We start from the raw sequence: 72089 nt of genomic DNA on the forward strand, positions 1-72089 counted from the left end.
TGTGTGTGTGTGTGTGTGTGTGTGTGTGTGTGTGTGTGCGCGCGCGCGTTGGTCAGCGTTGCGTGTTGATTGCACCTCGTTACGGCAGAAAGCAGCTGGATGGTGATGGTGGGAGTGTGTGTGTGTTTGTTTGTTTTGTTTGTTTCAGTCGGAGGCGGATGGGTGAGTGAGTGTGTCTCTTTGACTCTGAAAATTCAAACATTCTTTCTTTTTGTCTTTTTTTTTTATACATTTAAGAAGCTTTCATTTATTTTCTTAATTAAAATGAAACATCAGGAAGTCAGAGTATCTGTTCAGCTGCATGCAGCTTTAATACGAGTCAGTGAGGACAAACTGCTCGTCAGTCTAACTGAGCAGTCACAGCTTCTCCGGTGAATCATTTGTGTCATGTTGCAGTTTTGTTTTTGTTTTTTTTCACAGAGCATTTGGTGTTTTGAATTATTTTGTGGTACAGTTTCTCGGGTATCCTGTCAGCCAAACTTTTGCACTTACATTTACACCATTAGACTGTCCAGAATCACCATCAGGCTGATTCTAAACTGTCCAATGATGCAAATACAGAGGCAAGCTTTAGATGGTCTGGACATGTGCAGAGGAATGCAGTTTCCAGGTAGAAGGAAAAGAAGAAGACCACAGAGACATGGTAACCCCTAAAGGGAGCAGCCGAAACAACATTCACACAGAATGTTGGAAGACGGGATAAGAAAAAGATCCGTTATTGTGATTGAGGAGTAATCACTGAGCATTTATGCCTTTTTCTTATTGGGATAGTTGCCCAAAGTTCTGAACCTCATTTTTAAATAGAACACTGCAAGCTAAATGGACTGTATTCCTCTTTTTTTTTCACCATATGAGGGAAACTGTCACTGTTAAATATTCAATCTCCAAGACTGAGCATGAAAGGAGGAACTGGGGTGGTTGCCAAGTGGCTTGCAGATGTAGATTATATGATATTTGCCAGTAGGGTGTGTAGAAAGGCCGCAGCTGATTTGGGCTAGCACAGAAATCAGCAGATTTCACTTTCTGGCTTCTGTGAACTAATGTGACCGCACAATTACATCAGATTGCAGACAGTTAACATTTAGATGGCTTTTTAATGGTGCTTTCAATTCATAAATTTCATGACAAAAACACCTAGTGACTGTCATATACAATCCTAGATCCCAGCAGCGGTCATAGAGCAAGACACAAAGTACAGACGGAACAGGTTGCCATTCTTACCCACAGTCATTTTAGAGTCACCAGTTAACCAAAGCCCATGCATGTCTTTGGTACCTGGAGAGAATCCAGGGAGAACATGCAAACTCCACAAAAACCCCAGACTGGATCTGAACCCAGGACCTTCTTGCTGTGAGGTCACAGTGCTAACATGTGCTACACTGTTCAAGGACACACGGTTGCTTCTGAAATGTAAATCACTGTTTTTAATGCCCACAAATTCTCTCTATGTAAAACGATTCATAATTAATAAATAATAAATCCTTTTATTTATTTAAAAAAATCTGACTTTCACCAAACAAACTCTCTAAAGAAGCAACAAATAAAACAGCCGAGCTCCGTCAGCTTTCAGCTAAAAACATCAGAACCTGAATCATTAAAATAACCCTCACGTCTGCTTCTCTGCTGCTATTTATACTGTAACAGGGTTATGTTTGGGTAAATGAGGGGAAGATCTGAGGGTCCCATGAGAGGAAGAGTCTGACTGTTAATTAGCTGCTGATGTAACACACCTGGGGAGGCGCGTGCTGAGAGGAGCTGAGTTTTATGATTGGACTGGATGAATGGCCGAGTTGGTTTCACTTTGAGTCCCGCTTAGGTTGATGTTAGGTGGAGCTTTTCTGACTTCATGCAACAATAACGTAAATCATAAAGGTGCAACCACATCCGAGAGAGATCATCTTCTAGGAAGAAAAAAAACTGCCACATTTCTTAAGTTTAAATTGTCCTCTGTATATTTCAAAAGGAATATTGTACTTTTTCTTTTTTATGACTATATCTTTGTACAAAAATGACAGGTAAACCCCTGATTTCAATTTTTTGGCCAACATTCCTGATTAAAAATTATAATAATAAAACAAAATTGTGTTTGGTTAAAGTTTTTTGTCACATTTCAGTTTCTATGGAATTCAGCAAGGTGAAAATTGATGTTGTGTTATCTTAACTAACAGATAAGGTAACGACTGAATGGTTCACAGAGCGACAGCAGAATTAGAGAAAAGCCCAAAAATGAAATCAGCTTTTAAGGTAAAAAGCACAAACCCAACTTCAAGCAGCACAAATCAAATTGTTCAGCTAAGCTGTCGATTTGCATTTCATAGGTCTTCCTGAAAAGTACTGAGAGAGTTTGTTAATACGTTAGTTACAGGCAGGAGTGGACAGCCTGTAACTTTATGGCTAAAGTGCACGGTGACCTGCAAATATAAAGAAAAGAAAACAAACAAATGAATAATAACAAAAAGACATGGCAACATCTGTCGTACAGATGTCCAACACACCTTATAACATTTTAAACTAGAACATTATAAGACTCTCAATCTTGAAGCACAATGTGAACAAGAACTGAGTCCCTGCATCCAGAAGCATATATCGATCACATTATTTTGGACAATGGAAAGACAATTTCTCCTGATATTTTTTCCTGTGTCGATGTAATATATATTTGTTGACAATGTGATGCTAAATTTCCATTTTTACTCTGTGTCATATTGGTAAAAAAAACCCAAACAAACAAAAAACCCCAATACCATAAAAGATCCTTGAAGTTGGATTCTGACTTCTAATTCAAAAGTTAATCAAGTCTACAAGTCTCAGCTCTTTGAAATGTTTTCAGTGCAAATTGTCCATAATTTTTAAGATAGCAAGCAAACAAACAGCGACAGACAACCCACGCCATTCAAAATAATTTCACGATGAGTTAAAAAAAAGGTTTAACTTGTCCAGCCAAAAGTAAATCCACTGAACACTGATTACCTGTTGTAGTCAAACGGCTACATACAGTGAAGATTGCTTCAGTCAAACACACACATGCATATAAAGTGTTACTGAATCAGAAATGGAAGCTAGAAACCATCATGTAAAAATGTTATTGTTATAACAGCTAAAATCATTTGATATCTTAGTTCTTTAGTGAGATCTACTCCCTTTCTACACACAGCGTGGAGGTCAAAGTTCAGATACCTTCTTAAAACACAACTTCACATGTGCACACACAGTCATGTCACAGAGGATGGAGTCGTCATGCCAACAGCAGACATTACCGCTGGTTTCATCACAGAGACAATCCCAGGCTGGCCTCTGTGTGTGTGTGTGTGTGTGTGAGAGACTGTTTATACAGAACTACACCCCCAACACACACACACATGCATCCATACAGTATTTAAGTGTCTTCTTATCTCAGTTTTGCATCATCCCTGGTGACCTCTGTGTGTGTATGTGTGTGTGGGGATTACAAAGGAGGCTGAGACAAGATCAGGTTTCACTCTACAAAAAGAATCAAAGGAAAAGCACAACAATTATAACTGATAGGAATAATATGTACTGTAATGAGGCTATGGTGATTTTAATAATCTGAGGGATCATACTTTGAAGGCTTTAGTTGCTTTTCATTGCGAAGAGTACTTTGAAGTGATCGTCCCTTCTTGTGCAGCAACAATGGTTGTCTTTCATTTAGAGGTGCCAAAATCAGTTTCTAAATAACAGAAGAAGCACAGGGGTCTTGTGCTTGGATATGAACTCTTAAAGAAGTAACATATTTTAACGAGGGCTTATCAATGGCATATGATAGCATAAGAAAAATCTAAAATCCTGCTGTAAGTAATTTTCAATATGTGGAAATGTCTTTAATATTTATTCACTGTGTTCACTATTGAATAAATACGTAGGCTTTCATGGGTTTTGTAAACTTGTCCAGAATTGCTGATTTGCTATCAGATCAGCATTTCATAATGAAAGTTCAGCTCATGCCTATTAAATCTTTCATTTATTTTTATTTTTTCATTTTTAACTTTTTTTTTTCTGCTGCCATCCATGCAAATTCCATTCATTTTAAAAAAAATCCTGTTAATGTATTCTAATATGAAATCACACACAGATTAATTTTAGAAACAAGTCTATTAAAGTTTATGTAGCCTATTAGCACCTAAACAATATTTCATAAAGCAGGAAAAGCCAAAACAGATCAGTCTGCAAATGTAATTCAGCTGTTTATAGGAACTTTTGTAATTGTTTCTCAATCATCAAGAAATCCATGAAACTGAATTTTTTATGCTCATCTGCTCATTAAAATACTTCTTCAGTCCTTTAAATAGACAAAGTTGATCGTGCCATACTGTTGTTTACAGTACATTTTATAGTGAAGTGCCCGGACTTCACAGCTCTGAGTCACGGTCACAGTGCTGTTCATTTCTGGATGAATCATTTTCTTTATTGCAAAGTCTAAAAATTACTTATTGCGTTCATGGAGTGCTAACTTTGCACTCTCCAGCTGTGGTATAGAGTCAGGGGAGTCCAGAAACTAGCTCCCTGCAGCTTTTTAATAAATGTTTACAGTCTGATCAAATGGCCATTTCTATAACATAACACAGAAGAAAAAAGGCAGGACCATCCTGTGGTGAACAGTGTAAGAGAAAAGTTTTGCTAAAAAGAATGGGACTTGTAAGACCTGTGCTTAGATGAAAGTAGCAACTATGTAACCACAACTATGAACTATGAACTCTGCAAACTTAACTGGAAGAAAAAGCATCGCTTGGGTGACCAAAGGCTCAACTTTCCACAAAGCCAGTAAAAATTGTTAAAAAAGGACGAAAAAGCTTTCATGTGCTTGAAAATCTGATTTGCTGCCACCTCTCCAGCACCAGCATGCACTAAATGGAAAACCATCTACTATCTGTACTAAATGGAGAACGCATTTAAAATCACTCTGTACAGAAGGACATCCTAGACCTCCACTCACTAAAATGGATTCTGCTTTTACTTTGAGACAGATTCACAGTCAAAATTATTTATACAGAAATCCATTTTTATTTGTTTGTTTATTTGTGAACTGCAGGGGATTGCAGTTTTGTCTTCCATAGACTGTATATAAATGATGGCCATGGCAAGGGACTCCTCTGGTTGCAAAAAAACAAACTTGTGAGCTTGCTAAACACTTTTTTGTTTCAGATAGTAGTTTCAATTCAAACCTTGAATGTAGGATGAGGTTAATTTGCTGGTAACTTGATGCTTTTAGAGTCAAAAAAAGTGCATAAAGCAGCGTATGCTTTATGTTTTAATAAGTTGTTACTTTATGGTCATCAGTTGTCAAGAGCAACATTCAAAGCACTCAACTGGAGGCATTACAAAGCCTGATGATGTCATGGTGGCTACATCCATCTTTCAAATACAGTCTATAGATCTCATAGACATTTGCCTAAATGTAGGTGGAGAGTATAATACAGACACAATAGCAACATTAATTGGAAAAAACAAAACAAAACATCAGGCCTACAGTGATATACAGTCCCTAAAAAGAAAGGTTATATACTGTTTATTGCTGTGAGTTTTAAAAGTGAGAGACCATAAATGCATGTAAACAGTTGATTATGTAATGAACAAAACCTGTTATATTGCACTTAGATGTGGTGGCACCAAGTGGCCTAGTTGTAATACATGAAAGTACACCTATAATATTCATGTAGCTCTTAAATATAGCCAATAGGAAACACTACTGTGGAAAAAAAATCAGCTATCAATTGATTTATGCAGCACTTAGCACAGACCACAGAGCGAACAGGTCCCAGGCGAAGAATACGCTCAAGGGTGTTTTATTGTCTAACCACCTCAGGGCCTTAACGGTCTTTAAAAGCTCCCACTGTTAGCCAAATTTTAAACTCAGTGTGTTTCCCTGAGGCTCAACAGATCAGGATGCCCTGAAGCGAAACACAGAGAGGGAGAGACAGACACAGAGAGAGAGAGAGACCACCAGAACAGAGCAGAGACCAGCAGCGGGTCCAAATACAGGAAGTCGATTGAAAGCTATAATACACAGACAGCTTGACTGCAGCTTTAGTCAGCTGGAGATCAAAATATCAGTGTCACAGCAGCACAGGTGTTAGACAGGTGGTAATCCAGAGACTAAGGACGGTGTGTGTCAGAAAAGAGAACAAATGTGTGTGTTTTAAATGAGTGTGTGTCTCTGCGTGTGCGAGTTTGTGCATGCTGTGGAGTGTTGTTCTCGGTCTGTGTGTGTTCTTGTGGCAGTCCGTAGTTGAGTCAGACACTTGGCCTCTGATTTCATCACGTCGGTTATGAAAGAGACAGTAAAGTTTAACACACACACATCAGACACACACATTCCTCTGTTTCTTCAATATTTCATCATGTGGCATAAAAACACGCTAACCATGTGGAGATAACCTGCTGTGTGTGTGTGTGTGTGTGTGTGTGTGTGTGTGTGTGTGTGTGTGTGTGTGTGTGTGTATATAACCAGGTCACTCATTCTCTTTACCTGTCACTTGAAATCTGTCCAATCAGAGCAGAGCTGCATATACTCAGAGGTGACAGGTCACCACACATGGGAAATCTACTTAACAAGGATGGGACCTCATTTCCTGTGGAGCAGCTGGTGTCTGTCTGTGATTACTGTGAGGATTAAAGGACAAGTTTGCCCACAGGTCCATACACACATGCTGCTCCTTCTGTTCTTCCTATCTGAGATGCTGTATAATACCCACAGCCCTCATTATGTGTAAAAATGACTCCTAAAGTTCAACTGAACATAATATAAAGCTCAGGCACTCTAAGTCAAACAAATCAGGAGCAGAGTTTCCGCATTTCTATTCTGTGCTGAGATACATATTACCTGTGCTGAGTAACGACATTCATTCGAGTAGACGCTGTTTTATTTTTCTCCTAAAGTGAAATAAAAATGTATATATTTGTAAACAAAAAAGAAAAGATTTTACACATAAATATGATTTTTTTTAAAATAAAATTATTTTAAATCATAAACTTCTTTTTGACTTTTTCCATTTAACTTTAATTTTGTTTGCTGGAGTGATAGTTTGTTTGTCCACGCTTACTTTTGTCCCTTTATTAGGTACACCCGTTCAGCTGCTTATTTAGGCATGTGGACATGGTCAATACAACCAAGCATGTGAATTAGGAAGAAAGGTGATTTTTAGTCACACTGAACGTTGCATGGTTGATGATGCCAATGTTTTAGAAACTGCTGATCTTCTAAAGCAGATGAGCTTCAGCAGCGTGTGACAAATGCCACAGATGCAACTCCTGTCTGCTAAGAATGGGAAACTGAAACTATAATTTGTATAGGCTCACTAAAATTGGACAACTGAAGGTTGGAAAAATGTTGTGCAGTGTGAGAAATCTGGATTTCTGCTGCAGCATTTGCATGGTGAAACATGATGAAACACCACTGCCTCCGTGTGTTGTGAATCGGAGATTTAGGTCATGGCTGGGGCTGACAAATCTGCAGTAACTGAAGAAAAAAAAGAATACAAAGAAAATATGAGCTTGAGTACATTCATGTATAGGGTGCAATCATTGTTTAATGTGTAAAAGTGAAGGGATTCACATTACATTTTTGTAATTCAATGGATTCTGTTACTAATAAAGAAAAATGTCATTTACTGCATATACTGCATTAACCTGTGTGCAGATCTGGGCGAGGCGGGGAGGGGCTGAGGCATGTCAGCTGAAATCAAACAGGAGAACGTCACTGGAAACAAAACAAAAATTTAATTAAAGCCAAACGATACGTAAACAAAGCTGAATTCACGTGTTTAAACTGTGTTGGATTGTTAGAACACTGAATGATAATTTGTCATCTCAGACAGGTTGTTTATGGATCTAAATATACCCGAAAATGTCAGAGAGCTGCAATAATACACACATGTGCAGTGCAGTGCTGGTGAGAGGTGTGTTTCATAGGTTTTAATGCCTGAAAAAACAATCAGACTCAGACAAACCGACACAAACAAGTGCAACTGCTGAGTGTCTGATTGCTCCAGGCTGAAAGGAGATTAAGGTGAGGGGTCAACAGGTGTCTGAAGCTGTGCAGGTCAGCAGTCTGTCTGAATGACTCCAGATTACAGACAATATTGCGATTAGTCTGTGAGTGCCAGAGGAAAACCTCCTAGCTAGTTGATGGTGTTAATCAGAATGAATTGTTTTCATATGTAAACAATGGGATTGTGTTTGTAACAATCTAAACATTGTACATGAATGTTGGATTGTCTATAATTTAGCAGCAATATAGAAAGTTTAATAACTTTCTTCAAGCAGCAAATGATGAGTTTTCCATCCTGACAAATTTACTGATTCTTTTTTTTACTGTTAAGACTTAGCGTAAATTTTCAAAATATTTCCAAAGACATAAAACTTACGTGAATAGGTTATCAAAACAGCTGGATTCTTCTCATTCTTTTAGCTTTGCGGAACCAGGAGGGGGTGGGGAGTCTTCAGGTTCCCTTTTCTGTGAAACTGTGTGTTCAGCGCAGCTGCCATTAACTTGGGATAAACTGGTGCATTTTTATAGACAAAGGAGGCCTGTCAAAACCCTGGAAATCATTAATAACCTTCCTTTCTGTGGTCTTCATCAGAAGTTTACATACACTTATGGGCATAAATCTCATGGAAATGTTTTTTAGCTGTTCTGTTGGTTCCGGACAGGATTTAAATTGGCTAATATTTGACCGCTCTTCCTTTGTAAACAACAAGCTGGGAATTTCTCCTTGGCGGATCTTCACTGAGTTCTTTGAATTTTCCCATTGCTCTGAGTATTGGCCGATTTCACGAGTGCTATCAAACAAGAACTTTTTATGCTGGCAAAGAGAAACTACCAGTTCTCATCACTCATGTCATATTTGAACCAACATGTTTTTAACCATGTGTAGACTAGAGAAAATACAAAATAAACTAACTTATACATGGAATTCTTATCTTTAAGGTTCTACAGTGATTCTACTCTGGAAAAAGAACATTTCAACCATTAAAAGCCCCAAATTACTATGATATTCAAGCCTATGATGATTGTGTGTAAACTTCTGATCACAACTGTACATCACTAGTGAAAAGACTGTGTTCACTCAGTCTGACACACATGTTGCATTTCTGCTTTCCTAAAAAATGTTCATTTTATTCACGTTTTTTGTCCTCTTTTTGTCTCAGTTTTAGTAACTGCTTCTCGCCTGTGGAAGAAACTTCCAGGTGACTTAAGAACAGACACAAACTTAAAGAGTTCCTACAAAACCTTTCACTGTTTTTGTGATGAGTCATATTTTGCACCTAACGATAATACTCTGTTTGGATTAAATGTGAAAAAAAGACATTAAGCCACAGATTTCACAAGCAGTGAAATTTTTTTATAGTCTTACATGATAAGAGTAGCCACTTCCTGTTAATTCATAGACAATGAGCATTTATTTAAGGAAACACAAAATAATGAAATATGAAGTAGCTGCTCTTTTATTGGTAAACAGTCATAATATAAAGCAGCTTCACTCCCCCGTTTAATAAAAGTTTAAATCATTTTTACTTTTTATCAGGAGTTTCTGTATGAAATTGCATTCTTTCCTTTCGTAACTAGCTTTGTGCAACTTATTCAACAACGTGATACATTTTTTGTTGAATCATACATTTCACAAGTTATCTTCAGTGTTTATGACACAAGCGGCTCTTTTGTGAAATCTGACTATTGCAGCTTCTGACGTCACATCAGTGCTGTTACAATATTTTCAAAATAGTTTGTTAACACCTGCTTTTTCAGAGAGCTGCCTCCCTTTCACATTAGTTGGAAAATGTCTTGTTCTCTTCAGGATAAGACCAAAGAGGTTTGACACAAAATGATCTGCAAATATCACGCCCCCAGATACTTTCTACTTTGGCATAAAAAGGAGCTTTTGGTAAAAGGCATTTAGAAACTGTGACTCAAACTATGAAAGTAGACACTAATGATGTAACTTGCGTTATAAAAAAGAAAGCTCTGAAATGACTGACTATGTTGCTATTTTCTTTTTCATTAAAGCCATTCAAGGACATCTTGTGATCCTTCCTGCTGGAAGAAGTCACTTTCATTAGGACTGAAATGTCTCAGGATTAAAAGTTATAATCAGAATAACTTTGTTTTGATTAGCAGAGACCAATATAGCAATACAGAAGTTGGCCAGGTGGGTGTCACAAATAATAAACAACCCACAGCACAACAAAATAGTTTAGGAACAATAAAGGTAACATGTAATATACTCCCCTTTGACTTTTTAGCTACACCTGTTCGAGTACCTGTTAACACAAATCAGACACAAGGCAGCAGCTCAATGAATTAAGGCACGTAGACGTGATCCAGAGGACCTGATGAAGTTCAAACTGAGCAAAAGAATTGGGACGAAATGTGATTTTAGTGACTTTGAACAAGGCGTGTTTGGTGGTGGTGCCAGATGAGCTGGTCTGGGATTCCCCTACACGGCCATTTCTAGGGCTTCAGGGGTGAATGACCAGACTGCTTTGAACTGACAGGAAGATAAGAGTAAATTAAAAAACACAACAAAAAACACACACAGAAGTAGAATAAGTAAAAGATAAAAAAAAATGTTTTCTGGCCTGATGAGTCTTTTTGCTGCAACATACAGATAGTAGGCTCAAATATTTGGCAATAATACGAAAGCACGGATCTGCTGGTGGTGGTGTAAAGGACATTTTCTTGGAGCCCCTTATTATGACCCGAGCATCATTTAACACCATGGCCTACCTGAGTACTGTTGCTGAACATGTCCATCCTTTAATGCCTATAGGGTCTGATGGCTGCATCCAGCAGGATGACGCGTCATGTCACAAATCTCAAAACCTGTCAGACTGATTTCTTGAACATGATAATGTGTTCATTGTACACATGGAAATACACCTGACTAATGTTTGCAACTGTGTGATGCTATGAATACGGACATACCTAAATGTCGAAGGAATGGTTCCAGCACCTTGTTGAATCTTTGCCATGAAGAATTAAGACAGTTCTGAGAGCACAAGGGGGTTCAAAGCTGTACTGGCAAGATGTACCTAATTTTCCAGTGAGTGTATTAATGGAAAACTGATACTTAATTAAATTCTGGTTATTAATAATTTAATGTTAACAAACAATTAACTGATAACAATGTTTAGTGATTGGTTTACATCTGTTTGCAGGGGTCACTGTAAAGTTGTAAATTATATTTACCTCTGTAAATGGTTAACACTGTGTAGCTCATTTATAAGCATTGCTTGAATGGAAACTGATATTTATAGTACTTGATTGAAAGAACGGATATTTAGGGAAGTGCAATGATAGCGTCGCAAAACAAGCTTGTGAGCTTGGAGTCCTCTTTTATTCACTCTTTAGTTTTGGTTTCACTTTTTTGGTGACCTCGAGTTACTCTCCCTGTCTGAATAGGTTTAGGGAAAGACTATGGCGTGGGTTAAAACCTGATGAGTTAGTAGTGAAACCTGTATCACTATTGCCACCACAAATGAGTCACAGGAAAAATGCTAAAGGAAACCCCGTGGGTGTCTCTGAAATGACAGCAGGGTTCAGTAAATGGCAGTATCTGATGCCCTTGGGATAAGAACAGGTTCACTGATCACCAATAACCCTCACTATAGTACGCTTTATCTGCTGTAAAATACTACACACTAATATCTTACTCATAAAGTAATTATTTGATGTGTATGAAGATTTTTAAACATTGTTTTATGTAAACTAATAAAGTTTTAATTATTGATCAGTTGGCCATTTACAAGCAATAGTTATCCAACTTAAGGGTTTCCAGGGAGTGCTGGAGCCTATCCCAGCTGCTATAGGGTGTGAAGCAGAGTAGCAGTTCATCACAGGACAAACACACAGAGAGACAATCGTTCAGACAGTGGGAGAAAGCTGAATCATTCTGAAGAAACCCACACAGGGAGAACATACATCCTCACAATGAGTGGTGTGACAGAAGTGTTAACCACCTTACCCCAAAAAGTCAAACAAATACAACAATTGGTTGAAAATGAAGATTTGTTAGAAGCATTTGGGGGATTTTTTGGACTCTTTAAGCTGAAAACTCCTCTTTACTTTCAGATTTTTAGAATTTTAGCAGTTTAAATCAGGGGTGTCAAACTCAAATACACAGTGGGCCAAAATTCAAAACTGGAACAAAGTCGCGGGCTAACGTTAATATTTATTGAAATATATTTATTCCTCCAGATATAAGAATGAATCTTTTCTTATGGACTCAAACACGTTTTGCTGAAAAACTGAATATGGAACAAGCAAAACTTAATACTAAACAATATATATATTAGCTGTATAATACCAGTAGGCCAGCTCTAATAGTAATTTGGTATGGCTCCGCGGGCCAAAGTTTGACACCTATGGTTTAGATTATCTCACTGCGTTTGTCCTGCTCCATATAATCTCATATGGAGACGGTGCCCCACATGTTGACTTACTTTAGTGAAGTCATGTGAGCCTCACAGGAATGTGTGGTTCATAAAGAGGCATCACTGAACCCCAAAATGCTTACCAGCTGCTGATATGAAGCAGATTAAACATTTCATGCAACAGAAGAACTGAATGCACGAGTGCACATTTATTATAAATAAAATAAACTATTTGTTCTTCATATGATCCATTTCAAACCGGTTTATTAAAGTTACGTATACCCAAATTTCACTCTGCGCCTTCCATATTGTACTACTCAAAAACATTTCCCCACCTCTAGTTTGTTGGGATCTCATTTAGCTGCTCTAATGGGTCAAACTTTGTCGAGGTCTTTCCTTTAATCAGTCACCGCTCTGCCATGCCAACCGTCTATTTTCTGACGACTGCTCGATACAGGATTGCAACATCGAAACCCCGCCCCCGCTAGATGACGACACCGGGGGAAGAAATATCGAAACCAAACAGAGCCGAAGTCACTCTGAGTCCGCTCAGCAGTCCGGCTGAAAGTTCTGAACTGCAGCAGGATCCGTGGAGACCGGAGGGGATCTTATCCGGACCGGGGTCGTTTTAATGAGACCCGCCGATAGACGGATAAACGGACAGACAGGAGGACCCGAGGACTCGCTTTGTTCACTTTATCTCCGGATATTCACACAGAGAAGGACTCAAAACTTTCTCTTCTCTATTTCTTTTTCACACATAAGTTTTGCCGATTTGCTTTCTTTCTGCTGCTTTTTCATTGAAACCAAAGAAGTCGCTCAGAAACCGCCAGCTGACTGACGACAGGTTGCGCAACCTAGACAATAAGAAGCAAACAAAGACGTCACCACCAGTTCTCCCAGTTGCTGGTCCCAGTTGTTTTTATGTCTACACCGATTTCTGCTGCAAAGACAGACAGAAGCCAGCACCTAAACGCCGACTCTACTGGATTTCTACTAAATCTACTGGCTTCCTGTTGACCTGCAGTCCGGACCAGTCTGCCTCAAGGTAAAAAAAAACCCCCAAAAAAACCCCAACCTGGCTACTTAACAAAACTAACCAAACCATAAACGAATGCGCCTGTACAGACACATGTAAATAACATTCAAACTGTTACTTATAAAATGCAAAAGTATTATCTGTGAAGTGCACTTGAAGTATTACGTCATATTCACGTGTATTTCACTAAGCTTCGTGCATTGTCAGTTTATAAAACGATAATGCAGGTGTATGAGGCAGAGAAAAAGCGCTGTCCTATCAAATATGAACAATAAGAACAGCAAAGATCATTCCTAAACTTTAAAGTAGTTGCTTGGGAAAATCGAGCTGGAGTTTCGCTTTGTTTCCAGGTATGACGTGCTCATCATCATTTGGGTTTTGCGCTCTCGTTTCCGGTAGTAAAACCTGAAACTGAACTTTTAGACAGCTTCACCCTTATTTTCAGGCCTGCAGATCTGAGCTGATGAAAACTGAAGCTGTAAGTTTTATGACAATTTAGGACCTTGAATGATTTACGTTTAAATGCATGTTACAAACTGACTGGATTGTAGCAGTCTGAGTGTGCAGTGTGAACACTAATCATAAACAGACAGATGCATTAAAAACCTCCCAGAATGACACAGTAGACTCAACAGCAAAATACGGCATCAAATAAATTATGAAAACAGGAAGAAGAGAATAGCTGAAAAGCTCTGTAAAAAGTAAAAGTAAATTCTACAAATCAGATTTTCATTTAAGTTATTTAAGCAAAAATGCCAAAAGAAATTGGTATTTTATTGGAGTGACTGTTGAGTATATCTGCTGCATATCTGAGTTTCTGACCAAGTTAAAAAACAAAACAAAACACTACAGTGCCACACTGTTCCCGTGCGGTTCAAAAGGTTCGGTGGTGAAAACTGCTTCATCTCCTTTTACCTTTAAAGTACATTTGTGGACGGTCAAAACAGCGGTTCTGACTTATCATTCATATGGAGATAAAAGTAAAAATCACAAGTGAGGCTACGTTAAAGACTTAAGCAAACTCAGAAACAGGAATACACACAAAAAGCCGAGATTAAACTACAGAATGAAGAAACCTTGTAACAAATACCAGTGGGATTTTTGATAACTGCATTTACTTAAACTCAGCCTTGTCACAGATCTGCTTTACCTTTTTAGATGATAAAGTTGGATTGTAATTAAGATTAAAAATAAATAAATAAATGTTAACAGTTGTGTAAACTCCCGTTTCCCATGAGCTCTAGCCCCTCTCAGTTTGAAAAGTCAAAAGTTTATTCTGTTAGTCTATTTAATAACTGTTGTAATTTTGCTGAGCTATCTAAACTATTCCAGCAAATGTTCACTTGTTTTTGAATATGAAGAATAAACAAAAGAAACGGGCATCATTAACAAAATGCTGAGTGCCACTACATTTCAGCACACACTGTTACACACCCCACGAACGTTTTCTTTTAGATTATTTTTAAGAACCGGATTTCTGATTATGAGCTGAACAGAACGTCATGGAGAAATCATTCATCTTAGATTCAGTGTTTGTGTATTTGGGGGTGGATGACGTTGCTGCTGTGACTCAGGGTGTTTCAGCAGAGTGAAAGCAGCATTGCCCCACAGCAGGCAACATAGCGTTACCACAGCGACCACAGGCTCTAAAAAAACTTTACATAAGTCTCACTCACTCACACACACACACACACTCTCTCTCTCTTGCATGTGTGTGTGTGTGTGTGTAATTGTTGACTGTATTTAAAGCCTGTTTAAACTATAAACTGTTGTGCTCTGATGCAACTATCTGAAAGCTGAAGCACCCATCAGCTTACAGGAAGTTGCATCATGAAGCCTATAGACACACCGACTGTGTAACATGTGAGCAGCGGAGACGCAGAACACGGAGAGATATGATACAAATATAACTTCTCTTACTGTATGTGAAAGTGTTACTGACAAGTGTTCAGCGGACAGAAGGGGCCAAGTCAGAGTGTCACCTGCAGAGGGCGCTGCAGTGCGGTCACGGCCTCTAAAATTAAACAGCCAAATTACCAAACACTGAATGAAACATTACTTAATCATTAACAATAGTGCGCTCCTCTTCATAGTAACTGTTTAGGATTAAGGATTTCTGCAATTTTTAAGAGCTTTTTAATGCTGCATAAATTGAGACTCTTCACCCTTTTATCATACTGACCATATAATGACAAAATGCATTTATAAAGGTGCAATGCACAGATACACACGCCTGTTATTAGTGCTAAGTAAGATACTAATAAATTACCAGAATCTCAGAAAATCACGTTTAAAATGCTCCAGAAGTAACCAACAAGAAAAGCAAAGTAAAGAGGACAAGTTCAGTGATTGAATTAGTGGAGATGAGGCCACCCAGAGGTCAGATTGGGGAAAAAGTGTCTGAAAGTGAGGGTTTGGAGCACTCTGAATCCTGGCCTTTTGGCTCACAGGTATTACTTCTAGATATGGTGGCTTTATTCATTGAAATATTGGCTGTGTTTAATTGAGATAGTTTGGGACTGTACTTGCTGCAGCATATTACATGGAAGTGTACATTAACCTGATGATGTCCCCAATCACAGATGAGCGCCAGCGTGTCTACAACCAGATCTCAGCTGTGTCTTAAGAGGCTTCTGGACGAGCCTCAAGTCGATTCACTGAAATGTAAACGAGCCCGTCTGGCTCCACCCCCTACCTCTACTGGGATATCACCCTGCCTGAGACCCACAAGCCCCGCCCCCACATCCAACTCGAGCCAGTCTTCATCAAGAGTTGGGTCATATTTCCTCTTTGAACGGTGTGAGAGGGAAGAGACCTACAGGGCTGTGCATGTGCACACACAGCAGCAGTACACCTGTCAGGTAACACTCAGAAAAACGTCACTGTTACTTTTAATAAGAATTGAATACATGTTAAAAACTGTACTGTCGATACTACAGAAGTAGTGTTAATGATAATATTAGGAAGAGATTACTGTAAAACACTTGTGAAAGTAGTGACTGTATTGTACATCATACTACGTTACCCATGACAGTCACTCCTTTTTTTCCCCACAGGTGCTCCCACTGCGCGGATACCAGGAGCGGTTGGCGGCCTATGACCGGATTGGTAAACATGAAAACATCTGCGCTCTGCAGGACGTTGTAATTGGCCAAAACAAGGTGTATGTCTTCCTGCCTGGTCACCACGGTGACATGCATGCGTATGTGCGCAACAGGAAACGCCTGAACGAGGAGGAGGCGGGGCTTTTGTTCGCCCAGATGCTGAATGCTGTCATGCACTGTCATGACCACGGAGTCGTTCTGAGAGACCTGAAGCTCCGCAAATTCGTCTTCATCGACAAATACAGGTGAGACTCCGAGACTGGTGCTTTGGTAATAGCACTATTACAGCAGTAATACCTGGGACTGTAAAAGACAGATGTAGGGCCCAGGTGGAAGTGCTGTGAAATATTAACTTTAATGGCCTGCAGGGGGAGACTCTTGTGGTTACAAAATACATTCACGAGGCATATCATAAATGGATACAGTCCATTCACGCTTACATTTGTAGTCACAAAGGTCCATTTTGAGGGAGTCTAAAAGAATGCATACTACTCCCAACAAATGGACAAGTATAAATATCGCTAGATTGATCTTACTAGCATGAAGGAGGCATATGGGGGGAAAAAAAAGTACCTCTATTAGTACTTTTACTGTATCTTACAGTCTTGGCTACTTAGCCAAGACTGTACAAATACTACAAATACTGCTGCTGATAAACTTCTGTCTGACTAGTGTTTTCTTTTTCTTTTCCCAGGACTCGTCTGGCACTACTCGGACTCGATGACTGCGTGATCCTGCATGGTAACAACGACGATGACTCTCTAACAGACAGACATGGCTGTCCTGCCTACGTTGGCCCTGAGCTCCTGACCAATGGGAATGGGTCGTACTCAGGCCGTGCCGCAGACATCTGGAGCCTGGGCGTGTCTCTGTACACAATGCTGATTGGCCGATACCCTTTTCAGGACACGCAGCCTGCTGCGCTGTTTGCTAAGATACGCCGTGGAGCATTTAGCCTGCCCGATTGGATGTCGCCAGAGGCCAAGTGTCTGATTGGCTGCATGCTAAGGAAATCTCCCACTGAGAGACTGACGGCATCTGAGCTGCCGATGCACCCGTGGCTTACCAAACCTCGCATGCCACACAGCAACATGCACAAGATACATCACAGCTCCCACACAACACTACAGAATAAACAAGAGGACAATGACCAAGTGGTGCCAATATGGACTGAGACAAATTAAAAGACATCTCTATTTCCTTGTGAGGACCTGAACTGCTATACTGAATCCCTGCAGCCTAAACCTGATTCACACTTCAGGTGTAAAACCTAATCTGGACTATAAAAACAGCGTCTTCGGGATGTGTGGCTCCGTCCTCACACTCAAAACTCCAAAGAGGTCTTCACAGATATAGACACATTAAAAGCACAGCCGCACTACAGAGACAGTCTAATCCTGGATTACTTGACCCTTATGTGCCTTCTTTCTCTACCTGTGTCTCAGTTCAAGCCCCGCCTCTTTTAGGTGGCAGGGCCTCCAAAGGTGGTTTTCTTTCTCAAATTTTCCTTACAGTGGACTCCCAGCAGTCACTTGTTCCAGCAGTAACAGACACAAATGAGAACTAATGGTGTGTTCAGGTGCACATCCTCAACAAGTGCAGTGGAGAATATCCTACATCCCAATCTGCCCAACTAACATGTACTTGAGCAATATGATTAAGCAACTGTCATCTACTAGACTGCCCCTCATAAACTGAAGGTTTGAACAGCAGATGGGTGTGGCTTCTGTGCTCAGTGCTATCAAAGCTGTATATTAGGCATACCTCACTGACATCACATAGAGCCAAGTACTGCAATAAATTGCTAAAATAGTGTTTAAAGGAAGGTTATGTATACATATGTTGACCTTGTTATTTAAAATGTTAAAGGTTTAGCATTATATTTTTATATATAACAATAAGGCATAATAGGTCCCCTTTAAGGGCAAAAAAATGTACTTGAGTGTGTTGAGAATTGCCCTGAACGCACCTTTATATTTAAAACTGTGGACTCAAAAGGAGGTGGAGCTTAAAATGGGACATAGCTTTTTTGTTTCAGTGTTTACAATGCTGATTTCCTTCTGTGATTGTGAGAAAGATCAAACACATCTTTCTGAAAAACATTAGGAACCAGATTATACGGTAATTGTTTTTAATATAAAAAATGGCATTGAAAAGGAATACAGCTTCAGCTATCAGTGTTCTCATCCATTTTTACACAAGCAGAGAGCAGCCATGGTTGATAAAATATTTTTCAGATCTTAGCAGACCTTAAAATCAAAATTTCATTGGGTAATTTAATATAATTGTTTTTTGTGGACTTATAAAAAAAATCCTGTATCTCATAATAATCTCCACAAATTATTTATATTTTGATACAAACTTATAAACTGTTTTCTCATGTTTGACATTTATTTGTGAATGAATAACAACTGTTTATTCTGGGACACATCTTATTCTCTCACAATGTCACTGAGCAATTTAATTTGGGAATAACAGGATAAAGGAGAAGCAACATTTGTTGACTCATTAAGAAAATAATGAAGTGATGATCTTGAGATAATGGAATACGATTAATCATCACTTACTGGTCTTGTGTGTCTATTGAGGATGATAATAATTAGAAACAAACCTCAACTCAGACAATAAGCTGCTTCCTGGTATGCTGTATGATTCTGGTCCAACTTACAGATGACGAGAAAAAAAATAAAGGTTTTGAAAAATGTTTTGGTGTCAAAGTTTTTTTTTGTTGAATTTTAATTAAATAAACTTGACGTGTTCTGAGCCTGCATATGGTCTCTTTTACATGTACACACACAATCCCCGTATTATCTTAAGACAACATTTTTTCAAGTCTGAAGTGTACCTGTACCAGCATTTTGGTATCATTGGCTTGCAATTTTACACCCTTAATTTTTAAACATAATAATAAAAATAATACATGTTTGTATATAACTGCAAACAAGTGAATGACCCTTAGAGGTGCTAGAAAGAGAGACTGTTGACCTGTCTGTGCAAGTGCAAAGTTTAGGGTAGCTCCATATTCAGAGAGGGTTTTGGGAAAAACTGATGAAATTTCCAAAAGTGGTGCAGAGTATCATCTGCTAATCATCCAGTAATAAAGAACTGGAGAGTTGCAGTAAGAGTAGTCTGAGTATAACTGGAACTGTTTCATAGTATTATAAATTATACAGCAGTTAAGAAATTCCACCCTTTTTTTTTTAAAATATCAGTAGTTGTACTGATATTTGATAGTTGTGGGGTGATACCCAGCTACATATTAGTTGAAAGCACAGAGAAATAAAAGAGTAGCCTTGACTTTAACAAAGAAAGTAGGAGAAGAGAAAGAAAAGAAAGATTACAAGTAAACATAAATACTGACAGGAGATTTTCCCCCCCTCACCTTCATGTTTTATTATGAAATCCCACCTGAAAGCAGAGTAAACACTCTGTGTTCATTACTTCAGTCAGACCTCTGACTCACCTCTATTCCATTTCTGTGAAACCTTCACTTCACTTAGAAGTCTGATAAGAACCACAGGCTGCTCTGTCCTTGTTCCAGTCTAAAACACATTGCATCAGCAGTCAGTAAACTGTCCCGCATGCGTCACTAAATCAAGAGGTCAGTGGGAGCAGCCATTTAGGAGCCGGCGTCAGTGTCCATGTCATCAGCTTCATCCCCCTCTGAGCGGCAGATCTCGTCCAATGCCAACTCTACAAGATGTGAAAGATGGCAAAAAAAATGTGACAGTTTTAACGTATGAGAACACAAGAGCAATCGGGTAAGGTGTAGAGATGGCACGATACCACTTTTTTATGTCCGACACCAATATCATAAATTTGGATATCGGCCGATACCGATATGAATCCGATATAGGGTGTTTTTTAATCAATAAAACTGTTTTTTTAATATCTTGCTGCTTTTTGTATAAGTTCATACTCAAGTTAAAAAACCCAAAAAAAATCCACTAAAGCTATTCCTGTTATACCTGTATGCAAAAAATGCACTGCACCCAAAATATTTCATAGTTCAGCAAAACCCATCAATCTAATAAACTTAAACCTACTCCATCCTCCCTATTCTAGTATTTTAAAGAGTAAGCAACCTAACTAATAGGGCTCTAAAACTCCCAGCAAAAAAAAAAAAAAAAAAAAAAAAAAAAAGGGAACCACCCCCCACCTCATGATGCTTAATCGACGTAATCAACTTTAATTTGATGCAGTGTGGAAAAAAATGCCCAGAAATCAATTATTTTTCAAGAATAATTAAATAGATTCAACATCTTTCTTCAACAGAATTGCAGACTGCATAGATGGTATCTTCCCAAAGGAAAAAGTACTATAGCTTACTAGGGTATATTAGACTTAATAGTTACTATATACAGTAATGGACTTCTATTCATTTTACATCAGATTAAAACTTTGGGTGTAAGATTCAGATAATAATTTAATAAAAGCTAGACATTTTAAATGAGAATAAGAAAGAAAAGTATGTCTTTGTGCCCCCTTCTCCCTGTTCATGCCCTATCGGCCCCCCTGGCTAAACTTTGCTAAATCCACCCCTGCACAGTTACCAGCCATCAGCTGCGTAGAAAAGGATCCTGGTCTAGAAAGTAATATTAAATAAATTCTAACAACAGATTATCAAGCTTAAACGTGCTGCTGTTATTCAGCCGCTGGTTTCCTCTTTCTGGTGCAAAGTGGGAGATAAACAAGCAAGAGAGACGGACTCGCGACAGAAAAGCCGATCAGCTGATCACTGATCAGTTTCATGATTGAAGTAGCAGCAGGAGACGGAGAGAAGAGGCAGTCGCTCCATATATCGGTTGTTAAGCTTAACGCTGGAATGCTTTACAAACATTCAGAGATGAACTTACACACTTGCTTTACTTCTCTCTGGGATAACTTCCTCGGAGATGAAATGCTGGTTTGGTAGTGAGGCTACAAATACACACAGCCGCTCTATCACGTGAGCACACTGCGCTACTGTTATGAGGAGAGTTACGCCGTGTCGCAAGTTTTGTGAGGTGCTTTTTTTGATATTTAATGGATCGGATTACATTTTTTATTTCTCTCCGATATCCGATCCAGTAATCTACATCAGTATCGGACCGATACGTAATATTGGATCGGTCCATCTCTAGTAAGGTGTAAATACTGGATGATGTAGCTAGCAGTCATACTAAAATGGTCAAATTGATAATATCAATGACATTCAGACATGATTATGTTTTATTATGAGCAATGCACACTAAGTAGCTCTGACGTGGAAGACAGACAACAAAGAGAATTAGTTTAGATCACTCAAAGAGAAGCAGACCTATAAAGCTGCATCATGCATTAAATATGGAGAAAAAAAAAACAGAAAGCCATCCTGTCATGTTGGGCTGATGAGTATTTGTTTTCTTTTCTTTCTTTTCGTTTTGCACTACAGCAATACTAAAGTTACATTTAAATATCCAGTGATCCTGGTACATACAGCTAGATTTAAATACTGATGAACAAATAAAAAGCTGTTTAGGTTCGGAGATCTCATCAGGATGCCCCCCCAGAAACTGCCTTTGGATGTTATCTGGGCACGTTTAGCTTTGAGGAGACCCCAGGGAAGACCCACAACTTACGGGAGGTTATAAATATATGATGTGACCTGTGAGCACCCAGCAGCTGCAGCAATGGGAGGTGGAAAATGTTGCTGGACAGAAGGTGCTGTTTCTTTCCTTAAGTTTTATTTCTGGCTTTTCTGATATAATACAGGAATAACGGAAGGTGGGAGAGAGAGGCGGAATGACATGCAGTGAATAGTGCGGGGGCAGTTGAATATAGGAGTGCTGCACTAAGGATTTTAGAGTTAAATTTATGGAGCACATGCTCTACCAGGTGAAATCCAGAAGCACCCCAAACCTCAAGTTTAATACCAGCATAATCACAGATCATCAGGTGGAATTCTAGTATAAAAATGGTTTGACAACACGTACTACCAGAGATGCCTCATCACACAACTGAAGACAGACATGTTGTTATCTAACAGCTAAAATTATCTGCGTGATACATGTAAGATTCGAGGTGGTAATTAGTCATATCCAGGAGGGGGTGTGTGAGGAAAAACTCATCATGCTCTTAGCGGTTAAGAGAAAGGAAAGCCAAAGCTCTTCATACAAAATTCAGCTATGTTTGAGTTGGTGTATTCAGGTGTAAACAGTTATAGTGGAACTTAAACATCACATTAAATCTTCCTAAATAGTTTAAAAGATTAATTCAAGGCTTAGATTCAGCGTGCATGTTTCTGTGCGTCCATACCCTCGCTCTCGGTCAGATCCGGGATCTTCCTCAGCGTGTCTCGTACAGCAGGGATCACCTGGTCGTACATGTGCAGCAGCGGCCTGCAGCTCTCGGAGAAGCTGCCATGATGCAGAAGCAACCAATGCAACAGCAGCACACACTCTCTGAGCAGAGATGCCGCTGAGTTGTGCCACCATGGCAAAGAGGAGCTACAGCATGGCTGCAGAGGTGAGGCAAACCCTGGAACCAGATGCAATGCAAAGAAACCGTGTTTTTAGAGACAGACTGTCAGAATTATTATAGTTTTGTATTTATTATTGGGTTTGTATTGTTATTGTCATTTTGATTTTCACTAGATTCAGTTTAGTTTTAAATTCAAATTCAAATTTTATTTGTCACACACACACAACCATACACCGTATGACATGGGGGTGAAATGCTTGTAGCTGTACAATGCCCGACCATTAAATGACAGTTCATTTAAAGAGTGTATTTTCTTATTTCAGTTTTATTTTTATTGTTTGAAATGTTTAGTTTTAGTTTTTTATTAGTTTCAGTGTTTGTTTTAGTCTTTTTTATTATTATGGTAAGTAGATCAGAGGCAAGATTTCAAAATAAATGCAAGTATTACGATAAAAACCTTTCCAAAGCAAGTTGACTCAGATTGTTATAGACATCCAGAACTTCATCCATCAATGGCTCATCAGCCAAGTTGTAACAACATTTTATCAAAAACTAAGGATAATTCCGTTATATTTTTATTTTATTTATTTTTCCAAGTTCCAAACCTGCTATCCTTAGTTTTAAAAATTTCCAAGGTCTAGTTTACTTCTGTTAATTAATTTAGTTAATTATTAAGTTAATTATTTTATAATAGTTTTTAACTATAGTAATCTTTCAGACCATTGTGTTACTGACATTTCATGCTTTCAACCTGAAATATGACCAACCTGTTGGGTCTGTTTGCTCCTGAGAACCACGCAGATCTAACCACTGACGATGGAAAACAATCACTGCTGTCTGAACCAGCTGTGAAGGAATCAAACACAAATGCATAAAGATGCAACACTCGTCACTCTTCACAGGGACACAACATTGTTTCACACAGTTACCTCAGTATAACACTGACAGCTGCTCCGCTGGTTGGTAGCCCAGCTCTCTGATCTCTGAGTCATCAGTCTGCTCAACAAACGAACCACCTGACACACACAAAAAACCCCACTGATTATTAACGCAGACATATCGTAAATTCTCAAATAAAAGCAGTTCATGTGTTCACAATAACAGCATTCCCAGAACGATTAAGCAGTGTATTAAATGCATTGCTTAAAGTTAACAACTAGAAGAGGGAAAAGATTGTTTAAATCAATGCAATTGATAATTAGTAATATTAATTAAATCAAACATTAATAAAATCAACAAAGCACTTTGGGAGAAATGTATTGTGCAAATGTAAAGTGCAAAAGAAAGAAACACGATGCAAAGAGGATAAACAGTCATAGAGAACAAAGAGGATGAGCACATTGGTGGTTTTTTTTTTTTTGGTTTTTTTTTTTTTTTGGTTTTTTTTTTAAATAAATGCATCCTTAGGGTTTAAACACTAAATTTCAAATAAACCATGAAATAATTAGTGACCGATATTTTTTCATATACATTTTGATGGCCTTTTTTAAGATTAAGAAGTATGACTCAGGGTGTATTTTAAACTTCAGGGCTTCGCGTGGCCTGTATATTCTCATCCTCCCATTCTAACTTCATCTGGCCTGATCATCATTTCAGCTGCCAACAACTACAGACATCTTACAGTTTGTTCTTAGCTGAAGGAAGCAACTGAATATCTAAAATATTTTCCACATTTCTCTGAACAGGAGACTCACATTTGTTACATTTTCTAGGACTGTTATAAAAAAGTAAAGAAAATATGTGAAGGTTAAGATCCTTAACACAACTACTTGTGTAACTTTTCATAACATTAGCATTCTTAGACAAGATCCTGTCTAAACATGTGGATCAAAGCATGGCTACCACTTATAGTTTAAATATATATATATATATATATATATATATATATATATATATATATATATATATATATATATATATATATATATATATATATATATATATATATATATATATATATATCTGATTCAGAGAGTTTAGACTACAAAGCCACAGAGTTGTTGGAGGGAGATAGAGGAACCCAGACTAACACAAAAAGGATTTTTCTTCTTCCCAGTTTGGATATTCAGAGCACACACAAATCCTGGCTTCAGATGCAGCTGACACACATTAAACAGAATACTGTACAAGTCAGTACACCTTTACAGTGTGTGTGCACTACCTGAAGGTCTAGCTGAATCCAGTTTGTGTGCGCTGTGTGGTTGTCTGGTCTTGTCCTGATGAACTGAAAAAACTTCAAGAAAACACAGGGATCTAAAAGAAAAAGAATAAAAACTGCAATTGATTTATTCTGCTTCACACAGAAACTTCAATAACTTTGTGATTTTTTGAGCTGAAATAAAGATACATAAAAGCATAACAGCACACAATAAATGTCATCATCAGAAACATAAGAGGTGGAAACATGGCACTGAAATCTATGGAAGGATTCAATTAGATATAAATAAATAGTTCTGAGACTTGCTTCTTGTAGGACTTTGGTCGAGCATATAAATGATATTAAACTTCAGACAAGGTAAAGTGCTGCAGAGGGGGCAGCCTCACCATGCTGAGAGCATAGCTTCTTCGCCAGTGCTTCATGGTCAGACATCGATGTGAGGATGGACACACACTGTGAAACTGTCTGGAACCGGCTGTCCACTGACACACACGTACACACCACCGGCATCACACACTCTAACCTGTGAGAGGGAGGAATGATGCACACATGACTAACAGAGATTCATACATTTCTAGGTTTACACATATTGAGGCCTATATAAAAATCTTGAACATGGTTACGCACATCTAAAAATGAAGAAATTCATCATAAGCATCTTTCATATAAAATGAATAAACTATAGAAAACAAACACAAACTAGAAATTGCAGCTCTGAATCTCTTTTTGATTAAACTATAATTTTGGACTCTTGGACCCCTGTTGGTTTGGATGTTTCACAGACAGGATTTTTGAAGTTAATATCACAATGAAAAACTGATATTACCAGTAAAATTCACATTGTTGAAACTGTCAGGAGTCATGTTGTTAAGAAATGCATTTAATGATTTATGCTGAATAATTATCATCATTACTTTCCAGCACCTTCATCCAGGTCTTGAATGAGTTGTTGTGATTTCAGACTTGGTATGAAATGATAAAAGGAAAATGAAATTCCTGACACCATCTGGAGTTTTCCAGTTTAAAAGCTGGCCCCTGTGCAGAATAACTGTGGGATGAGTTTCACCATTTTCCAGAAACGTCTACAACTGATGGTAATGAAGTTTATATTTACATTTCATCACATTTCTACTTTTAGTAAGATGACCGCATTGACCATGAATCACCGCAGGTAGTTTACACTAAGATGTTACGCAAGTACTGTGAGCTAGTGGAAATTCAAACAACCCTATCACTCATCACTCCTCTGCCTGCAGCAGTATTCCACGCAACTGCAGCTGTATCATATTCATGTGTATGTATAATCCTGCAGACTTTGCACAATATATAGAAGCATTATCAAGCATTATCAAGCATTAAAATGGAGTTTCTGGTCACTTTCTCTCTTCTTTGCAGTACTGACAAACTTGAGAAACATAAACATAGTTTTTTCTTTGTTTCTTTTTCTCTTTATGTTTTCTTCAAAATCATGAAGAAGTCCTCTAAAAGACAAAAGCAACCATCATGGGATCTGCGCATGTCTATACCAAGTAAGTAACAGGCGAAGTTTCACTTCCACATTACTTTTTAATATTATATTATTTAATGAATTGCTTACATTCTTATTCACAAAGTCTTTTGGTTTCCATATTGCTAAACTATACTAAACAAATGTGTTGCCACAGAATAAGATCTCTTAACCATCAGATTTCAATTAAAAATTTTGTGTACCTGTCAACATGTTTGTCTGGCGTTCTCTCAATTAAGACACACAGAGTCTTCATGGCATTGAGGGAAATCGCCTCAATCTGTGGGCTGCTTCCACCGGGCCACGGATCACACAACCGCAGCAGTGACTGTAACAAAGTGTTCTGAGAGCAGAGGTCCACTCCATCCGCCTAAAACAAGAGCGAAGATGAAATTACATCATATAAATCTTATTCTCTGTTCTGGTCAAGACAATGAGGGAAAGTTAATAATGTTTAATATAGCACAACAAAGTGAATAGTAATTCCCTCAGTACCTTACGGTCGATGGCTCTGCTCTGACTCTCCTTTGACAACACAGCCTCCACCACCTGAGGACCACGTAAAATGTCATTACTGCACAACTGAACAGCATTACAATTCATTTGGATAACACTTTACTGATAAAGGTGTGCTATGTTTTTTTTAAAGTCTGAAAAATATTGCAGCAGTCGTCTGAAACTTTATTATTTTTCTGGTATTGTTCTGTTATGCACATAATGTCACAATAATGCATCTAGTTCATGCTCATATTAAACAAGGACAAAGTTTCAAATTAAAATGTCAGCGTATGTAGATGTAACCCCTGTGACCCCAAAGTTCAGGCTTCAGACAGCTCTAAATACTCAGGTTCTGGAGCTTTTTTCTACTCTTTTTTTCTCATATTGTTGGATTCATGTAAAATAATACAGATGTTTTCTTTATATTATTGTAGGGTATTTACCTTACAATATAAAGTGCCTCGAGGCAACTGTTGTTGCGATTTGGCGCTATATAAATAAAACTGAACTGATTTGAGTATGATGTCAATAAGGCCAATAACAAGATCACTAATTATCCATGCCATTGCCAAAGGGCAAAAGGCAGGGTACCTAATGGTAACTAATTAATAAGCTGTTAATTAGTGAGTGCTAAACTCAGATTAATTTTTCAACCAAAAAAATATCCAATGAAGCCAAGGCTGTTTTAGACTAATAAAGAGTATTTAGAAATCTGAACCATGCAACGCTACTATTGTGAAAAACAATATGGAACTCCCGACATTCACCATGCAGTTTGCAATTTGTATATTTGAGCCACCATTACACATTGTTACTATACTGTTGTTCTTGTGTCATCACCTCATCACTGTGGACAAGCAGGAGACAAAGGAGCTTCAGAGCAGCTAGGCCAATGTCCTCCACTTTAAACCCACATAAACGAGCCTCCTCCAGTCTTCGCAGCCCAGCAGAAGCTGCAGCAGTGCGGCCTGCTGGAAGTGTATTGGCAGCTGAAGAGTCTAAACCACTGCTGCTAGCGGAGGAGGAGCGGAGCGAGTCCAGAGACTGGCATAGCTGAGACAGGTGAAGGTCCAACAGAGAGAGGAGGAGGACACCTCCAGGACACGACCTATTTACATACACAATTTTTATTTTATTTTTTTAGATTTTTCTATCCAAATCGTTTAACCTACAACCAGTGGGTTATTTTCCATGAAGATATTTTTCTCGTTCTGACTTAAACCATTCATCCTTAAAAAATGAATCTGCCCTGTATTCGCCTTTCTCAATAGCCATCTAATGACTGATATGTCTATCAGCAAGGCAGTAGCTGTCATGCTGTTTTCACTCCTTTAGCTGCCGTTGTTTTTAAAGAGTTTGTCTCCATAATTCTGTGTTAAAGAGGAGAGTACATGCAGGAAGAACAAAGCCAGAAATTAATCAGGTTTAATGATAAAATTTTCTTTCCAGTCATCTGTTTCAGACTGGAAAGTTAGGAAAATTTATTCCAGCCATCCTCTTCCACTTATCTTTATGAGGGGGGCTGGAGTCTATCCCAGCTGTCACAGGGCGAGTGGTGGGGTACACCCTGATCAGATCACCTGTCTATCGCAGGGCTAACACATAGAGACAGACAACCATTCACACTCACATTTACACCTATGGGCAATTTAGAATCACCAATTAACCCAACCACACTAAGTGCAAGTCTTCGGACTGTGGCAGGAAGCCGGAGTACCCAGGGAGAAACCACGCAAACACGGGGAAAACATGCAAACTCCACTTCTGTGAAAATGATTTTTTTTTTATTATTATACTGGTGCTTTAAAACCAATTATAAAAACAACATAACACTCCATATAAATATATGGCCCTTGTAGCAATGCCCACAAAGTTTCTCACCAATGACAAAATAAGTTAACATAACCACCAGGACTAAAATGCTAAATATTTAGCTGGCCTACAACTCTATGTAGCTTTTATTGCTTTTAAAAAATTGTTAGTAGTTAATAAAAATGTATTTTTACACCGAGAAGTTAAAAGGTTAGCAATGTAAATGGACAATTACACTGCAGAAGTGATATGCCTCAACTCACTGACTTTGGAAGCTGCCATTTACTGATTCTGCATTTTATATAGATTCCATAAAATATTTTAAAGCAATAATGAATAAAAGTATCAGGTATTTCACCACATATCTTGAAAAAAACCTATCAAATTTGATTTAAAACAAATGAAACACTCTTTTGATGTGCTCAAAAAAATATCAAAGTAATCTATATACAGAGATCCTTCAGAGCCAAGGACAGAATTCATGTACGATATGGGGAGAATTTTCAGCATATTACATTAGACCACTTAATCTGCTTTTACACTGTTTATCCACAAGAGGACTCTGCTGTCTATAGATCAGAAAGTGTATGCTGTTCTTCTGCACTTTGCAAAGAGAGACTTTTTATTGTTTCAACTGAACGGCATCAGGGTCAGTCATCCTACCTGTTTTTGCTGCTGGCTGCAGATGCCGGTTGGCTCTGACTCAGCATGTTGAGTCCAGTTACAGCCAGACTCTGGACAGGATTAAGAGCAGCTCTGGGAGCTCCAGCTCCACTGACACCAGCTGCAGCATCAGAGTTGAGCAGAAAACCTGCTGACGGCCGACTGAACACATAAACAACACACAACATCAGCACATCAGTTAGTCTTACAACTTCATTTAGGTTTGAGAAGTATGACTAGTGATACAATCAATGCTACGGCTGTTTTTGAAACACTATTAGGGTAAAGTCAATGCTATAAAGTTTTGTATATTGTATGAAAAAGTTCTGTTTTTGAGGACTTGGCAACAGCATGTGATGACTGATTATCCAAATTTGAAGTCTGGTAGCTTGTTGAAGTCAGTTTCAACAAACAACAACATCAACAACAAAAGAAACCCACAATATGTTTGTTCCTAAAGTTGGATAAATTAATTTATTGATATACTTCATTTAAGCTGTTATTACATAAAATTTATTCTATCATCACAAATGTTAAACCTTTCTTTCTACTTTGCCAGTAACTATTACAGCACTGCTTTATACATATTACACTACATGTTACTGCTCAGGCTGTCAAGATTAAAGTGCAAGGTGTTTACCTGGATGTCAGGTGAATGTCAGTCAGACTCATACTCAGCAAATGAGAGAGCCCGAGGCTACTGGGAGAAAGAGGCTGCTGCAGCAATAGCCCCAGCAGGATGCCACCTGGTTGGAGGATGACACAGAATAACAGACACAGATTTTAATCAGATTAATACTCACTCATGTGATTGTTGGGGTTTTCTCTTATCTTTGTATTATTGTAAGGTAAAGCACCTTGAGGCAACCCTTGTTGTGATTTGGCGCAATATAGATAAAAGAAAATATAACTGAACATATACCAATAAACGTTTACATCGGTTCCTTTACAGATTCTGATAGTTGACGGCAGCTGATAACAGTCTGCATATGTGGTGGAACATTTATTGAAGCTGTTACTGTTTCTGACCCATTCCGTGTATATTCTGATGACCCTACATCAAGTGAGCATCAGAAAACAAATAGCTGGCAGAATGCTGCATAGATGATGGTGAACCTCACAGAAATGAAGGAACCGTTAGGAGGGTACAGAAATTTATACCTTCCACAGTACAAGAAAAATCGCATGGTAATGAGGTCCCAGATGCAGAGTCACTTTTGTGTATTATGTCATGCTTTATGAAATAAAACAACCTACATGTAACCTATTTCAAATTCTGATACATACATGAGCTGGATCACAATCAGGCAGACATTGTGTAGCCTGACTGTAGCATAAGGGTGTACAGGCTATTTTCTGACAGACTGTGTGTGGGAAACAGAACTAGCTACAAACAACTCAACTGTGTAAGGTCAGGAAGGTTTAATATTTCTTTCAGCTGTTCAGTAAAATCTCTAAAAATCCTAAAATTTCCTGGTAGCTTTAAAATATGAAATCTTTCAGGAACCCTTTGAAGGCACACTGCGGGGGGACTGACCTCTGTGCTGCAGATGAGACGGTCTGACAGACAGGAAGGGGTCTGGTCGAGACACATCACTAGATTTGCTGCTGGATGCTCCTCTCTCTGCTGCAACATATACATAGATATAGACAGGCAGAGTTTAACCACGAGCAGATAATTTTTGTCTTTGTAAATATATTGCTCCTACTACTGCCCCTATATTTTTCATGACATCAGCGTTGTCATACAACCCACCATCTCTCCGTGCCTTCACTGGTGTCACTCTGGATGATACCTGGGCTCCAAACATCTCCTTGGTGATGAAACCATTTCCTATTGGAGAGGATGAGCTGCTGCTTCCATGATTCAGGATTTTAGGACTGTGGGGAGAAAGAAAAAAAACAACAACAACCCAGTAATAATTGTGACCTCTAACTCTTCTGGCTGTATTAGAACTTGACTGAAGAGTGGAATTGACTCAGTTATCTGGACTCTACATGATAAAATGTGGCATTAAAACATTCAAAGCTATTATCTATCACGTTTTCCAGTTTTCCTGTCATATATAGTATACATTCTTACAACGGCAGCTTCCCGTTTTTTGTAGTCAAAGTTGTAAACAATGAAGTCTGAGTATGTATAAGTAATCCCTATGAGTTAAAAGCTGAGGATGACATTCCTGGTTCAGCAAGGCTTAAATCTGTTCTAGGAAGCACCCTGGACCCAGTGCAGGTGGTGGGAGACAGAACGACTCTGGCCAAAATAACATCTCTGATGGACAGAGTCTCCCACCCCATGCATGTAAATGTTGCTGAACTGTAGAGCTCCTTCAGTGACAGACTGCTGAATCCTAGATGCGTGAAGGAGTGTTTCTGCAGGTCCTTTCTCCCTGCAGCTGTCAGACTGTACAACCAAAACTGCTCCCAACAAACATAGATGTTTACATCAGCGCTGTAATTTGCACTAATCAACATAACTACTACTGTTACAACTTGCACATTACATACACACTATGTGTGTGTGTGTGTGTGTGTGTGTGTGTGTGTTTCTGTTCTGTTCTGTCCTGTTTGTATATGTGCTTTTATTCTGCTGCTGTTACAACTAGATTTCCCCTTGTGGGACAAGTAAAGGATTATTCTAAGGCATATTTATTCATGTTAAACTCTCCCTTTAAAGTAAAATAGTAAAAGCAGAAAGCTGACAGCAATAAACAGAATTTTGCAAAATGTTTACAAAAATAAAACAGTAAAAGATTAAAAATGTTAAGACAATCTAAACCCCTAAGTAACAAAGTATTTGATTATCAGCTCTGCTGATAATGTTGAGGATGGCTGACCTGTTCCTAGGCAGCGGAGAGGCTGTTTTGTTTTTGTCTGAAGTGTGCAGTTTGGTCTTCATCTCATTGATCTCTGCTTCTTTAAACTGCAGTTCAGACTGCAGAGACTGAACCTGTGCACAGAAAACATGCCAGTGTCACATTATTCCAAAGGATCATAACCACCATATGCTCTATGCTTATGTGTTTTTAGTGCCTCACCTTCCTGTTAAGCTCCTTTTCCCTTTCACTATACTCTTTCTGTCTCTGAGTGTCCAGTAGGGTCTGATTCTGTCTCTGAGCCTCCTTCTCCTGTTGAGCTGCTTTTAGAGAGTCCCTCAAGACCCGGATCTCCCCGCTCTTCAACACAATCTCCTCTTCCACCTCCTTCAGCTAATAACATACACAAAACACAATAACTTATCTAAATAAACAAAAAAATGCAGAAATCCTGCTTTGTAAGACATTTGCTACTGATGAAAATAGATACATACATCTAACGTTCTAGTACAGATATCCAAATTTGAACCAAGGCTTTATTGTATACTTCCATGTTATGGAGAGAAACTAGAAATGGCATAGAGTCTCAGGTTTGTTAAGGAGTATAGACATTATAAAGTTAAAATACTATAATAATTTTCACAAAATATTAAAGCTATGTGAGAGGAAAAAAATGAAGGAAGGAAAATTTGCAGCCTCCACTTTCTTAAAAAAGAAATCAGGACCTTTTGGATGTTGTACTTTTGGACAGTCTCCATTTTAAAAGAGCCTCACCTTCCTCTTCAGCTCTGCATGCTGAGCCTCCAGGAGACCGTAGGAGTCCTCTCTGTCTGACCCAAACTGCTGCTGCCTGTTACCTGAACAGCAACAGCTTTATCAATGTGTTCAGTACAAAAATCGACTGTATTAATACTTTGATAATGATTTTTGCATTTGCATGTTAAAGGACTTTACAAAAACTTTTCAAATACAAACGATTAGCTACACACTAATTTTTTCAAAGGTCTTTTTCAAAATGTAAGGAAACACATGAGAAGATATTTTGTTTTCTTATCCTCCTGTTTACAAGCAAAGATCGATGATTTTACTCAATTTGAGCTCTTGATTGGATTAATTAGCAGGTCCATATCAAATGTTTTATTTACAACTTTTAGCCATTCATCTGTTTTTGATGGTTCTCCTGACTCCTTCACAAACATCACATTTTGTCATCTATTGTTATATCATCTTGTCTATCTATACACACGACTGTACTTGTGAATCCTGTCTCTGAAAGGACAAAACACCATAAACTGTGCCCACGTTTCAAATGCCCACTGGCTTTTGGTTACATAGAGGAGCAGATTCTGTCCCAGATGAAGGTCCAAAACACTTTTCTTAACGTGATAAAGAAAAAATAACAGGAACAGATGAGATGGAATTCACACCTTTTCAATTCTGGACTGGGAAGATAAAATTGCATGTGGTTTATTGTGTTAAATAACTGTTGTTAAAAAGAATACTACCCTCACAGGAACTGTGTAGACATAAGCATAATTCTTTTTTGAACACTGACAGTGATTTATTCAGTCTCCATCTCGTATATTAAATTAGTTTTTATGATATTTCAAGAAATACTACAACAGGTTAGGGTTTGTTTTTTTTTAGAAGGAAGACACTGAAAAGGTACTTTAATGTGCTGCTTGCATGAATATCAAAAAATAATTGAATTTGCTTCAGCTATTCCCAAAGGCAGCTCCCTGAGTTTTAGATAAAAGAATGAAATATGACATTTAACACATGTAGGACGGTTATTACACTGGTTTCCACGTAATTTTAGAACAGATTTTAAAATCTGAATGCTTGCTCTTAAAGATCCTGCAAATCTTCATCTTCATGAACTATGAACCAGCTCCACCACTTGGGTTATTTTCCAGGTGTCTTCTACTACTACTACTGAAGACATAACCTTTATGCTACTGCAATAACCTACAAAATCCTAATAATGGTGTGCCACCATTATCAGTATGTGTTTAGCAGTGCCTTTCAGAAATCCAGGTACTTATCAATTAATTTCATTTTGCTTATTGCTCTACTTTTACTTTGGGAGTTTTATCATATTTCCAAGGCTACCATGATTTATATTTATTATTTCTACTTGTTTTGCTTAACTTATTATTTTTTTCATCTAATGCTTTTTTTATTGCCTTGTTGTTGAGTGCAATTTGTAAAGATTTTATTTATTCACCTGCTCAAGCCCATCTATGAACTAACCAAAATTGTATCAAATTACATTTTCCATATAGTTTTGTGGCTGCAAAACTGTAATATGGACTTTTTTATGCAGCTCATTTTGCTTCTACAATGAAAGTGCTACTTTTTTTTTTCAGAGAGCTACATAAATAGTTTTTCTTGCTTGCAATTTTCAATGGTAGACTAGAAAGACAGAAATCAATCTATTCAATGATTAATGCACACGATGAAAAGGAATTAAGCATACTGGAATGTACAGTGGGGCAAAAAAGTATTTAGTCAGCCACCGATTGTGCAAGTTCCCCCACTTAAAATGATGACAGAGGTCAGTAATTTGCACCAGAGGTACACTTCAACTGTGAGAGACAGAATGTGGAAAAAAAAAATCCATGAATCCACATGGTAGGATTTGTAAAGAATTTATTCGTAAATCAGGGTGGAAAATAAGTATTTGGTCAATAACAAAAATACAACTCAATACTTTGTAACATAACCTTTGTTGGCAATAACAGAGGTCAAACGTTTACTATAGGTCTTTACCAGGTTTGCACACACAGTAGCTGGTATTTTGGCCCATTCCTCCATGCAGATCTTCTCGAGAGCAGTGATGTTTTGGGGCTGTCGCCGAGCAACACGGACTTTCAACTCCCGCCACAGATTTTCTATGGGGTTGAGGTCTGGAGACTGGCTAGGCCACTCCAGGACTTTCAAATCCTTCTTACAGAGCCACTCCTTTGTTGCCCGGGCGGTGTGTTTTGGATCATTGTCATGTTGGAAGACCCAGCCTCGTTTCATCTTCAAAGTTCTCACTGATGGAAGGAGGTTTTGGCTCAAAATCTCACGATACATGGCCCCATTCATTCTGTCCTTAACACGGATCAGTCGTCCTGTCCCCTTGGCAGAAAAACAGCCCCATAGCATGATGTTTCCACCCCCATGCTTCACAGTAGGTATGGTGTTCTTGGGATGCAACTCAGTATTCTTCTTCCTCCAAACACGACGAGTTGAGTTTATACCAAAAAGTTCTACTTTGGTTTCATCTGACCACATGACATTCTCCCAATCCTCTGCTGTATCATCCATGTGCTCTCTGGCAAACTTCAGACGGGCCTGGACATGCACTGGCTTCAGCAGCGGAACACGTCTGGCACTGCGGGATTTGATTCCCTGCCGTTGTAGTGTGTTACTGATGGTGACCTTTGTTACTTTGGTCCCAGCTCTCTGCAGGTCATTCACCAGGTCCCCCCGTGTGGTTCTGGGATCTTTGCTCACCGTTCTCATGATCATTTTGACCCCACGGGATGAGATCTTGCGTGGAGCCCCAGATCGAGGGAGATTATCAGTGGTCTTGTATGTCTTCCATTTTCTGATGATTGCTCCCACAGTTGATTTTTTCACACCAAGCTGCTTGCCTATTGTAGATTCACTCTTCCCAGTCTGGTGCAGGTCTACAATACTTTTCCTGGTGTCCTTCGAAAGCTCTTTGGTCTTGGCCATGGCGGAGTTTGGAGTCTGACTGTTTGAGGCTGTGGACAGGTGTCTTTTATACAGATGATGAGTTCAAACAGGTGCCATTCATACAGGTAACGAGTGGGGGACAGAAAAGCTTCTTACAGAAGACGTTACAGGTCTGTGAGAGCCAGAGATTTTCCTTGTTTGAGGTGACCAAATACTTATTTTCCTCCCTGATTTACGAATAAATTCTTTACAAATCCTACCATGTGAATTCATGGATTTTTTTTTTCACATTCTGTCTCTCACAGTTGAAGTGTACCTCTGGTGCAAATTACTGACCTCTGTCATCATTTTAAGTGGGGGAACTTGCACAATCGGTGGCTGACTAAATACTTTTTTGCCCCACTGTAATTTCCGGTGGAATTAACATTCCACAGCATATTTAAATGTTTAATAATTCTTCTTCTCCTCTTTGCTGCTTCCTTTAGAGTTTACCCTAACAGATAACTTGCTTCCATCTCAAACCATCTTTAGCATCCTCCTCTTTTACACCAGCCCTCTGCCCATCCTCCTTCACTATATCCACAAAACTTCTCTGTGGTCTCTCTCATTTCCCCTGCCTGGAAGACCCATCTTCAACATCCTTTGTCCAATATATCCACACTTCCTCCTCTGCACACATCCAAACCTTGTTAACCTTGCCTCTCTAACTTTGTCTCCAAACAACTCCACCTGAGCTGCACCTCTGATTTACTCATTTCCAACCTTGTCTATTTTTGTCACTCCCAATGAAAACCTCAACATCTTCCACTGACACCTCTAGCATCTCCTGTCTATTTATCGGTTTCCAAACCCTGCCATCTTGTAAACCTTCTATTTCACTCCCGTTCTGTTCCTTCTGTTACAAATCACATCTGAAACTCATGTCCGCTCACTCCACCTTTCCTGCACTCTCTACTTCACCTCTCTTGTGCACCTTCATTGTTTTGAATGACTGACACGAGTTATTTAAAATCACCCACCTTCACCTTTCCACCTGTCTTCCTTTAATTTACACACATAATGCTCTGGTGTTTAATTAAGGGCATATTTTTACATAAATAATGTTAATAATAGTGTAGATTAAAAAAATACAAAATAAATACTCACCCAATGGTTCTCTACTTGGTATCCCCGCATTCTCTCTGTGGCTACTGTTTAAAGAAAATGCATTTTCTCTGCTATGATTAGATGTGGTTTTGTTCACAGGTTTGTTCTGCCCAAAGGAGGATGGCCAGGATGACCCGCGGGCTGGCTGAGTCGTTTTGGATCCTGTCCCTGGCTCTACACCTTCCGAAGCCGACGTGATGGCTTGCGAGGCGATATCATCGATTTCATCTAAGACTTCCTGGGTGAATTCTTCATCATCTCCAAAAGGGTCATCAAAAGCCACTGCTGTCACTACATCCTTGTTCAGGCCACGGAGACGCTTTGTTGGGGGACAGTTCATGCTGCATGGGGGGAACATATCATTAGCATTTGTGAGTAATTCTCATGCATGCATATTCACAAACACTAAGAATAGGCGACTGTGTGGGTCTCTTAGGAATAACTAGTATAACTGAAGATAACTATTTTAATTAAACCCGTACTTTGCGATTAAAACTGATTCGTTTAATCGCTTCAAGACTAGCCCTGAAATAACTTAGGTACAGCATCAGCTAATAACTTATTAAGCAAAGTCACGTTCAGGAATTGAAAAAAAACTCAGGCTAATGTGACTGAAGCAAAAAGAAAAAAAAAAACCCAAAACGCATGTTTCTTATTTTAGCTTAACTACATGCATGAACACATACAAGTTTCTTCTGACTTTATTGCGTTACCTTGCCTCTGGCTTCTCTGGCTGTCGCTGCTGCCAGCTAAGCTAGCAAAAACTAGTCGTGATTTCCAATGGGAAGTTAGCCTGCTAAGCTACAAAACCTCATTCAGTCAAAACAATATTTGGATTTATTGATTAAAAAGACATAGAGAGTGTCTTAAATAGAACTCCTTTACACGGCGCCCATGAATTAAACTGTGAAATGCTGTATAATATGGTACAACAACACCAAACTAAAGTTGACAAGACAGAAGTGTGTCGTTCATCCCGCTCCGGTGTGCCTGATAACGTGACCAATCATAGTACTGCTTTCGCTGTTCGGCCAATCATTGACACCGAATTCCTAAACTGGGTCTTTTACAGGTACCCGTTTGAGACAAACTATACTAAACGCGCAAATTGGTATCCTTAAAGGAGTAGCTACGCATAATAGTTACTGATCTTGTTAAGGGTGAACTCATGACTGAAGCTTTCCTTAGAACACTGTTTGGAAATAAGGGAAATACCTTTATTATATAGCCCAGAATGTTTTTTCTTCGCCCACGTGTGTGTGTGTGTGTGTGTGTGTGTGTGTATGTGTGTGCGTGCGCGTCTGAATTGGGGCAGGGGCAGAGACTATTTGGGCTATTTCTTACGTGTAGTAACTTCTTGAAGTGTCTGGTGGTTGCATGGCAACCACATAGTGATTAAAAAAAATCCGTTATCCTGTGTCCAATATCACTGCCTTATTCACCCTTCTCTACATAACATTAAACCAATATTCTTCATCCCCAGTGGAAATTAACATGGGTGTAGTAAGAAAATGAAATTTAATTCATTAAACTGTGCCCTTGTAACACCCACCACGTTGGCGTGTATAATCTGACATCAGCTGCCAGTTTTGTATCCACATCCTATGAATCCCTACATGTACGCTCTCTTCATATAGAAGCTTCTTGTGGCTTCTCAGCAACAGCAAGTGTGCTTTCCATTTTTAGACACAGACAGGTTTGCGTGTCGCAGCTGAGGCTCTACTGTGTGTGCGTGTATGTCTAACACTGACACATGCTCACTCTACCGCTGCCTCTCTTTCTTTTTCCGCCTCCGTACTTCAGTACAGAAATGGCAGAGCTCAACGACAGGCATCCAGATGCACCCTTCAGCCTTATGAGCAGCAGCACCATGACACGCGCGCGCGCGCGCGCACACGCGCAATCATCACCAACATCTGCACTAGCACAGTGATGCCAGTAACACCAGCATTCAGCACCACTGCAGGTCTCATCTGCACAGATTATTCTCTTCACGTTTTAAAAAGACAATTGAGTAAATTAAGAAAGCAACATAAATACACTCTCTCACACACAAACACATATATTTGGCAGGGAAGCTGGTTACCATAACAACCAAACAGTCAAAGCTCAGAGTGAATCAGATGAAATGAAGCCCACATACAGTACATGTACATGTGACTGCAGAGCAGAAGAGTAACCCTGTGTGTTTTCTTTCCTCTTTTACAAGATCCTCTCAAAATCCAGGTGTTTGTTCTGCTCACCTTATGGTGGTGTGTATATACATTCCTTGCAATGCACCCACCACATCTAAGGTATGAGTACCATCTTCCAAGAGTGAGACAATGCAATGCATTTAATTAAGCATTAAGTAAGGTAAACCCACCTTATTCACTGTCATGCCTGTCAGGTTTTCTGTTCTGCACTGCACACGTGCGATTCACTGTTTGCTTTGTGACATTCAGACGTGGGTGACATTTAAAGAAAGAGCTGAAGGTGCGTGTAAAATTGGGCACTTTGATGAAAGGGGAGGTAGAGAACATATAAGGAGAGACCAACAGTGCATGTTTTCATTCTCACTCATTCTGCATCACTAATGGATTTTACAACTTTGCCACTTAAGACATAATTGATGACGATCCTCATGAGTGTGAGGGACACACTGTTGACTTCTCACAGATTCAGCTGCATCATTGAACTTTATTATAGCACACACTTTGAGTGACATGACAGTCAATTTGGGTTCTGTTTTATTCCTTCTTGTCACTTTCTGCATACAATGTGCTTTGCTAAATATTAATTTGTCCGTATGCAACTGTATGACTAGTTCCTTTAGGGTGTTCTCACCAGTGTCACGGTTTGTTAAAATTATTTTATTTTCATTGTGCATCAGAGATGAAGCCTGAGATAATAAACTAATACTCTGTAGAAAGGAGAACAACATATAAGCAACATATTATTCTGATATTTATTTTAATTAAAATTTTTAAGGTGTGTACTCCTGATTGCAGTAAAAGTGACTGAACACTGACATGTTAAGTTGCTATCAGATTAAAGGGGTTCATGTGTGAAAGGCACTATTACACAAAATACAGTAAACATAGAGAAAATCAATTTCTCAGTTGTCACTGTGTAACCATGTTTTAATAATTTGTGTTAAAGCAAGAGCTGAAAAGGGTTTTCTAATGGCTGCTGAGATCATATTAAGGTAAAAGACAGATGCTTGAGGTGCATGGATCATTAGGTGGTGAGGTTGCTGACTTCTAAAAAAGTCAGCAACCTCACCACCTAATGATCCAGTTAGATGACAGAAAAAAAAAAGCACCGGACTGTTTCCGTGCTGCAATGCAGAGATAGCTTGTTCCAGTATGATCATACAGTAATGGCACCATAATAAATTAATTTCTCAATATTTTGGATGGCATACTAATATTTACAGTTCATGTTTAAGCAAAGATGCATGCCTAAAAGCAAAGCAACAGTGCACTGTACTCTTGTTTTATATCTTTTAAAATCAACTCACCACATTTTTTTATAAAGAGCGTTTTCAGATATATTCAATTTGTGAATGTAAATTCTTTCTGTGGTCTGTAAATTCAGATGGTTATAGATCTGTTGAATATTTTGTTCATTGATCTTTACAAGAAACAGAAGTACACAAACAAAGAAGTCCTGCCACTAATTATTGCTTCAATGTTAATTATGATCAACCTACATATAATAATTGGCCATGTACCACAGGCCTTCAACCTTCAGAATCCAAAACATTGCAGCAAGAGTACTGACAGGGACTAGAAATAAAGAGCATATTTCTCCTATATTGACTTCTCTTCAATGGCTCCCTGTGAAATCCAGGATCAAATTCAAAATCCTGCTCCTCACGTATAAGGTCTTGAATAATCAGGCCCCATCTTATCTTAATGACCTTATGGTACCGCATCAGAGCACTTCGCTCTCAGATTTCAGGCTTACTTATGGTTCCCAGAGTATTTAAAAGTAGAATGGGAGGCAGAGCCTTCAGCTTTTAGGCCCCTCTTCTGTGGAACCAGCTTCCAGTTTGGATTCAGGAGACAGACACCCTCGCTTTTTTTAAGATTAGGCTTAAAACTTTCGTTTTTCCAGATAAAGCATAAAGCCTATAGTTAGTTACACTGCAATAGGTTTATGCTACTAGGGTATTCCAATGATGCACGAACTGGTCATGGCAGATGGCCACCCCTCCCTGAGTCTGGTTCTGCTGGAGGTGTCTTCCTGTTAAAAGGGAGTTTTTCCTTCCCACTGTCACCAAAGTGGTTGCTCATATGAGGTCATATCATTGCTGTTGTTTCTCTGTTTTCTTTGTATTATCATAGGGCACCTTAAAAAATGGAGCGCCTTGAGGCAACTGTTGTCATCATTTGGTGTTTTATAAATAAAATTGATTAAATTGAATGAATAAAGTTTGTTTCATGTGTCACATTCAACGTACATTGCTCGTAATTTAACAGTTACCACAATTTGTATCCGCAATGGAATTTTGTTGGACTAACCATTAAATATCAACTAAGATTTGAAAAACCACCATAGGGCAAAAGCCAAGATACACCCCGGACGGATCGCCAGCCTGTTGCAGGGCTAACACACAGAGACCATTCACACTCACCAACGAATTTAACCACACTGACTAGATATCTTTTAGGTGTGGAAGGAAGCCTGAGTACCTGCAGAAAACCCAAAAAGACGCAGGGAGAACATGCAAACTCCACACAGACTGGCCTTGAGTAGATTAGACCCCAGGAGTGCCTTGCTGTGAGGCAACGGTGTTAAGCTAACCACCACACCAATGTGCTGCCTACACACTGATTTTCGCTTGTAGAAATATGCTTGGATTGAACAGATAAATTGTAGCAAATAATAGCAGGGCAATGCAAAACAAGAAGGCTGAGGCAAAGGACTTAACAAAAAAGGGCTAGAACTTTTTGTCAGTTTTGTTTTAGAAAATATCTTCCTCTGTTAGACTACACTTGGATCAGGATCTGTTCGAGACACTTCCAACACTCTGTCTGACCATTTCTGTAACTTCCTAAAAATTACAATTAACACTCACACCCACTTCACGACATGATTGGCTATTGTGTGAAGGTGGTGACTGTACGCTGGGTGTGAATCTCTCACTATTTTTTTCAATTCGTTACGCAACAACTTGTCGTGCTTTTCGTGAGTACAACTGAGTGTAGCACTATAGGTGTTTTTAATCAGAGAAAAGGCACTGTATTATTAGCTGCACTTACACAATAACTTAAAACTGCAGACATTTGGTACAGGATAGATGCCAGGCCTCACAGACTGGTTCTGATTATGCTCAGGTCCCTCTCTTTTAAAAATAATTATTAAAAATAAATTATTTATTCATTTTAAAATGAAAATCTGCAAATGAGCTCCAGCGCCGCTTCATCACACCTGCTGTCCTATTCCAAATGTATTAATTTGATACTATTTTTTTATTGCTTTGAATCATTTTCCAATTCATTTCACAATGAAATCAATCAATAGAGCTATTTGGCAAACTTTTTTATTTATTCCCATTAAATGCAGAATCTATACGTTTCAGCTATATTTCAGCCTCAATATTTAACCATTTTTCATTTATTCGATAACTTATTCAACATTTTTTTTCTGCCTTCCTTTCAAATTTGTCACCCGCTGCTATTAAAGCTGGTTCTTTTTAATGTTATAATTCTAATAAATCTAGCCATTTATATTGATACTATGAACTGCTATTATTTTTTAACAGTTTACATTTAATTTCAGCTTCACCCATTTCTTTTTAGCTGATATATTTACAAACTACCACTACTACGACTTTTTTGCCATCTATGACTCTGGTGTGCTTTTTTAATTGTAAGATGTATAAACTCATAAAGCGAATGTATCCTATAGAGTAGGATGCGATTTATAGTACCGCAGGATACTGTAAACTATGCTCCCTTGTTATAAGCAATCAAGTATACTCTCTTGTACAGCATATACCACCTCGGTATACTTTGTATTCACTACACCTCCCAGCATGCATCAACTGGGGGATCCTGGATGAACAGCAAGAAGATGGATGTCTGGATGGTGTGTCTCCTCTGCCACTGTGGGTATATTGCTGCAGTAGAGGCTGCCTTATGCATGAGGCTTTGCTGAGGAGTTTCAGTCACAGAGGAAGACATCCACAGGGAAAATGCTGCCTCCGATTGGCTGATGATCCTTTAAAGACTACCAATCAGACACCATCCTCATAGTGTGACTGCGTGTTTCCCTCTCCATCTCTAAATGTACTGTGTCAGCCTGCGCATATTTTTATGTTTGCAGCGTTGCATGCAAGCGTGTCTGTGTGTGTGCAGGATGCCAAAATCAGAAGCCGTAAAGGAAGGGGAGGGGCAAGGATAGAAACGCTGAAGAAATAGATAGAGGGATACACAGAAGAGAAAAGAGGACAGTGGAGAGGGGACAGATGCCGAGAGACCAAGAGTGAAAGGCACACTGAGGAGAGACAGAAAGCGTGAGGAGGAGGAGGAGGAGGAGGAGGAGACGATCTGCTGAAGGAAGCAGCAGTGTCGTTGATTTTCATAGGAGTCAAGGCAGCTGTCCTCTGTCACCGTGACGATGGGCTGCTGGCTTTCTGGACCGTGGATGGGCGACCAAACGGTGAGCCGCCAAATACCTGCCTCACTGTTACAGATAATGCTGTAACAGTGTTTTATGATGTCTCATTAAAGTAGATGGAATTAAGCTTCATTCACATCCAGGTTTGAGTGCGTGCGTACGTGTTCATGTCTGTGTGTCTGTATGTGCAGATGCAAAAAGGCATCATCATTTCTGCAAGACTACATTTTTGTGTGAGTGCGCATGTTTATAAATGGATGATAAACCCAATTCTTCAGCATTAAATCTAAATACTTTTTGTACGCGTGTCAAATTTTTAATGTTGTGTGTATAACATCTTCATCATCTCCTGAAGACTACTGCCGTCCTCTGGCTACACACACAGGTGCCATTTTGTGCTTCTCAGCTCATGGTGTGTGCGCGTGTGCCTGTTTGCTAGTGTGTGTGTGAGTGTGCAGTTGAATGTAGAGGAGGGTGACTCATGGTTGTGATGTGCTGGAGTTAACAATACTGTCCATGCGTCTAATTCGATAGCCACTGAGCTGCATGTGTGTGACAGTGTATGTGTGTGTTTGTGTGTGTGCATGAAGCAGGATGCTGCTTGAAGGTATTAACCCTTTAAAGCAGCCGTGGATACCATGTCACTATTTTTCATATTTCCTTTAAACTGCCATAATTCAGCTGTTTGGGTGTTGCATACCGGAAAAAAACTACCATCTTTCTGCAGGCGGAGGGTCTTCTGACCTAGTTGCGTAATATTGAAAAATTGAGTCCGTTTGTGGTCTGTAGTGTGTTCACACTGCAAAACAAACAAACAAACAAAAAAAAACCCTACATGAAGTGCATTTAAAATGGCAGCGGGCAAGCATAAATTTGATTGTGATGTTGATGAATGCAGTTTTCCCACAGCACATTACCAGATTATGTTTGTTTGTAGAACCTCATCATTCAATTAATTCTATCATGTCATTAGGGCAAGAAGCCACATCTTTAGTCCACACCACCCACTCAGTTTGTAACTCAGGTGTCCAATTTACACATTAGTGGTTTCTAAGCTTAAGGCCATGTATCTGCAATAAAATCACAAGGGTTTATTTTTCAGACTTGACAAAGTTCTTCCAGAGCCACATAAGGCCTGCCGTTTTCACAGGCTGTGAAGGATTAACCATAGCTACTGTTCTATGTAGCAGCTGTTACATGTATTATATTTAATCAGGAAAAAATAAATCCACAATAAGACACGTACTAACAGTACCAACTGTCTGCAGTGTGGAGTTCTGTTTTGTTCTACCTCACTACCATAGGGACTAAAAAAATTCTGTTGCTGGAGAAAATCTAGGAGTCAGAACCAATCCAAAAAGATGACGCACGAATTACACAAATATTTTATTTTGACCAACCCCTAGCTAAGAGTAATGCTAGTTATCCTTCAAGCTGTAGGCACTTTTTTCCCCTCGAGGCTGGTATTTATAATCAAAACCAACCACTACTCTGGTTATTATTTTTTACCTGTAGCTGAGTATAGTTCTTTTGGAGCGCTTTGTTCTAACCCATTGGTGGCAGGACTTCACTATGCAGTTTGCATGTTGTCCCTGTGAATCTGAGTGGAAATAGTTGTTTTTCTTTTCCTGAGTCAGCCCTCTGATGACCCAGGGTGTATTCCTGCACTCTCAAAGTGTCACCTGAAATAGGCTCAAGCCCACCTGTGAGCTCTAAAGTTTAGAAAATATATAATTGAGATGGAAACCCTTTGTTATCAGAAGATTTCACATTTACAATCAGACAGTTTGACGTGTTAAAAATGAGACACTTACTCTGTTAAGTCTTAAGCATATACAAAGGTTATATTAGTTAATGAAGGCAGGATTATTAGAGTATCGAGCTAATGTTAATGTGTCCATTGGTGGCGATTGATGTGTCCTTCAATGAGCTTTGTGTCACATGAATTCAGCAGCAGGCAACTTTGCTAACATCACAACCCTTCTGTCTGTTTGCCTCAGATGAATGGGCGGAGTCTAGCACACCTGAGCCAAAGGGATGCTCTGCGAATCCTGGCAGCCAATCAGCGTCCAATCACCATGCAGATCAAGGGCCAGAGGAGGCGTGGCACAGAGGCAGATAGGGGATCCTGGGAGCCCCTTCCCCTTGACCTGAAGCACCTCAATCTGCCCCTCCCTCTGATGGGGGCGGGCCTTAACACTTCTAGTCCCTCTTACCAACACAGGTAATAAAACATATGATTTGTTATGTAATGTTAAGAGCTGTAAAACCACTTTGTCTCACAGTGATTTTAAGAAATGCCGGTATGCAGTTACATCGGATTTCTTATGACCACACTGTACTAAACAACTAAATAACAATGTCATTATACTGTGCAAACATCCTTGTATGCCCTGAAAAGTTAAAAGGAGCCAGTATCATAAATAAATTATAGTGTTTGCTGCATCCCTGTGCAGTGATGATTGGAAACTGTTTAATTGAACAAGAAAACTAAATGCTTTACTGATATTTGTAAAAATGTAAAAACTTTTTTAGTAAGAGGATGCTTCTTGGGGTTTTTTTTTTAAAGCAAAAGCAGTAAATATTCAATCATTCCACTTTTAAAGACCACAGAAAATGACTTTTCTTAAAAGTAATGCAGTACATTACTTAATTATGCTAGAGAAAGTAATTTGTTTCACTACTCATTTCATTACTTTCTCATTACTCTGTAAAATGATCTAAAATACGCTGTCTCATAATTATCCATCAACAATATAAACCTGAGGCTACAGCTTCACATACCAACACAAACTCCTATCCTAAAGAGGATACACATGGGATCTTTCTTTAGTATTTAAACATAAACACAAAGCTGACAACACAATGCAAAGTTTAAAACCAGCCCAAAGAGACTTAAAAGCGATCGTCACAGTGATTCGCTTGTAAAAACATGAACAGGTAGAAACTGAGGCTGTAAACATGACTGCCCATCATTTACCTGTTGAAGTTCAGGCTCTGGCTGCTGGGTTGGGGTCAGCATACACTCAGCTCTATAGGTTTATTACTCTAGATTCTTGGCTAGCTTTGTGCTAGCATGCAAATAACACAGTTAAATTACTGCATTACTGAAAAATGTAATGGGATTACATTGTAATGTATACATATACGTGTGTGTGTTTGTGTGTTTGTGCATGTGTCTGAGTGACATAAATTTCATTATCACATGTTGAGTACAATGTAATGATTACAATGATTATGCATGCGCCCCAGGTGGCAGGCTTCAACTAGAAGCCTGTCAGAATCAAGGATTACATGAATGACTACTTAGCCGTTGTGTCTTTGGCTGTTAATCGACAACAGTACAGTCAAAGGATTTTCAAAGCCGCTATCATATATTGCGGTGTTCCTGAGATGCCGTCACATGTGGTTCCAAAACACCAAGATGGTGATGTAAACACACTCAGGATGAGGTGTCACAATAGACTTCATGACCAGTTGATCCCGTCATGGTGACTACACCCGTCTCTCATACTGTCGGCAGTCTCATCTTTAGTTTGTCTGTGAACTGTTGATTGTAAGAGTCAGTTGTTATTTTTTTAAATGTGTGAAATAAAAATAAATAAAATAAAAATTTAAGTAACTGGGACAAAGTTCAACTTAACAGACTATACAGTGAAACAGACACAAATGTATAACCATGTTATGCAGCCTGAAAGTTAAGGAACGTTACTTATGTCTTCCAAGGGGGATACCCACTTGTCCAATGAAACGTTATCCATGTTTGTTTTGAAGAACGTTAGTGTCTTCGGACCTGTATAATTCCAGGATTTTTGCTTTAAAATGTCTGAATTCTGTGTCCTTGTCATCTCTTTCAGACATTATTACAACCACCTGTCTCTGCCTCAAGATCACTGTGATGGCGGACGGTATAGCTACCTGTCTAGCTCCCCACGGGACACTGTGGACATTGGTCGCCAGGTGATATTAAGAGACAGACAGATAGACAGACAGACAGACAGACAGACAGACAGACAGACAGACAGACACACACACACACACACACACACACACAGAAGTGCATCAGAACACTTGCATCCAGATTGTCGATGAGGCCATATAGCACAGCTTATTACTATTTTCGTATTTTCATAAAACACAGCTCAGAAGCTTCTCTCACGTGTTTTTTTGTTTTGTTCTGGCTGACATGGCTGAAAAAGCTCATGAAAGGAATATTAAATGGTCTACCAATTACACCTCTAATTTCTAATCACAGTTTGATTTCCAAAACAACCAACAACAAAAAAACAACCCTCATGCACACTCATCTGTGATTCTAGAGTTGCACTGCGGATGAATTTGTAAAAGTTCATTTGCAATATATGGGTACCTTCACACTGTAGTTTCTGATTTGACCAAGAATGAGTTTAATCAGTAACAAATTGTATTACACATTCTCATGTTCTTCTGTCACTTCCTACATTACTCAGGATCTAGAACTAGCTGGCCGTCGATCAAAGGGACAGAACTGCTTGATGGGATGCTGCAGTACTAACTTAGAAGAGCAAAACGCCTGCCACAGTCAGGTATGTAAAAATCTGCTTTTCCATAAAATTGTTAACGTTGTTGTTTTAAACATATATCTGGCGAGTATGCAAACCCTGTTTGTTAAATCAATTATGAATTGCTTATACTTGCTAGTACTCTCTGTGCAAGTAGTAATAAAGCTTACTCATTTCAGTCATGGAGTCATTGAGCCTCACAGCTGCACCGGCTGACACGTTCCTTCATTAACATAAATGCACCCACTATTATTTATTCTCAGTTCAACTTATACTATCTGGAAATATTTTCTGTTTTAGTAGTGTTTATTTTCAGTGACTAGCTAGTTTTTTAATAGTCATTAAGGGTTTTTTTCTATTTTTATTTTTTAATGAAACATAAAAGATCCACCTCTTTTATATTAGGCGATATGAGCTTGTGGTTCAATGCTAGACAGACTGGCAACACTATTTACAGGCATACACGATTAAATTTGTTTAGATTTGTTAAAATCAAAAAAGAATACTGGCACCCTTCCTCTTTGGCCATTGATGTTGATTTAACCGTCACTCAGGAACTTTTAAAAGCAGGAAACAACTGAACAAAAGGCAAGTGAATAAACTGAGAATTAGAGCAGATCTCAATGCTTACCTTTAGTATTTAACAGTTTTTCACTCTACAGACACAATCAGCCAGGTTTCACTTTTTACTGAGATTCTTCACACATTTAAAACATAAAACATGTTGTCATTTTTAGTGTTTGGTGTCATGATGCACTGGACTGACCCTGCCTGTTTTTATAGACAGATGATGAGGATTTTATGCTAGAGAAGCCAATGGGTTTCCTGCCCCTGCACCATGAGTTGGACAGTGGTCTGGGCTGGACAGATGGCTCCCTTCACCAGGGTGACCTCTCAGGTCTGGAGACCGAGGAGGGAGGTCTGGAGGACTGTCATTCACATGGGGCCCTCGCCCCAGGAGGGTGTGGGGGTTTTGGAGGTGGTGGCTCTCCTTCCTCAGAGTCCTTCATTTCCTCAGAGCTCAGCGACTCAGGCTTCTATAGTGTAAGCACCGGGGAGTTCAGGCACTTCCAGAGGCTGCTGGAGAAGCGAATGCGTCTCTACAATGCCAGGCTGCAACATCAGGGTGAACCATGCGAAAGGCAGGAACGGCGTGACAGCTGCCCCAAGAGCCACCGTGAGCTGCTGGAGGCCATCCCTGAGGCGCTGACAATGCAGCCTCAATGTCAGCATCTGCAGATTGGGATGGAGGATGGTGCTGGGCCTGTCATGGACCTGCCATCACGTGGCCTAGTCAGGTAATTAGAATATCAAATTTTTATCGTGGTGCTGGTTTCTCTAAGGTCTGTCAGATAGGTGTACATAGTTAAACCAGTCTTGTTTTTAATATTACTCACTTATATAATACCAGTTACAAATGATACCAATCTAAACGAAAGCCAACACACAAAACAACCATTGATTGCAATGTGATTTAAAACTTGTTAAAAAAAAATTTTAAAACACTTTTTTTTTTCAGAATAAAAAAGAGGTATGCTGCTTGGAACTCAAACATTTGTGTTAATTTACCAAAAAAACATATCTTTGTAAAATACAACCCATGGATTACAGGGACTACACATGACCTAAAACCTTTTCTTTGGTGCCTTTTTTTCATTAAACTCTTTGTATTTCCAGGGTTTCATCAGTCCAGTTCCACAAAGCTGATCGGCCCTGTCTGAACCGTCACAGCTCCAGCAGTGGCGCCCTCTTCAATCCCTCCCATACACACACTGCAGTGTCACGAATGACAGGCCCAGTCCTCTCAACCTGCAGCACTCCCTCTAGCCACCGGAGACCACTAGTGCCAGTGCAGCACCACCAGGGGTCAAGCTCAGTTGGGATGCTGAGGAGAAGCAGAACATTGCACCATCGGCCACCTCCACAAGAGTACCGTCGACGAGCCAGCCACCCAGCTTCCCCATCCTACTGCGCTGCAACCCTGCACCACTGTGGAGGCGTCGCACCATGTAACGTCTTGCCACCAGGCTTGCCAGAGGAAGCCGAGCTAGTGACAGGTGTGATGGCTTCCCACCCTGGAGGCATGGCCCTCTCACCCCAACAACATGCCACCACTCTGGGGCACATCAGAGGTGCCAACAACCATGAGCGTTGCTATGACAACAACTCCAACAGCCAGCTCGCGCACCATGACTGGTGGCACTCACAAGAAAGAAGCTTGATGCCTGAGCCAATGTTGGTAGAAAGGAACAGAGAGATAGAGAGGGAACTGGAGCAAAAAAGGCAAATTCAAAAAGAGAAAGAGCTTGAAAGGGAGAGGGAGACACAGATTCAGGAGGAGATGGAAAGGGAAAGGCAGAAGGAGATTGAGAGGAGCCGAGTCGGAGAGCAGCAGCACCTCCAGAGTCTTGTCTTGCCTCCTCAGGCCGGTGACGTCAATGACACATGGCCAAAACCCGCCAGCCGTCAGTCTCATGGAAGTGGAGGTGGCAGAGGCCTCTACAGCACTCTGGAAGGTCACACAGGAGCTTGTGCTACAGCTGGACAGGATGTAAACAAAGGACCAATTAATGCAGGTTCAAGTTTAAACCACAGTTCTGGTCTGCAGTCAAAATTTAATCCAAACTGTAAACCCAACACAACCACACGAGTCTCTAGGAGCCAGTTGCTTAGAGATCGAGCCTCTCAGCTAGCGGATGAGCGCAGCGGGATGAGCACCGACGAGGAGACCAGCACTGACATGCTGATGGGTCGATACTGGAGTCGAACGGAGAGGAGGGAACAATTTCTTTTGGCCCGTGAGCAGAGGCAGCAACAGCAGCTACAACAGCTGCAGGCCAGTAGAGGGACTGTACGAGATGTCGTTAGCAGGGGAGGACCCGTGGTAGGAGGAGGAGGAGGAGCCTCCGCTGATGATGGAGGTCTTCTGGACAGCAATGGAGTCAGAGGTTTTGCAGAAGGCAGGTGCAACACGGTCCTGGAGCTGAGTCAGAGGAAGCTGAGTCGTATGAGGAACAGAAAGCTGTTGGATGACTGGACGACAGTAGAGGAGCTCCTGACTCATGGGACCAGGCTGGACAACCAGGATGACATGCTGTGTCCCAGCTCCCTGCTGACAGTCACCACTGTCTAACTGCATGGACACAGTGTCTAACTGCAACTCTGCGTGTGAATGTGTGTGACATTAAGCTAACAATACAACATTTTAGCAATTGTTCTTGTGCTGTCTCTCCGAGGCCAGATGAGACGATGATATTAGTTTTAACTACATGTGTCACTTACAGAGAGGTCCAGGACATATTTAGCCTTGCTAAGCACAGACTAGCTGCAGCTTGCTTCCAGTCCTTGTGTTAAGCCAGGTTAAACACTGCAAAGCCATTCATGTATTTTTTAAAAATGATCCAGGGCAACATGAGGTATTTACAGCTAAATAATCCTTTTATGTCTCACCCAGTTCAGCTGGTTTTTGGTCAGTCCAGGATTTTCAGATTTGAGTTAATTTATGGTTGATAAACAGATGGCCATAAATTTCATGTCAAACCAAACCCAAATTATGAGCTGTGAATTTTCATAGTAACATATGGGTCCATATGACTGGCATTTGTCCCCGGTGCACATACAATGGAGCGTGCAATGTTTACCACACTCTGCTGTTCATACCTTTGTTGCAGCAGTAATGTGTAGTGACTTTGGATGAACAAGGTCCTCACCATCTCTGTATTTGAAGCATAATGATGAACCTAATACTCATTTTCTCAAGTCTCTGGGGAAGACAGAGAACAAGAAGACTGACAGAAAGTTGAATTGTTCCTTTAATGAATGTGTGAATGGGAGGGAACCTCACTGTCATTGCTGTACATCACCTCAACTGATAGCTTTATGTGTGGGTGTTTGACCACTGTATAGCACTCTGGACAAAACGTCTGTGTCAGTGCATGGCGCTTGTTATAACACACAAACGAACAAGGTCAGATGAGTGTGTTTGTTTGCATCATTTCTTTCATGCTCCATCTTATGCCCCATTTATTTCACCGAAGCTCTGATAGATTTACAGAGATTTAGGTTTTCACTTAGATCCTCAATCTAAGACGTTCGGGGAGCAATACTGTTCTACGTGATGCACCTGGCTGCGCACTAATGATGAATTACATGCTTTTTTATCAGCACTACAGAAACCATCAACTGTAGCAATTCAGACAATGACAACTGAGATTTAATGCCAAATCCTAAAGGTTTCTTTTTTGTTTTTTAACAGAAACTGTTTACAATTCAAAGGTCAGTGGGAGCTTTTCTAACTGAAATGCTAAATAGTGTGACCTGATTGACTGGCTTGGGCAACATGAGTAAAAACATGCTGATCAAGGGGGTAAAGAGTTTGCCATGGAGGTTTTTCACAGGTGACCACAGCTTTAGTCTGTGAAATCAGTTGTAATAGTCTTTGGGAGTCAGTTTTATGCTACATTCACGTCACATTTTTAATGCCATGAATTACATGCAGCTGATTGGAATATTTGTCCCACTTGGTGAAAAGAGAACCAAGAAAGTGCCAGTATAAAAAAAACGATAAAACTAATGGGAAGCCATAAAATAAAAATAAAAGCCATTGCCACTGGCAGTTACATCTTAATGTAATTTAATAAGATGGATACAATTGATTCAGATAATTAAAAAGGAGCCAGAAGGAGCTGCACATATTTGTTACCTTCTGGTAAGCCAAACCTTGTATTTTATTTTTGATCGTTTAACTATAGGTCACTTCTATGATGAGACCAAATGATGGCAATGGACATTACTAGTTGTAGCTAGTGTTTAGCTAAAATACACCATTACTGCTGAGTGGCACATTCATATTGCAAAGATGTTATGACAACATTTCATTCCTTTCTTACTGACGTGATGAGAATGCAGCATCAGATTTCTGGCCCTTCCTGGCTCATGGGTCTCTGTTCTTGGTGTCTTTACTGTTGGCTGGATGTTTACAAATCTATCTGTGCACTAAATGTTTATGCATGTTTACTGAAATCTACATGCGTTGACTTTGGTGAGAGAATTTTCAAGAAAAAAGTTACACCTCAAGACAGCTTTAGATTAAGTTTGCAGACTGCTGCTGCATATGGTTACAGTCAGAAGGTTGCTTACACTCATCATAAATGTTATAGCAGTTTTGGGCTTGTAATGATTGCCTTGAACTGCTATTTTTTTCCAGACTGACATGATTGTAAAGCATATATCTTTATTGACCTCTGGAAACAAGAACTAGGTGCACAAGTTTGAATTTATTTAGGATTTCTCAAATCCACACAGGATCAAAAATAAACATACTTAGTCAGAAGCGCACATGCTCCCACACTAATGTTTGGTTACATCTCCACCAGACCCTTTTGGTAGCCATCAACAAGCTTCAGGCAAAATTCTGGCTGATTATTTAACCACTCTCCTTGAAAGAATTGGTAGAGTTCATTAAAATTGGTTGGTGTCCTGGCACGGACCCTGCTTTTAAGCATAGTTCACAGATCTTAATTAGCGTTTAGATCGAGGCCAACGAATTTAAAGGTCAGAAGTTTAATTTAAACTTGTGCACCCAATTCTTGCTTTTTAATGACCTATACTGTACAATCTTTCCCTCTGGAAGAAGTACAGTTCACAGAAACCATTGCAATCCCCAGAATTACCATGACATTAAGGCCAATGATGACTGTATGTAAATTTGTGAACACAACTGTATGTCTGCCCAGAGCAGACAGAGCTAAAGTCAGCGTCGACATTCCACTAAAAGCTGGTATGAAGCGTGAGTAAATCTGAAAACTTACTGATTCCAGGTCCGCGGTTCAGGAAAATGTGCAATAATACCTCAAGCTAGTTTTAATATGACAATGACGGTGTTGTGTACGCTACCTGTCAGGGTTCCATCGAATGCAGTAACTTGTTTTCGATTCAACAGATGCACAAAGTGACAAGTCACCACAAGTGTACAGCAGTCGTAGAATTTACAACAGCAACAGCAAAGGTTATGTATATATTTACGTTATTTCTTTACATAGTTTTCCATGAGAGGGACCTAAGAAAACAACTTTTTGCACATCGTTTTTATACAAAAAGTTTTCCCTACTTTTCTGTACCAGGGACCGAGGCCAGTGGAACGACTGTAGATAGAATGACAGTGTGTGTTAATGTTTTCTTTATAAACTAACATAGTGATTTATGGAGGAAAAAATCGTTTATTGTGATTGTGTTGGACATATTTCAATATTTTCTTGTGATGGTTTCAAAACCAATGTGAACCGTTTTTATGATCTTTAAAATCTTTCCGAGCTACTTTAGTTAAAAAGCTGGTTAAACCTTGATTTACTGTTTTCAAGAAGTGAACACAAAATGTGAATATTATTGTCTCTTTAAATGGATCAATTGAATTTTACTGTTGTTTTGTGTCATTAAGACATGTAGATATTGATTTTGTCAGATGGTGCGTTTGAGGACTGAGTCGGTAACAGGACATGAAAATGCCATCAGACGCCTCCAGTGGTTTATGATGTGATTCTGTAGGTTTATAGCTGTGTTACGGAGGCTGTATATACAGCACAGAGATGAACACTGTAGTATTAGTATGCTTAAAACTCACATCCACATTATCAGCATTCATGGATAGTGGCTCATTTTGGTCTGAATGTTAAATGTGACTTCCATGAATTATGAGTAAGATAACAAACACTGTAATGCTTAAAAGTGACACAGACAATACAGACAAATGTTTTCTGTCTTCTTCAGAGTGAGATGTTTCAGATATATATCAGTTTTATCTGATAGTCAGTTCCAGACCCTTTTACTGTGAAGCTCCATGAAGCTTGAAACAAAGGTTGTATGACTTAAATCTCAATGTTATCAATCTGTGAATATGAAATGAAAAAAGGAGAAATTACAGTTTTGCTGTGTTTTAAAAGCGAAAGACTTAAAGGCAGGAAACTCATAGACTACTTATTTTAGAACTTTTTATTAAATTCCTCATGAAGCAAAACTAGATAGACGGTAACACGGAAAAAATAGCCCTGTGAAAAAGTAAAATGGAGACATAACAGCTGATTAATATCCTCTATCTTGTGAATTTTGAAACAAGCTTCTCCTGTTTCGTGATGCGATGTACTGTGCTGCATTTGCACACAGTTCAGTCATGGCTGGATTAGCAATTGGGCAAGTTTAGCAAATGCCCAGGGAATTCAGACAGCCAGGGTCCACAACAACCAGGTTTACTCTGTATTATTTGGGTCTGCTTCATTTCATTTATCTCAAATTAAATCAAAATCTGCAGATTGTGAGTACAGTGTAAACTTCTGCTAAATCAGAGTTTCAGTGTATAGGTTTAAATCATTGTACTTTGTTTCTTTTGCTGTAAAATCTGCTTCATTACATTATTATTATTATTATTTTCACATTTCCAGAAACTAACACAAAGAACACCCACAACAGGATTATCTTAATTCATTATCAAAGTGCTGTAAAAAAAAGAATTTTAAAATTAAATGATTTTTTTGGCGTTTAAAATATTAAAAATAGTATTCAACCTTATGCTAAGACACTAATAGCCATAAGTTGTATTAAAAGATGTCAGCTGAAGGTTCCAGTTTTTGTGCTAAACTAAGAGGATCCTGCACTTCACAGAAATTGCTGCTTTCTAATTAATTAATCTCACTCGGAAGAAGACAGACAAAATCTTTTTTTTTTTTTAAAGAAAATTCAAACAGTTTGAAACCTGTTAAGCATTCAGTGAGGAAAGACATGAAATCAACCTTGCACCCTGTTTATTTCCCCGTTTTACCTCTTTCAGCTGTGACTCAAACACTCTGAATAATGGATGACGAAGAGAGAAATTTTCCTTCTCACCCACCCCCCTCATTCTCTTTGCTTACGTTACACAAGGACACAGAGGGCTGAAAATAGCGCTGCTGTCCTCATGTGATGTGAAATTAAAAGCACACTGGAGCGGAGATACTTGCTGCTGGGGGATCTCAATACTTGTTTTACTCCATCTGACAATACTTCCATCCAGCTTGCAACACCGCATCCATCTGTCTGTGCAAGGGTACTTTTCACTACGGCAAGCTTTTTGGAATATAATGATGTACATGTGATTGTAATAAAGAGATTTTAATTAGCTATGAAATTGTTGTTTTGTGCTTTTATTCAAGACTTAACTTTTGTTGCCAGTCAGACACAAGCAATAAACTTCTGTCTGTACACAGCTGTTTTGAACAGGTGAGGGTTTTTTGAGCCTAGCCATTTTCAACAGATTGCTGCAATTCAGTCTTATATCACCTTTATCACTACTACTCTAGAAAACTCGGCTTTCAATGTGTCTTTGACAATATTTGAATTAAAATAAATAAAGCCATTTCAGCTTCAGGTGTTTTAAAGGATAACTCAAGAGGTCCCACATTGCAACCAATCAGATCACCATTAGTTAATGCTGCATTAATCCATAAGTAAAAACAATGAAAAGTAAAGACTCTTAAACTAAGTAAGAGTCCAGCTGAGACAAAAGGTTAAGACATCTAAAATTTCTGAACCAAGGTTAAGATAGAATTGGATGTAAAAAGGAAATCCTGCCCATCTGTTTTAGAATAGTCTTACATTGGTGCGTGTTTATATTATAACGACACTGACTTAAACTTTATGTAAAAAACTGATGATGCTCGCTATTGTTGATAACTGTCCACTTTAAAAAGACTATAGGCATGTAGTCATTTATTACTGTATTGCTACACTTACTATAACATCATGTAAATAAGTTTCTTTTTTGTGATGTACATTAATTCAGTTTTTACCATCATGTACTTTGCTAAATGAAACATGTAAAATATCATAACCAGATAAAATGAAATAGTCTCTTTGGGACCAGTGCTTTGGCTGTATCAATCTAGGCTGACTTCTCTCTCCTGTAAGCTCCACAGCTCAGGCCAGCATCTCCAAAGACAAGAATCCGATCAACAGCTCCCTCTGGAGGACGTGGGCAACTGCTACAGGCTGGTTTTAATATCAGACAAAATGAGATGTTGTTTTTGGATATCACTAAAATCAAATCCTCTGACTTTTTTTCTTCTGTATGTATAGATAAGCATCGTTTTTGGATGTTTTTTTTTTTTTCTGAATTAGTGTTCAAAGTAGTTTCTTAAGAAACAACAATTGGCAGATAATGTAGAGCAGTGTTTCCCAAACTTTTGAAGCCACAGCTCATATTTTACATTAGAAAATCACATGGCGCACCACCAAACAAAAATGTTACAAAATGAATGTTGATAATTTTTCCGTTTACCGTTTTTGCTTTCTTTTGACCACTACACATGCTAGGGCCTTCATCTGGGTCGGAACTTTCTCCAGGACCCACGTCATATTGACTACTTTTTCTTTTCAAATATATTTATGTATTGTTATTACTCGCTGTGTTGTCTCACTTGCAGCATGACTATTATATAATTTCTACTTCGTCTTCTTCTGTTTTACTGGCAGCTGGCAACCCATTTAATGTAGTTGTACACGGTCACTTAGTAGTAATCAGGTGGAACCAGATAATCTTCCACGGCACACCTGATCATTTCTCACGGCACACCTATGTGGCGCGGCACAGTGGGTAGGAGACACTGGTGTAGAGCAGGGGTCTCAAACTCAAAGGAGCTGTGGGCCACTGCCGGCAATGTCATCTCATACGAGAGCCACTTTAGCCTTTAAGTACTACAAACAAACAAGAAAACACCCACAAATATTTCTGAAACTGCAAACGTGAACACATTTTTTTCCCTCACTTTTAACTAACTGAAGCTTTTAACTGAACAACCAAATAGATAAACTGGTACTCTCTTTCTGGCCAGACACGTGACATCGCAATTTTGTTTGTATTTAACAAAAAGAAATGCAGACATAAGTGTACACATTAGTGAAAACTGTTTTCTTTACAAATAACTCACTGAGCTACAACAGCCAATCCCTAACGTTTGTACTCTCTGCTCATATTGCCTTCATATTAAATAAGATTTTTCTTTTTAAAGAACTTATTTTAACATTGCACTCAACAACAAACAAATCTTCCCTAACAAAAAAAGTAACTTCAAGGGCCAAATTGCATTATATTTCTTCACGTCAATATACGTGAAGAAGTAGGGGTGATGTGGGCCACTAGTTTGAGACCCCTGGTGTAGAGGTTTGAGGTTGTGTTAGGCAATACGTTTCTCACAGGCAGTCATTCATCCAGGAATGAAGAACAAATGCTAGCCAATAGATCCCCCCCATGACCCCCCCAATAATCAGACCCAACCAATATAACCCCCCCCCCCCCCCCCAATAAAATTATGAATTATCCTGCATAAATAGGCTGTTGATTTTCTTTACTCACTCCAGGTATTACCAGCAAACTAGTTGCATGTTAAAGCATCTGGGAATTTACCCAGGTTTATTTATTTATTTAGACAGAGATGTAACAATGTAACATGCTAAACTCAATGTAGTGAGCATAGAAAGCTCTAAGGACAAAATTCAAGTTGATTTGCATCCTTAACCACTCCGGTGCCTGACTATTTTCCTGGGGGATTTGGCACACTTTCAAAAACAGCTGCCTCAACCTCCCCCTTCATGAAAACATATGACGTTCATCAGCATCCGACAGCATAAAGGTTTCATGATAATTAGATGTTCTAACTTCACCCAGTTGCAAAATGTAAACTGAAACGATGGATGGTGGTGATGTCAATTTCTGCCTCTGTTAGAGCTCAGTAACCATTTAAAGACCTTTGTAGTGCACTGACATCATCATTTAACCCTACAACTGTTTACAACTTGCATAGTTCCCATTTCTGTATAGCTGTATATCTCAGATTTCTGTAAAGTTATTTATTTCATATTCTGTATAGTTTTTCATATTTATATCCTGTTCATATCCTGTACATAGCTTGTACTCACTACAGCCTGTACATACTTATAGTTATAGAATATTCACAACATACTTCATACCGTGTACATTATAACATACCATAATAGACCCATTTCTGTAATATACTCACATATCTATATTATTGCTAATATATATTGTAATATATCTATATCACTAAAGCACTTCTGGATGGATGCAAACTGCATTTCGTTGCCCTGTACCTGTGCATGTGCAATGACAATAAAGTTGAATTCTATTCTAATTCTATTCTATCATTCAATACTGTGGGAATCTGACAGCAACTTCCTGCTCACAAATTCATACAGAAAGTGTATCAAGATGATGAGTGTGTGCCCAGTCAAAGTCATTGATCTCAGCATCAAGGCAGTGTATTAGTATTCTCTACAAGGTCACAGTTTTCTATTATCTGCACACAGCTCTCTGAGTCTTTTACTCCATCTCCACTTCAGTCCACCACCGGTCACCTGAAATCAAACTATTGTCCCCTACTAATATGACCAGCGCACATGTGGGAGACCAGATTTCTTTCCTCTTATGTCCGGCACTCTACTTGGTCAAGACTGTGGGAAACTCCAGTCAGACCAAGGCCCACACATTCATATGGTGATGTGTGAGTATAAATAGGAGGGATGAAGGCAGCAGAGATCAGAGTCTCTCTACAGAGACCTCTACAGCACAGAGATCCGGCCATGGCAGCTACAGTCTCTCCAGTAATGACTAATTCTCAGGACCATGTGACTCTGAATCATAAGGTAAATTGGATATTATCAGAATGTCATTCATTATTCATTAAAGATGATGTTTAATAACACTAAACCTATGCACCAGAACTGTTTTATTAATGACTTTGTTCTTCTTCTTGCAGCTCAGAAAGCCTCTGGTGGAGAAGATCCACAGAAAGAGAATCAACAGCAGTATTGAACAACTCAAGTCTCTCCTGGGTTCTGAGCTCCTCAAACAGCAGCCAGACTCAAAACTGGAGAAGGCAGACATCCTGGCTTCCTGCAAAGACTGCAGCAGAAGTGTCAACCTGTGGACTCAGCAGCTGTTAAGGGCTACTCAAGATGTATTCAAGAGCTGGTGCATGTTCTGTTAAAACAGGAGGTGAAGACTCGGTCTGAACCACATCAACCAGCTGCACATTTCCTCTGAAGGAAACCTGAGTGAGGCGGACTTCTCTCCTCTGATTGTCACAGCCAAAGACAAGAGTCCAGTCTACAGCTCCCTCTGCTGGCCATGGTAGAAGCTCACAGACTGGAGTCACTACTAGATCAGCTATACTGATGATATTGACTGAATTCTATGAAATTTCAATGACTTAACATTTCCTGAAGAAACAGTGATATCGCTATCTTTCAAGTAAAGAGAGAAAACACAGATAAGCTGAAGGACCAAGGCTTGGTCAGCTGGTTGGTTAAATATTTGAAAAATAAATTCTTTTTTGGGGAGTTTGACGTTTAAATTTTAAACTAAGTGTACTTCACACTTCCTTGTCAAACATATTTCCCATGGAAGTAATTAAATCAAACATATCTTTTGTTTTAAGAAAGAACGTTTGACATTCTTGGTGTTCCAATCAAATCATAAGCTGACCAAACAAGCATATCCAGCTACTGCTCACTAGTATTTAAAGTAACACTGTACATTACATTGTGGTGATATGTGTTGAAACTATTGCTTATTGTTCTGACACTGATATGAGGATTTATGTCACAATGTTTTTGTCTTTTGTAAAGACAGTTGATCTTTCACTCTTCATGTCCTGCTGATGTTACCAAGTTACAGCTGCGATGCATCATCACCATTATCTGTTTTCAACCGCAGCCTGAGTTTATGCTAAAAAATGTATAATTGAAATCAAATGATTTTGTGTGACATGTTATTTTTATTTTACAAATCATCCCGTATTTTTTTGTGTTCTTCTTTTGTATGGACAACATGTCATGAGTTGTCCATACAAACCTAAAGAACATCTATGCTGAAATAAAGAGTTTTGCTCCAAGTTTTCTCAAAAATGCAATAACAAATTAGGCAATCACCTGCACAGTTATTTAAGATCAAATCAAGGAAAAGGACACTTTCAAATTAATCTGAAAAAATCTTTAATCTGACAAAATCTTTTATCTGTGTTGCAGTTTATAAATGAAGGTAAGTGATTTACGCCAAATGTAAGTGATTTCATAATGTCTCTACTTAAGTGCAAAAACTAATGAGTGATTCATCACTTTGGTGCCGTTCTCCTTCCCAGGTGGAAAAATGGTAAAACTTTAAAGATAACTAGTGTCTCCTGATGTGTTGGTTATGAGACACACTTCTATTTTTCTTCTTGTGAAAGCACCAAAACGACAGAGTGTGGGAAAAAAGAGGAGCCTTGCTCACAGACCCCCAACAAATGCTGACCTAACCCTAAGGTTAAGAGGGTATACTCGAAAGCCTACTCTTTCAAGTTAGAACTCTTTTAATTATATATATATTATTGGCTAATATCAACCAAGTTATAAAGCTATGAAAAAATGAACCATGTATAACAGAGTGGTGTCCGGGTACATAATAAAGATAAAGATTTCAGTGTTATGTATCGTTATAAACAGGACAAAAAGGTGCAGGTTTTACAGACAACTACAGTATGATGCTGAAACTCCATAAAATACCAGTACCAAATACCAAAGGAGATTAGTTTACTGTAAATATCAGAAGATGATTCTAAAGAGTAAATATACAGTTCTTAATAGATTTATTAGACCACCACCAAGGTTTATGGTACAGCTGCCCTTAATGAACAGCATTGTCAATTACCAAAATATTTTTTCTTGCTTTGTTAATGGTTAACCCATTATTATGCAGAAGTGTTTTATTTGAAAATTTTTAATACTAAAATGTATTTTTTTTGTTATCCTTTAAATTATAAATTTACTGTTGAAAACAAAGCTGAAAAAACAGTAAAGCACAACATTATTTTTCACTTACTTGCATTATTGAACAAAAAAAAGTTTAGTGGTTGAATGTTGTGCTTGATTATTTTCTGACTTCTTAGACGGTGTATTCTCATTGCCAACGTGTAACATACTGAAGATTTGTCACATCCTGAGGCGTCTCATAGCTACGCGAAAGGTACCCTTCCGCATCCTTATGAGACGTAACATACCAACACGGTATGTTGCGTGTTGGAGTGAGAATAAACGTGCTGTCTCGGAGAAGTGTGATGACTGAAATTTGGGTGTAAAAAGGCAATTGGTGGATTTGTTACTGTTAGAACAATAAATAATTAAATTTTTAGTTTTGATGGATTTCTAAAATACTTGTGTTTTCTTGTTTTTTATGAGAGGTGGTCTAATAAATTTGTAAAGCAATGTATTTATTGTTAATCTCAGTGTATGTTGATGTTGATATTTCATTGATGTTGCATGAATCCTTTAGTAAACACTGTACTTCAAGAACTGGTAACGCACCTGAGTGTACAGTGGTATTGTGGATTTCTTTTGGAAGAAACTGGATTTCTTAACGGACACTATATTTGCTACTGATAAATTTCCCAAAGATAATCTTTTTTCAGTTTTATTCTTTCAGTAGGCAGAATGTGTGAAAACTTTGTTTAAATTGAGTTCGAAACCAACATAGACTATTGTCCAGTGGGATTTGGCGCACTTCAGAAGTAGCTGTCTCAATCCCTCACCCTCATTTGCAAAATGTTAAGGCTTGAAGAGATGATGATGTTCACTTTTCTACATTTTAAGAAATGACAAAAAAAATAATGATCCAGCTCATAGACAGAAGCAATCAGATCATTTCCCTCCAGATGGTTGGTGACGTCTGGCTCTGTCTCTGTTGGAGCACACGACCACCAAGGATCACAAAAGCTCCTTTGAAAGTCTTTTGTAGTGCACTGACCACATCCCTCAATACTAAGTGTGGGAACCTGGGAGAAACTTTCTGCTTACACCATCTACAAACCACAAGACAGAGGTCACACCTGCCCCATCTGGACATGCCTTTTTTCTAAATAGCTTCAAAAAGGTTTTAAACAAGCTATGAAAATTTTAAGTTCTACTTTTGCACCCACAGAGCATTGAGTTAGTGCTTTATCCGTATTAATTTCCTGAACAATACCCATAACAAACAGAATCACTGACAGATATATACTATGGGTTTGTAGGCTGTATTTGCATGTAGTGGTCAATTGATCTCAGCATCAGGCAGCAGATCTACTTTCTTTAACAACCACTTTCCCAGATTCACACAGAGCTTTCTGACTCTCTTACGCCATCTCTGCGTCAGCCCACCACCTGTTCTCTTGAGATGTAACTATTGTTCCCAACCACTGAGCAGCTGGCATTTCCTTTCTCTTATGTCAGGCACTCTGACTGGTCAAGACTGTGAGAAATTTGAGTAAGACCGAGACCCACACATTCATATGGAAATGCAGGACTATAAATATGTGGGATGAAGCCACCAGAGATCAGTCTCTCTACAGAGACCCTTGCCATGCTGCAGAGGCCCATGGCACCTACAGTCACTCCAGCAATGATTTGATATTCTCAGGATCAGATCTCAAGAATCACAAGGTAAATTGGAGACTCTCAGAATGCCAATTTATGAATTACTGCTTCATAATGATAGACCTATGCACATGAACTAATTTCTTAATGATTTTGTTCTTCTTGCAGATCAGAAAGCCTCTGGTGGAGAAATAATGCAGATAGCAGATCGACCGGTGACCTGAGCAACTCGTGTCTCTCCTGGATCCAGAGATCATTAAACAGCAGCCAGACTCCAAACTGGAGAAAGCAGACATCCTAGAGACGACATTATGGCTTGAACTTGAGAAGACTTCAGCAGAAGCACCAAGTTGTGGACTCAGCAGCTATTGATTAGAGCTACTTCGGATGTGTCCATCTGTACCTCCTGTTGCAGGAGGACTTGAAGATTCAGTCCCAGAAAAATTAGCTGAACTATACAAACACCTTGCAGACAGATGTTCTTTAAAGGAGAGAGGCTGACTTCTCTCCTCTGAGCTGCACAATCCTCACTACCTCCACTAAGGAGGACTAAGGACATGAGCTGGGTCAACACTGCCCTCTGGAGGTCATGGTAGACTCCTACAGACTGGAGTTGCAACTTCATGAGTTGACCATACTGGTCAAAGATTACTGGACTGAATTCCTGAAATTTGAATACCTTGTTATTCTGGATTAACAGAAGTGTTAATATCTCCACACACTGTGTGTGTTTTGTATTTTTAAAAAGATATTTCCTGAAGAAATGCAAGCAATAATATCTTTCTGGTTAAGAAGAAAAAGAAATGTCATGCATGTTGCATGAGTGAAGTCTGATTGCATTGGCAATTATTACTTTTATATTGTACTATATTGTACTTACAAATCTGATAATGTTATAGTAACATTATTTTTTGATCACTTTGGTCAAAACCTCGAGTGTCCTTTTTTATGGACAAATTCTGATACTGAAACTGCGTTTACTCAAACAGATTTGTTGTAAGATCCAACAAATCACCTTTATATTAATGCTTTTTTAAAAGTTTTTTAAAAAAAATATTATTTTGTGTGATTATAGAAAAATGATCCGTTTTAGGATTAGTACATTTATCCTTTAACTGTAAAAGCTTTTTTGTGTAACAATATCACTGTTTTTAGTGACAATGTGATTGCTAACCATTAATAAGGTTTAATATCATTTGATCTGTTTAAAGGTCAGACTTACTCTATTTGTTTTGTTCATTAAAACCTTTTGTCCATTTGCTAAATAATGTTAAAGAACCCTGTACTGTGCACTGTTTTTGGTTCATAAAGACAGCTGTATCTTCACATTCTCTGAGTACAGTGTAACTCGCAGACATGAGCTACAGATGTGATGTCTCATCACCTCCTCTTGTAGCTGTTATACTTCATGTGGCGCCGTGTGCCTTGTTAAATAAACAAACACTGCCAGCTGACAATTTTGCGTTCTCACATGAGTCTGTAGTTTTACTATATACAAATGACTTCCTTACAAATGACATCATTATCTATAATTACCATAAAGCTTTGAAGCCATTTAGCAAGGTTGTTTGATGAACAGTTTCAGTTCATACCTGAATAGATAAAGCCACCAAACCCATTGGAAAAACATTTAAAATGATGCAGCTGTCAGTTGTGGGTGTTATCAATCAAGAAGCGTTAACAGTTTACCCATTAGTGATGTCACACAATGCATTTAATGCGATGTATAATGAGGGACACTGCTATTGTTGTTACAGTCAAAGCAGTGAAAGGACAGAGTGGGAAACCAGGGAAACTCACTGACGAGCTCCAGTGGGACTCTAGACCTTTGCCCTGAAGAGATAGAATATGCATTTATAATCCCTCTTATTACTCAACATTTATCTGTTAGAGGATCACCAAAAAGTTTTGGTTGTTAATCTGTTACTGTGGAAAAGCAATGGATAGCTCAACTGTTTTAACTTCTTAGTTTAACTGATTATTAATCTAATCTTGACTCTGTGATTATCTTAACTTCCATATATGAGTAAACTGTTGTAGATATAACCAAGTTATATCTACAACACATGTACCTACAAATATAGACACGTTGAAATAAAAGAAAAAACTAATCAGCTACGTGCATTTATTGTTTAAACGGGAAGTTTAATGTACTGCTGACTCCTTAAGTGTGAATTCATGTCTTGTACTGATTTGATATAATGTTTTTTCATCACTCTGCGATTCCAAACAGTGGAATAATTTTATATCATCCATGAACATTTTCAGCGTAACTTCTATATGGCTTAATGAAAAGCTAGCAGGTATTGTCACAACTAGGGACATTATCTTTTAGTGTCTGACTGACATGGTTAGCATGGTAATTAAAACTGAAGCGAAACAAGCAACTTGGCTCTGTAAAGTAACTGAAACTCAACCAAGCGGAAATAAAGGAGATTTAAAGAAACAAACTTAAAACTAATTAAAAATAAAGCTGGCCAGTGTGCTCAGGTTGACATGTTAGAATTCAAAAACTACCTGTGTGATATCTTTTAAATTTGATGGTTACTTGAAAGAATTTACAGTGAGTGATCAGTACTGTAATAATATAGCAAATGGTGATGATGAGGAATTATTAGATGGGTTAAACATAATCCTAACCTATAGATATACAAACTAAAAGGTTTAAAATGAAGGCTATGAAAACTAAAACGTTAAAATGAGTGAACATTTGTAATAATTTTCTGTACAGCTATAAAAATAAAAAGGATTTTGCTGTGAAAAGCATTCCAAAAATGTGTTATTGCGCTTTGGGAGTGCACCATTACATATCTATATCTATTATCTATATCTAAAAAAAGAATGGAAAAGAAATTCATTAAATTAAGATGACTATGTGTGCCAGCTTCTTAGATGAAACGGCAAACTTTGATGAATGGAGAGATTGTGGGAAACCTCTGAGGCAAAGAGTCACACTTCGAGATAATTTGCATCCTAAACCGCACCAGCATGCGCCTATTGTCCAGAGGGGATTGGCACACTTCGGGAAACAGCTGCCGGAAAAACCCTTTTCATGCAAAGTCTGACCGTCGAGTTCACTAGATGTTAAAAAATAATATCACTCAAAAGTTAAAAAGTGGAACTAAGATTCTGTGATTTTGTTGAAAATAACTTCAGTTACTGTAGAGTATATTTTCAAATGTAATTAAATATTTGAGGCAACCAATCATGTTGTTTCCCTCCAGATGGTTGGTGACGTCGGCCTCTGTCTCCGTTAGAAACACGGCGAGCAACCATCACAAAAGCTCCTTTCAAAGACCTTTGTAGTGCACCGACCACATCATTCAATACTGAGTGTGGGAAAGTGAGAAATCTTCCTGCTCACACTAACTACAGACCACAAGACAGGGGACACACTTACTAGATATGGATATCTGACACCTGAGTCAGAGAAAAACTGCATACTTATCCAGACCTTTCCTGGTAGAGTTGTAGTTGATAATGGAAAAGTCTTCATCAGTTGGATCAGCTTCTTAGTACAAAGAACATGCAATTTCTGACTGAGCCATTACACAGTGTCCCGAGCACAGTTTAGCTCACAGCAAATGTGAGAAGAGTGAAGACATCAGAAGCAGAGAAACAGTAGGAGTGAAATCGAATTTTTCACTGATACATGGTCTGTATATGCACTTGTACAGCTGTAACTGGTTGATAAGCGTGTGCCCAGTCAAAGTCACTGGCACCAGGCATCAGATCAATAGTCTCTACAGGGTCACCACTTTCCCAGATCCACACAGAGCTTTCTCAGTCTTTTATTCCATCTCCACTTCAGTCCACCACCTGTTCCCCTGGGATGTAACAATTGTGCCCTACTAATATGACCACAGAGCATCTGGCAGGCAAGATTTCTTTTCTCTTATGTCAGGCACTCTGATTGGTCAACACCGTGAGAAGCTCCAGTCAGACCAAGACCCACACATTCATATGGAGATGTGGGAGTATAAATAGGAGGGATGAAGGCAGCAGTGATCAGAGTCTCTCTACAGAGACCTCTACAGCACAGAGATCCAGCCATGGCAGCTACAGTCTCTCCAGTAATGACTAATTCTCAGGATCATCTCGCTTTGACTAATAAGGTAAATTGGAGATCATCTGAATGTCATTCATTATTCATGAAAGATTGCATTTGATAAAGCTAAACCTGTTCATCTGAATTATTTTATTAATGACTTTGTTCTTCTTCTTGTAGCTCAGAAAGCCTCTGGTGGAGAAGATCCACAGAGTGAATCAACAGCAGTACTGAACAGCTCAAGTCTCTCCTGGGTCCTGAGTTCCTCAAACAGCAGCCAGACTCCAAACTGGAGAAGCCAGACATCCTCGAGATGACCGTTTGCTACCTGAGAAGACTGCAGCAATAGTGTCATCCAGTGGACTCAGCAGCTGTTGATAAGAGCTATTCCAGGTGTGCCCAAGAGATGGTCAACTTCCTGCCAAAGGTGGAGGTGAAGACTCAGTCCCAGAGAAACCTGCTGAACCACATCAAGCAGCTGCACACTTCCTCTGTTAAACCCCGAGTGAGGCTGACTTCTCTCCTCCGAGCTACACAGTCCAGACCAGCATCACCAAAGACAACACACTCACCAGCTCCCTCTGGAGGCCGTGGTAGAAACCTGCAGACTGGAGTCAAACTCATTAAGTGCAATGATCGTATTGGTCAGAAATTACAGGATTCTTCTTTCTTTTTTTAAAAAAAGACTTGTTCTTCTGTATGTACAGAAGGTTTTACTTTGTGTGTATTTGTTCTTGGTCACAGATGATATTTCCTGCGGAAATGACACCAACCATCTTTGTAATAGAGAGAGAAAACATTTTGTCATGCAATAGACAAGCTTAAAGACCATGTTGGTCAGTCTTTTTCTTCTGTGTTTACAGAAGGTTTTATTTTAAACTAAATGCATTGTATTTAAGTATATATGTTTTAATTACTCAGGATGGACTTGTGAAATTATTTTTATCCTTTTGTATAAGAGGGTATAGAAGCATGTCTAGACTGTAAAGCATGTGAACTTTATATATATATATGTATGTATATCGACTTTACTTTGTATTAAGTAATAATGTCAAATTGTGATCATTGTGATATGATGCGCTTTAGCGTTATTTTCTTCACGCTTGTTATAAAGTGTGGTTTATGCTCATTTTGGAGCACATTATATGAAGATTTGTGTTATAATGTTTAAGTCTTTTGTAAAGACGACTGATCCTAAACTCATTTTGGGTTCAGTGTCCTGCTGATAAAGCTGTTCTTGTGATGTATCATCACCTCTATCGTCCTCCAATAGGAGCTTTTATATATAAAACAGATAATACTGAGTTTAACTTAATAAACATTGAAATCAAAATATTTTTTCTGTTCCTGTGTCATTATATATATATATATATATATATATATATATATATATATATATATATATATATATATATATATATATATATATATATATATATATAAGCTGTCCATACCTGAGGCCTTGGAAACTGCCAAGCAAAGACTCACAGCCTTGGCCAGCCGCTTGAGGAGGTACACCAGAGAGATAGAAGGCAGGAGAATAAACCAGCTGTTCTCCACAGAACCAGCAAAGGTGTACTCTCAGTGGCAAGGGAACAATAAGAGAACAGCACCACCAAGGCTGGAGACGGAGCAATACTGGAAGAGCATATGGGAGAAGGACGCAACCCATAACGGCAATGCTCAGTGGCTAGTGGATCTGAGGGCAGACCACAGCGACCTCCCTGAACAGGGTCCAGTAACCATCACAGTGGCAGATATCCAAGAAAGGGTCTCCAGTATGAAGAGTTGGACAGCACCAGGGCCCGACATGGTTCACGCCTACTGGCTGAAGAAGCTGACTGCACTCCACGAGCGTCTGGCAGCACAAATGAACCAGCTGCTAGTTAATGAGAGACACCCGGAATGGCTAACCGAAGGCCGGACGGTCCTGATCCCCAAGGACCCCAAGAAGGGACCGGTCCCCTCCAACTACCGACCAATAACCTGCCTCAGTACTACATGGAAGCTCCTGTCAGGCATCATATCGGCTAAGATGAACAGGCACATGGGTCAATACATGAGCGGGACACAGAAAGGAATTGGCAAGAATACCAGAGGTGCAAAACACCAGCTACTGGTAGACAGAACAATCAGCCGAGACTGCAAGACCAGACTGACCAACCTGTGCACTGCCTGGATTGATTACAAGAAGGCCTATGACTCAATGCCCCAAAGCTGGATACTGGAATGCCTAGAATTGTACAAGATCAATGGGACCCTAAGAGCCTTCATCAGGAACTCAATGGGGATGTGGCGTACAACACTAGAGGCCAACTCCAAGCCCATAGCACAAGTCACCATCAAGTGCGGGATCTACCAAGGAGATGCTCTGTCCCCACTGCTGTTCTGCATAGGCCTGAACCCCCTCAGTGAGATCATTAACAAGACTGGCTACGGATACCGACTATGGAACGGAGCAGTTGTCAGCCACCTCCTGTACATGGATGACATCAAGCTGTATGCCAAGAGTGAACGAGACATCGATTCACTGATCCACACTACCAGGCTATACAGCAATGACATTGGAATGTCGTTCGGACTGGAGAAGTGTAGTCGGATGGTAACAAAGAGAGGGAAGGTAGTCAGAACTGAGGGGATTGAACTACCAGAAGGCAACATTGCAGACATAGAGGACAGTTACAAGTACCTGGGGATCCCGCAGGCAAATGGGAACCATGAAGAGGCCGCTAGAAAGGCTGCAACCACCAAGTACCTGCAGAGGGTCAGGCAAGTCCTGAGGAGTCAGCTGAATGGTAAGAACAAGATCCGGGCCATCAACACATACGCCCTGCCCGTGATCAGGTACCCTGCTGGGGTAATAGGCTGGCCAAAGGAGGAGATAGAAGCCACTGACATAAAGACAAGAAAGCTCCTGACCATGCATGGAGGGTTTCACCCCAAGTCCAGCACCCTGAGGCTGTACGCTAAGCGGAAGGAAGGGGGCCGGGGACTGGTGAGTGTCAGCACCACAGTCCAGGATGAGACAAGGAACATCCAAGAATACATTGGGAAGATGGCCCCAACTGACCGAGTGCTCAGTGAATACCTCAGGCAGCAGAAACCCAAGAAAGAGGAGGGAGACGAGGAACCATCATGGAAGGACAGGCCCCTGCACGGTATGTACCACCGGCAGATAGAGGAGGTGGCTGATATCCAGAAATCCTACCAGTGGCTGGACAAAGCTGGACTGAAAGACAGCACAGAGGCACTAATCATGGCAGCACAAGAACAAGCTCTGAGTACAAGATCCATAGAGGCTGGGGTCTATCACACCAGGCAAGACCCCAGGTGCAGGCTGTGTAAAGATGCCCCAGAGACAATCCAGCACATAACAGCAGGGTGCAAGATGCTAGCAGGCAAGGCATACATGGAACGCCATAACCAAGTGGCCGGCATAGTGTACAGGAACATCTGTGCCGAGTATAACCTGGAAGTCCCGAGGTCAAAATGGGAGATGCCCCCAAGGGTGGTGGAGAATGACCGAGCTAAGATCCTGTGGGACTTCCAGATACAGACGGACAAAATGGTGGTGGCTAACCAACCGGACATAGTGGTGGTAGACAAACAGAAGAAGACGGCCGTAGTGATCGATGTAGCGGTTCCGAATGACAGCAATATCAGGAAGAAGGAACACGAGAAGCTGGAGAAATACCAAGGGCTCAGAGAAGAGCTCGAGAGGATGTGGAGGGTGAAGGTAACGGTGGTCCCCGTGGTAATCGGAGCACTAGGTGCGGTGACTCCCAAGCTAGGCGAGTGGCTCCAGCAGATCCCGGGAATAACATCGGAGATCTCTGTCCAGAAGAGCGCAGTCCTGGGAACAGCTAAGATACTGCGCAGGACCCTCAAGCTCCCAGGCCTCTGGTAGAGGACCCGAGCTTGAAGGATAAACCGCCCGCAGGGGCGTGCTGGGTGTTTTATATATATATATATATATATATATATATATATATATATATATATATTTATTTATTTATTTATTTTGCAGTGAGTATGCATCATTCCTTTAAAAATCCCATACAGTATTTTATATAGCATAATATTGTAATATAATATTGTAATATGGTAATGTTATACAGTAGTATAAAGTATGATATTTGAAGAAGTTCTTATTAATGTATTACAATTGTAAATTATTTAGAGCTTTCAAAATATCAAAGTT

At 39.3% G+C, this 72089-nt stretch overlaps 3 protein-coding genes and 3 pseudogenes across 7 annotated transcripts; 5 read left to right on the top strand and 1 right to left on the bottom strand.

Moving 5' to 3' along the window:
- Positions 1 to 12910: 12910 nt before the first annotated feature.
- LOC146670349 (tribbles homolog 2-like) lies at positions 12911 to 19069 on the top strand. The gene is made up of 4 exons (XM_085407225.1): positions 12911 to 13435; positions 16009 to 16287; positions 16483 to 16775; positions 17225 to 19069. The coding sequence occupies exons 2-4, from the start codon at positions 16009 to 16011 to the stop codon at positions 17712 to 17714; spliced, it is 1062 nt and encodes a 353-aa protein (XP_085263351.1). The 5' UTR covers positions 12911 to 13435; the 3' UTR covers positions 17715 to 19069.
- Positions 19070 to 19308: 239 nt separating this feature from the next.
- On the bottom strand, positions 19309 to 38280 carry atrip (ATR interacting protein). Of its 2 annotated transcripts, none has more exons than XM_085407224.1 (18): positions 37975 to 38280; positions 37262 to 37602; positions 33200 to 33282; positions 32648 to 32818; positions 32447 to 32559; positions 31366 to 31490; positions 31147 to 31233; positions 30250 to 30355; positions 29610 to 29771; positions 27975 to 28242; positions 27132 to 27185; positions 26840 to 27006; positions 25516 to 25652; positions 25133 to 25224; positions 23901 to 23987; positions 23739 to 23817; positions 22807 to 23028; positions 19309 to 20223 (listed from the first exon to the last, which is right to left on the bottom strand). In XM_085407224.1, the coding sequence occupies exons 2-18, from the start codon at positions 37599 to 37601 to the stop codon at positions 20150 to 20152; spliced, it is 2367 nt and encodes a 788-aa protein (XP_085263350.1). In that variant the 5' UTR covers position 37602; positions 37975 to 38280; the 3' UTR covers positions 19309 to 20149. The 2 variants fall into 2 exon arrangements, with proteins under 2 accessions (XP_085263350.1, XP_085263349.1); XM_085407223.1 differs by having other exon boundaries at positions 31147 to 31236.
- Positions 38281 to 43791: 5511 nt separating this feature from the next.
- On the top strand, positions 43792 to 56519 carry LOC146670351 (uncharacterized). The gene is made up of 6 exons (XM_085408004.1): positions 43792 to 43912; positions 45871 to 46094; positions 47728 to 47830; positions 48340 to 48435; positions 49195 to 49709; positions 50089 to 56519. Exons 1-6 carry the CDS (start codon positions 43871 to 43873, stop codon positions 51542 to 51544), a joined length of 2436 nt encoding a protein of 811 aa, XP_085264130.1. The 5' UTR covers positions 43792 to 43870; the 3' UTR covers positions 51545 to 56519.
- Positions 56520 to 59973: 3454 nt separating this feature from the next.
- LOC146670352 (transcription factor HES-2-like) lies at positions 59974 to 60864 on the top strand (annotated as a pseudogene). The gene is made up of 2 exons (XR_014911778.1): positions 59974 to 60096; positions 60210 to 60864. The product of XR_014911778.1 is annotated as a transcription factor HES-2-like (transcript).
- Positions 60865 to 63268: 2404 nt separating this feature from the next.
- Positions 63269 to 65108, top strand: LOC146670353 (uncharacterized; annotated as a pseudogene). Its single transcript, XR_014911775.1, has 2 exons — positions 63269 to 63906; positions 64009 to 65108. The product of XR_014911775.1 is annotated as an uncharacterized LOC146670353 (transcript).
- Positions 65109 to 67202: 2094 nt separating this feature from the next.
- On the top strand, positions 67203 to 69232 carry LOC146670354 (transcription factor HES-5-like; annotated as a pseudogene). Its single transcript, XR_014911776.1, has 2 exons — positions 67203 to 67955; positions 68069 to 69232. The product of XR_014911776.1 is annotated as a transcription factor HES-5-like (transcript).
- Positions 69233 to 72089: the final 2857 nt, after the last annotated feature.

The sequence above is a fragment of the Rhamphochromis longiceps genome, linkage group LG5, assembly GCF_057381845.1.
Source record: "Rhamphochromis longiceps isolate RC_006_pf linkage group LG5, R_longiceps_female_GT1.1, whole genome shotgun sequence".
Classification (NCBI taxonomy): domain Eukaryota; kingdom Metazoa; phylum Chordata; class Actinopteri; order Cichliformes; family Cichlidae; genus Rhamphochromis; species Rhamphochromis longiceps.

What these genes read in the sequence shown, in the direction of transcription:
- LOC146670349 (XM_085407225.1), top strand. Translation starts at nt 16,009, where the DNA reads ATGAGCGCCAGCGTGTCTACAACCAGATCTCAGCTGTGTCTTAAGAGG. An exon ending in AGCAGCAGTACACCTGTCAG is followed by an intron (nt 16,288 to 16,482) that starts GTAACACTCAGA and finishes TTTTCCCCACAG; the next exon opens with GTGCTCCCACTGCGCGGATA. An exon ending in GTCTTCATCGACAAATACAG is followed by an intron (nt 16,776 to 17,224) that starts GTGAGACTCCGA and finishes TTCTTTTCCCAG; the next exon opens with GACTCGTCTGGCACTACTCG.
- atrip (XM_085407223.1), bottom strand. Translation starts at nt 37,601, where the DNA reads ATGAACTGTCCCCCAACAAAGCGTCTCCGTGGCCTGAACAAGGATGTA. An exon ending in ACCAAGTAGAGAACCATTGG is followed by an intron (nt 33,283 to 37,261) that starts GTGAGTATTTAT and finishes GTTGCTGTTCAG; the next exon opens with GTAACAGGCAGCAGCAGTTT. An exon ending in GCTGTCAGTGTTATACTGAG is followed by an intron (nt 23,818 to 23,900) that starts GTAACTGTGTGA and finishes ATTCCTTCACAG; the next exon opens with CTGGTTCAGACAGCAGTGAT.
- LOC146670351 (XM_085408004.1), top strand. Translation starts at nt 43,871, where the DNA reads ATGGGCTGCTGGCTTTCTGGACCGTGGATGGGCGACCAAACG. An exon ending in CGTGGATGGGCGACCAAACG is followed by an intron (nt 43,913 to 45,870) that starts GTGAGCCGCCAA and finishes TGTTTGCCTCAG; the next exon opens with ATGAATGGGCGGAGTCTAGC. An exon ending in CTGTGGACATTGGTCGCCAG is followed by an intron (nt 47,831 to 48,339) that starts GTGATATTAAGA and finishes TACATTACTCAG; the next exon opens with GATCTAGAACTAGCTGGCCG.